The sequence below is a fragment of the Anabrus simplex genome, chromosome 7 (assembly GCF_040414725.1).
Source record: "Anabrus simplex isolate iqAnaSimp1 chromosome 7, ASM4041472v1, whole genome shotgun sequence".
Taxonomy (NCBI): Eukaryota; Metazoa; Arthropoda; class Insecta; order Orthoptera; family Tettigoniidae; genus Anabrus; species Anabrus simplex.
The window spans coordinates 151,400,560-151,472,648 of record NC_090271.1 but is presented as its reverse complement, the minus strand read 5'-3'; positions in this window follow the sequence as shown (position 1 = coordinate 151,472,648).

Sequence of the window (72,089 nt, the reverse complement as noted above, 5' to 3'; positions counted from 1 at the left end):
CTTACGCGGACAATCACCGGATATTTAAAAAAATAAAGCACGAAATTGGGGTGCGGGTTTTATTCGCGTCAAGGTTAGCAACACGCTTCTGCTCACCTACTGTAGGTTTCGATGTTGGGTGTACGTTATGCTTTGTGTAACCACAGATCCTTCCTAAAATTAGGATGCGGGGATTGTTCGCGTAAATACGTTATATTACAACCAAGGTATTGAAACGGATTGATCTTTTAACATCTATTCGGCTTGATACCTGGCACCGGCCACCCCACAGTAACAGGTTTATTACAATTACGTCTTGCGACAACTATTATATTGAGCGGTTCTCTTTCGGAACCTTCCTTCCTTCCTTCCTTCCTTCCTTCCGTCCTTCCTTCCTTCCTTCCTTCCTTCCTTCCTTCCTTCCTTCCACTAATTGCAGACAGGAGCCAGTTAGGTGTAAGTCAGATTTACAATTTTTCAAGGCTCTTTATACATCACCATTCTTCCGTTCAAGGGTCGTCTCACCACAATAAAAATAACTGCATGAAATGTGTGAAAGACTGACTTGTCGAGATTTCCAGAGTATACCTAGATGAAAATCAATGAATATCATTATTTAGAAATTACCAGCAAAATCATCTGTACTGCCATACAATTTTCATCCGCCAAGACACTAACTTCGCGAATCCGCGGATATCCGCATCCGTACTGGGCTCTAATTAAAACCGCATTTCTGAGGTATTTTTATGGGTTGTTATTTAAGTATTTATAAACGAGACTAATGATGAAAAATTAATCGAATGCTGAAAATGGGAGGCTTAGTAATGCAGTTGAGTAAACGTCACGAAATCGAATTTCTGTACGGAGGGTTGGAATACATTCTAGAATGCTGAAATTCAAAAGATTTGAAATCACTATCTTTATCAGAATATTAATAAACGTCATTTCAGAGTGGCATTCCGACATTCCACGTCTCTTGATACCCATACTAATTGAATGGTAGTTAAACTCCTTTTCATGGAAGTTGAAAATCTAGGGTTGAAAATGCCTAGTTAAAATTTGGATGAGCCCTTTCTCCATTACACTAGGCTTATATTAGTCAACTGTCAAAGTATGAGGATTTAGAATCCAGGATATTATTATTATTATTATTATTATTATTATTATTATTATTATTATTATTACTTTTTATTTTTTTTAATTTTGCTAGTTGCTTTACGTCGCACCGACACAGATAGGTCTTATGGCGACGATTGGACAGGGAAGGGCTAGAAGTGGGAAGGAAGCGGCCGTGGCCTTAATTAAGGTACAGCCCCAGCATTTGCCTGGTGTGAAAATGGGAAACCACGGTAAATCATTTTCAGGGCTGCCGACAGTGAGGTTCGATCCTACTATCTCCCGAATACTGGATACTGGCCGCACTTAAGCGACTGCAGCTATCGAGCTCGGTTATTATTTACCTTATACATAAAGTCCTGATGGAGGTCGTGGTGATTATTGTTTTAAGAGGAAGTACAATTAGGCAACACTCCTCTATTTCGAGTCCTAAGACTATTAAATACTTTATTTTAATTTCGGAAAGTTGTATGTTGGGATCCCACTGGAGTCCGGTTGGCCATTTTTGCTCTGTACTTAACGTATCTTCTCCCGTCTTATATACACGGAATACGACCTAATACGAATTATTTCGCCAATTGAGGAACCCTTACTCGAGTGCTTTATTCATGAAACGTAAAATGTAATCTTACACCAACTAGGTTATTAACTATATTTTTCAAGCATACTACTACTCTACTTATCTGGTATTATTCTAAATAGCCTTAAGTCCTAAAGGAAAATAAAATATTAATCACACTTCGAAATGTGCCAGTAATGACTCTCACGGAAAGACAGCATGAACGTCAGAAATAATTCCATTTTTGGCAAATCAGGAAGAATGTTCCCAGTCTGAGAGCTAGAATACAACTGCAAGATGTTGTAACATCTTCACTATCTGGGTGGCAAAGTATAATGCAACTCACCTGTTAAATCACTACGTTCAGTAGAAAGGGAAGCAAAGGAAGTTTATAGTTTTACTTGATATCGGGATTATAGCCACGGAACTTACAGATGTATGTGAAATCCGGACCATGGGGTCATTACTTATTTTTTCAATAATCCCCACATGCAACGGTAGGGCTTCAAAGCGCAGCCTCCTTGTTCACAAGCTTCTAAAGATACCACAGGTTCATTAATATTTTGTGCCCATTTCATCTAAGTATTTTTCTTAATAAATAAAGAAATTAAAGAAAATAATTAACTGAAAAGATAACAAGGTTTGTAAAAATAGCTTAAAAAAAATAATTCCTAGCTTCAGGTGGCTAAAGTGGAATAAAAACTTATGTTATCACCCCAAAGTGGGAGAATAACTGCGCCCCCCCTTCGTCCCCTAATCACCACCACTGCCTCATATCATCTCTGATCCCTTCCTCTGCTCTTATCAAATTAATATCATTCGTTTCCAGCGCAAAGATGTATCCATATTCACTCCTTTTACTTTTCACTAGTCCATATACTAGCTTCCTGCTTCCTTGATATTCTTCATCTATCGTGGTTGTAAAGTCATCCCAGGACATTTCCTTCTCTTCTTGGATTAGTCGTTTTACAGCCAACTTCTTGCTGAAAATAAGAAAAAAGGAAAAATCAATCAAATTCTCTCATTCAAGACTGTTTCACGAGAAGTCGGGTTGATGAACATGACTTTCTGTACTCCAAAAATGATGCAACAACCGCTTTGGAATAAAATTTTGTTGTAAATTTATGTACGTGAACTCCACCTCCCCGAACTGAGCCGAGCATTCATCAAGCAGGTCATGTTCCTCTGCGGTAATGGCTCTGTATTTGCTTCCACTGTCTTCACGAGCTACGCGTTAAGATCTGGGTGTGTGGTAAACGGAAATGTGTAGGGCCCATTGTTCTTAGCGCTAACTGGGCAAAGAATGGAGTGCCTCCTTGTGTTAGAGCAAACCAAGCTTTAGCTCCTCTGCGCTACGTTCATGAATATTCGAGAGTCATTATAACCACCTAGCCACGATGTTATCCTCAAGCACAACGTTCCTGCCCGGTTGGCGCTTAATTTATTCTCGGATACTTCAAAACGATGCCCGTGCATTAACAGTTTACAATGAAAAATGCCATCGATAAAAAATGAAATGGCGTATGGCTTTTAATGTCGGGAATGTCCGATGACATTTCCGGCTCTCCAGGTGCAGGTCTTTCGAGTTGATTCCCGTAGGCGACCTGCGCGTCGAGATGAGGATGAAATGATGTTGAAGACGATACATACACCCAGGTCCCGTGCAAGCGAAATTAATCAATGATGGTTAAAATTCCTGACGCTGCCGGGAATAGAACCCGGGACCCCTGTGACCAAATGCCAGCACGCTAACTATTTAGCCATAGAGCCGGACATATCATCGGTGATTTACCGATACAAATAATAATAATAATAATAATAATAATAATAATAATAATAATAATAATAATAATAATAATAATAATGCCCGACCCTCAAGTGCAGTGTTGTGACTAGCTGTCAACACCGGAGGCCCTGGTTCGATTCCCGACTCTGCCACGAAATTGGAAAAGTAGTACGAGGGCTAGAACGGTGTCCACTCATCTTCGGGAGGTCAACTGAGTAGAGGGGGGTTCAATTCCTACCTCAGTCATCCTCGAAGTGGTTTTCCGTGGTTTCCGCACTTCTCCTCCAAGCAAATACCGGGATTTTACCTAACTAAAGGCCACGGCCGCTTCGCTTCCTTCCCTCTTCCTTGCCTATTCATTCTAATCTTTACATCCCCTCAATGTCCCTGTTCAGCATAGCAAGTGATACCGCCTGGGTGAGGTACTGATCCTCCTTCCCAGTTGAATACCACCGACCCAAAGTCTCACCTCCAGGACACAGCCCTTGAGGCGGTAGAGTTGGAACTCCTAGCTGAGTCCGAGGGAAAAGCCAACCCTGGACGGTGAACGGATTAATAATAATAATAATAATAATAATAATAATAATAATGATAATCTAGATAAACCTACTATTATTTACAATTTAAGGTTGAAAACCAACAATTTCTCACAGCAAGGAAAGTTGTAATAATCTTATTATGATCGTGGGCGAAAAATATTACAGAAGTAGGGATTGATATAGTAATTACTAACCAGGGAACCACAGCTGAGTACTAGTACTAGTGAGATTGTAAATAAAGGATACAGACCTCTGCACAAGGTTATGAGGATGTTTAGGAGTTGTAGTAAGGATGTAAAGGAGAGGGCATATAAGTCTCTGGTAAGACCCCAACTAGAGTATGGTTTCAGTGTATGGGACCCTCACAAGGATTACTTGATTCAAGAACTGGAGAAAATCTAAAGAAAAGCAGCTCGATTTGTTCTGGGTGATTTCCGACAAAAGAGTAGCTTTACAAAAATGTTACAAAGTTTGAGGCGTGTATCAGTTCATGCTATCTGCTTCTGCTTGAAGGACAATCCAAACTATCGTAGTCGACTTTTCATACATTTTTCTCCTCGATAGTCGTATTACCAATAGTTTTCTTATGTCACGTAGGTGGTGTGACAGATTTTCAATATAATAATTTCGTGTGGCTGTAACAACTGGATGGAGCCTTCATAAAGCAGACCTGGCGATGGGGTTGGCCAGCATCTACTTGTGTATGGGGAACTATGTGATGTCGTGCTCGATGATATTGTTTTGAGTGGTGTATGAGATGCAGGAATAGTATACATCCAATCCCCGAGCTATTTACCTACCTAGCCAGGAATCGAGACCAGGGTCCAGAGGCACGATGACAGGGACTCTGATCACTCAGCCACGGAGCCGGGCAGATCTCCGATTTCAGGTATCGTTCATCTGGCGATCGCACCACTTCATCTAGGCTGCATTAATTCACTTGTTCGCCTCTGTGATACGTTGGCCATCGAAAAATAAATCTCCTATTATAATTATTCCGGGTACTTATCCCAGTTTATCGGGATCGGAAACTTATGAAGATCTGGCATAGTTTTACGGCCGAATTCCCTTCCTGTCATCGACTCTAGGTGGAGGGATGTATTCACTATTGTGTTCCTGCGAAGAGACGTACACAACCAGCCAGACTCCGAGCCAGAGGAAAAAAAAAAAAACATACACAGTTAAAATTATTGGCCCGGCCATTATTATTATTTCACAGGTATTCTTTTTTTTTAAATACCTTGGAGAAATAATTCTTCCTTCGGGATTAGAGAGTTTGGACAATACAGAAAGGGCCTGAACATGGGATCACTACAATATACGAATATCACATAATGCTAAGTTGAAACCTTAAAAAACAGTTATTTTATCGGAAGCTCTGAATGCATCAGAAACCTTAACTTTAGGTCATTCTAAAATTTCAGATATTGAAAAATAAGAACTGAAATTCCTTAGGAAAATTTTCGGCCCCACACAAGAAAATGGAATTTGAGTCAAAAGGCAAACTGCAAACCTCTATAGTCACACAGATAGTTTCATCAGTGCTGTACGGATAAGTCGTTTGAAACGTTTGGCATACATTTTTAGGATAGATAATAATAGACTCACAAGAAGGTTATTCAATGAAATAAACTCCAAAAACAGGGAAATAAATTGGGTGGTGGTAACAAGAGGAGACCTGAAGGAAGTGAACATCAGGGAGGGCATCATGAAAAATTGCGAAGTCTTCAGGACCTCAGTAAATAATAATAATAATAATAATAATAATAATAATAATAATAATAATAATAATAATAATAATAATAATAATAATAATAATAATAATAATATGTTTTATTTATCCTGGCAAAGTTAGGGATGTACTCCCTTTCTTACACTCAACCAGTCTTAACCTAGAACACTTAACAATAAGTACTAATTACAACAATAATATGATAATATTAACAATAATAACAGTAATAGTATTGACAAAAGTAACCCCACTTTAAAAAATCATATCATCTATAAATAATACAAATCGTAAATGAACATACCTTTGCGGTGAAAACTAATAGCAGGTCTGGTACAAAGTGGTAAGAAGAACGAAAGAGGCAACACAGTGAGTTAATGTAGAAATTGTGGAAGAATATGAAGGCGAAAATCATCCAGCCAATGAACAAGTTCCAACGCGCCCTATGAATAGGAATAACGAAAATAAAATAATAATAATAATAATAATAATAATAATAATAATAATAATAATAATAATAATAATAATAATAATAATAATAATAATAATAATGACTTAAAATATCAAAGCTGTGGAACCTCCGACAGTGGTACGACATCCACCATACGGCCAATCTAAAAAGGAAAACTTAGAAAGGGAATAATTACTCCGTGCTCGTCGCCAGCGGAGATGGTAACTGTGAGCTCGTTTCCCTCATAAGGACGTAGGTTCATTCCAGCCAGGAGGTGGGCTTATTTAAAAACTAGGCTTTTATTTCTAGAGAGGGCCGTATCCCTGGAATTCACACAGTCTACCCCGGAAGTAAGATCTAGTTCAATTCCCGTAATGCAATGTCATTGTTAAAAGTTCTCTAATGAATGCTTGTCGATTACCACATATAATACTTACGTCCAGCGACTGACACTCAGGAGCCGTCATCAACTATATTCGCTGTCATTCAACTTATATTGCCGAACGCATCGGGTCGTCAAGTCCCGCTCACCTTTGATTCTTTGAGAATTTTGGAGTGAAATGATTAATTAAGCTAGTGTATTATTTAATTTTAAAACAGTAATGAATAACTTTGTGTCCCTGCTACATCGTTTAATTATAAACAGGAATTTCTTTCCTTTCTTTTAGTGTATGCATTTTCAAAGATCCCGCGCGAAAAGATGCTTTCTTTCAATCTGTAGCTTGCGGTAGTCAGATGAAGTTGATGAAACGTGCACTAGAGTTTTTATTTGAGAATTTTGGAGTGAAATTATTAATTAAGCTAGTGTATTATTTATTTCTAATGTAGTCATGAATAAGTTGGTGTGCTTCGTATGTTCTACATCCTGCAATTAAAAAAATTTAATCGTCAATTTACGATGAAACATTCATGTGAAGCAGTGATATTTATATGTACGTAGGTGGTTTGAAAAGTTCTTGGAATATACTAGAATTAAGTATCTTACCTCGGTGGAACTGCTTTTATTTTTCAACATAGTCTCCCTGTAGGCTAATGCATTTGGTCCAGCGATGTTCCAATGCCTTGATCCCATCTCGAAAATGAGATTCCTTCAGGCCTGCAAAATAGCTCTCCAATTTGACTGTCAGTTCTTCCCTTGTAGAAAATCTCCGTCCACCGAGGAAAATTTTCAGCTTGGGGAATAGGCGAAATTCTGATGGTGCCAAATCAGGTGAATAAGGTGGATGTGGCAACAATTCGTACCCCAGTTCATGAAGTTTTGCCATGGCAATAACACTTCTGTGCGGCGGAGCGTTGTCCTGATGAAAGATGACCCTTTTCCTTGCCAAACCAGGCTTTGTTTCGCGTATCTTTTCCTGTAGTTGGTCTAGGAGGTTTGCATAGTATTGCCTCGTAACTGTTTGACCAGTAGGAAGATAATCTATCAGCAGAATGCCTTTTTCATCCCAGAAAACTGAGGTCATGACCTTTCCGGCCGAACGCACTGCCTTTGCATTTTTTGGTGGTGGTGAATCAGCATGTTTCCACCGCTCGTAACTTCTGCATCTACAATATTATATGGGCCTCCATTATAACGATATGATAATATGAATATTTGTTAGTAGATGTATGTCTTTCATAATAGTATTAGCCACTTATTTTCTCTTTAAGATGTTAGAAATAACGAATGTGTACAAAGAAGCATTAGAACCGATCATAAACTGGGCACGCAATAGCACTGTGATCGTTCAATTATATCACTGAGCCTGTAATTCTGTTCACAATACACTAAGCTCGAGGAAAGTGAAAATCCTTAGTTCTGAAAAGCTCAAGCTAAATATCCTGCCACGACGATGATGTACGAACTTAGCCGATGAGGCTCCTGAGTATTAGGCGCTAAAATAAAGTATAGTCCGCGCATCTTTTAGCAGTATTTCTTTGTACCGGGTGGAGGAGCAAGGAGGAAGCTCTTGCGGTTCCGTTAATACTGCCAACTGAATGGAAATGAAATCTGAATTGAATCGATAATATGATCGATCGATATGAATTTTCTAAACATTTATTATCTAAAGCCAACAACTCTGTCATACACATATTAGTCTATATAACATTATATAATATTTCTCAACGCGAATCTTGTTCCCAGCATGAATATTATAGTTTATATTATAGTTTGGCTTTGCTGTGTAATCAACAACACTACTAGTACGTAAAGTGTACGCCAGATGTCACACAGCGATGCATAAGCGATTCATTGTTTGTGTTTCAAAGGTTGCCAATACGTATCTCGAAGATACCCGAGGCCGATCTATTCAGCACTAGAGTGTCCATGTATCGCTTAAAAGGTGCGCGTACGGTACACATAATCGGGGAGTTTACGGTATGGATAGTGTAACTGATTTCTAAAAGCTGCAAGATTATAAGGTAAGCACTCAGAATAATCGGGATACGAATGACACATAGAACCGCAAGTATATCCACGAGCAGTGAAGAAACTAACAAAAAAGAAAAGAAACTACAGAATAGAAACTATAGCAATGAGCACGTTGAAAGTTCAAACCAGTGAAGAAAAGAATAAGGCACAGCAGGTGACGAATATTACACACAATAATTTTAAAAATATGATTGTTCCTTTATTTTGATATCATAAAAATAGTATGAATCAAAGGCCCTTGAAAAGCACCCGAGAATAGTCGTACCGAAGAAGAATGTGTACATGAAAAAGTTGACAGATCCCAATTAGAACAGAAATAATCCAAGTGAAAATTTCCTTTATCGTCTCTGCGCGAGCAATACCTCATATCCCACAGTGCTCTTACAATCCATCATTTTCCTTAAGATTTGTCACGCCACCCATGCACACATGCACATGCAGTTCATCAAAATAATGTTCGTTGCGTTCATTTTCCTATGTCACTTTGTAAAGAAAAATGAACCTTATCTTACCGCACTGTAGGAATGTTAATTTTCATGAAGTATTTACGCACTCCTACAGTACAATACATTCATGGTTCTTTTACCTTTACACATTAGCGCAGGAAAATGAACACAACGTAAGTTGTTCTAATGGACTGCATATCCATGTGTGGCTGGGGGGCGTGACCAGTCTTAAGGAAAATAATAGATAGGAAGAGCATTGTGGGATACGATACACTGTTCGCGCAGCGAAGATATACGAAATAGGTATTACATCGATTTTATTTGCATTATATATAATTCACTGCCCTGGATTAGGAGTGGGACACTACAGCAATACGAGTAGTTAACGTGAATTATGATATGTCCAACGAAGTGTTTTCCACCCAACAACATCTCTAATAATCACCTGCTTAATGTCCGGCTTCATAGTGGAATGGTCAGCGTCTTGGCTTTCGGTACTCGTGGCACCAGGTTCGATTCCCGATCGGGTCGAGGTATGTTTGATTCCCTTAGCTCGGGGACTGGGTGTTGTTACTGTCCCTAGTACTCCTGCAACTCATGCATCACACACAAAACTGTACGCCAAGACACCAACAAGCAGTTTTGCGTTTATGGCAGACGCTGCCCACTCTCACTGGTGCGTTTGCCTTAGAAGGGTTACACCAGGCTAGCAATACTCACACGAACTTTGCTTACATTTGCTCTGTATGCAGTGTGATTAATCTTCATTTAACACTATATATTCAAGATATTTGTTGAAAATATTAGGCTCGGTGGAAATTTAAGCATCAAATTCTTAACAATCTTACATCATAAACCCACAAACTTCATTACTTTGATATTTGTAAATCACATAAATTCTTCCAATACTTCTTAAAATATTCCAAATTATACAAACATCTTTACCGAAAGAAAAGGTAATTAAAAAAGAGAGTCTAATCCAATTTCCACCAATTATTCCGTATTTATAATTTGAAATAAAGGAACTTCAAGCATTCCAGCTACTTCTTCTTCTTCTTAATCTGTTTACCCTCCAGGTTCGGTTTTTCCCTCGGACTTAGCGAGGGATCCCACCTCTACCGCCTCAAGGGCAGTGTCCTGGAGCTTCAGACTTTGCGTCGGGGATACAACTGGGGAGAATGACCAGTACCTCGCCCAAGCGGCCTCACCTGCTATGTTGAACAGGGGCCTTGTGCAGGAATAGGAAGATTGGATGGGATAGACAAGGAAGGGGGAAGGAAGCGGCCGTGGCCTTAAGTTAGGTACCATCCCGGCATTTGCTTGGAGGAGAAGTGGGAAACCACGGAAAATCACTTCCAGGATGGCTGAGGTGGGAATTGAACCCACCTCTACTCAGTTGACCTCCCGAGGCTGAGTGGACCCCGTTCCAGCCCTAGTACCACTTTTCAAATTTCGTGGTAGAGCCGGGAATCGAATCCGGACCTCCGAGGGTGGCAGCTAATCACGCTAACCACTACACCACAGAGGCGGACTTTCCAGCTACTTAAAGTATATATCTGTTAGGATCTTCGTCGTATGGGAAATAATTGTGTTTGTGTAATAAATTTGGCTAAGATTGTGAAAAGTGTTATGGTACTTGAATCACGTACCCTGCCGTATTTTTCCATGAGTAAGTGTAGTGGAGATAAATTATTTTCAGAGGTAGGGGAAAGTAATAGATTACCAGTCCCAGAGGGAATGTGAAATAAAATCCTCTATTTGGAGATTATTATTATTATTATTATTATTATTATTATTATTATTATTATTATTATTATTATTATTATTATTATTATTATTGGCTAATGGAACTACACACGCATTACATAAGTACGTACAATAAACATAATCATAATGCCTAGATAGATACAAAGCAATGATTAAACACTGAGGCAATCAACAATTCAAAAGATTTCACAAAATATTATTCAGATTGTCCAGCCACTGTACGGCCTGTCATAAATTCTTCCATAGGTCCGGAGAATGCCCTTGTTTCACACTTAACAGTGTGATGGATTGTCTACTCCCCCTCAACACGATCTCAACTGGGAGAAGATCGCAAGTCCCACTTGTGAAGCGAAGAAACACATCGTCAATGACCGATTCAAACCCTATTGATATCAACCCAAATTTTCCATCGCAGATCAAAACCAGGAGGAGGATGATGTGCCTTAAATAAATACTGCCAGTAATCAGAAACATTGCTACATTAATCGCTGCGCCATTCATTCACAGCACTGAAGTTGCTTGGAAAGAACTCTCGAGCTGTTTGAATCGGTGGGGACCTAGACGTCAGACGTTCAAATCCACCAAATTTATCACTGTGGATAGGAAGAGACTAGTTCATTGTTACTTTTGATTGCTCTCTGACCAAATTTTTCATTCCCCTTAGTATAGGAAGTTCAGTGTGACTGAGTACAGGCAGCCAGAAAAATGTGTGGAGTTAACTATGCTAGTAATAATCCACATGGTCTAATTCAGGACATCATCAATCTTCCGAAAATGTGAGTTCTTTATCCATACTCTAAAACAGTATTCCGCTGCTGAATAAACCAGCCCAATAGCTAAACTGCGAAGCATGGAAGCAGAGGCTCCGCATGAAGAGCCAGGAAGTTCGTGAAGAATGTTGTTCCTTGGTCTCACTTTAGCAGCAATGTCAGTTAGATGTTTACACAAGGACAAAGTTCGATGGAGAGGAACTCCATGGATCTAGGGATGAGAGTTGTAAGGTAGAGGATCCTCAATGAGTGACAAATTTACGGTAGATTTTGACTGTCTCTTGTTTAGATGAAAGAAACAGGTCTATGTTTTGCTGGTGCATGGAGCTAGACACCATTTTCTAAAATACGCACACAAAATAGTCAGATTAGCGTTTCTGTTTCTATGTTGAAAAGCAAGTACTAGATCATCAGCATATGCAAATTGGCGAAAGGTGGTTACTTCTATGTCCGTGATGTACAAATTAAACAACAATGGTGACAGCGCTGATCTGTGAGAATGGTTTTGAATCCATCGAGTCAAAACCATTCAGTCAGCTTTGTGCCGGCGTCAGTGGCGCAGTTGGTCAGTCAGTCATAATATCCTTCTGTTGCCAACGTAGTCGGTTGAATTCTGACTCAGGATGGTAGCATTTTGATGGTGTTTAAATTTGAAACCTCCGTCTGGTTGGCTTCAAGCGCGTTAAAGAAGTTACGCGAGAAAAAGTTCTGAGATCCTTTCGTCTCACAAAATTCATTGCAACTGAAGAGGTATTAAACAACAACAACAACAACAACAACAACAACAACAACAGTTGTTATCATATCATCATCATCCGTTATTACACTACTTTATAGTGGGTAATATAGCTCGTATTTCAAAACTTTACATATAAGAAATATAATTTAAACATAATTTACATAAATTTAAAATGTGCGTCTTCATTATTCTCTTCACTGTAGAAGTATATTTATGGTCCGTACTGAGCATTCAGGAATTTTCTGACGATGCTGCAGGTCTTCAAAATTGCAGCCTTTTTTATCTGCAAGTTTTCTGGAAATTATTTTGGTGTAAGACCAGTGGGAGAAAGGAAAAAAAAAAAGCGGAAAAATTGTCACTGCCTCTTGTTTCCAGATCCTTGCTACTTCCATAAGCAGAGGAGTGTATTTGTCGATCTTCTCCCTGTAATTCTGTTTCATATTGCTGTCGTTCGGGATAGCTATGTTAATGAGATGTGTGTGTTGGTTCTTTATGTTTGTAAATACTATGTCTGGTCTATTGTGCGGAGTTGTTTTCTCTCTTTGTACCATGTGATCCCAGTAGAGCTTAACTTTTCCATTTTCCATTATTATTATTATTATTATTATTATTATTATTATTATTATTATTATTATTATTATTATTATTGGCACGACATGTGACGTGCAAGGTGTTGATGGTTGATTGGAGTGACTGTGTTCTGCCGCTAGAACAGTTATATGGGGTGATAATTTTAAATGTCAAGTACGTCCTTTTTGAACTGAAACACTGATCCTGGCTTTTGGTGGAGGGGTAAATCCTCTTGAGGACAGGGTATGCAACAAATAACAATCAATGGTCTACGCATCGTCCGTCGCCGAGCAGATGTGTGGTGGGATTGGAATGTGGCCTATGGCTTGTTATGATGGAATGTCTGCCTACACCGTTTCAATCACTCCCACCAATAATTTATCTTCATTACGATGGCAGAGATCTGACACAAGATGTTCGATTTATAAATGATGAACTTCGAACGAGTGGGTTAGGAAGTCAAGTGGAGAAAGTTCCAATAATATACTCGAGCTACTGATAGCTTGCTGACTGCACACAAGTGGCTAACATTTTTTCCAGACAATGAATGATATACAGAAGGAAGTAGAGTTTGTTGACCAGCGGAAATAGCATTCATTGAGCGAGGTGACAAAGGAGTACGAGTCGTTTAGAATTAAGCTTCCATTCAGAAGGTGATGGTTTTAAACCCCACCGTCAGAACCCTGAAGATGTGTTTCTTTAATTTCATGAAACCACACTGGGAGAATGATTGGGAATTTCTTAAACCTTACAATGCTAAATACGAATTGGATCACTGGTTTTCGTAACATTGTTCTGTTCTTCTAAGTCCAAATCGGTGGGTATAGTCCCGGTTCAATCTGTGGTGTCTGAAGGTCCTGAAGGTGCTGAAATTGTCCATTCTCGTGTCGGTAGATTTACCGGAACGCTAAAGAACTTCTGTGAGATAAAATTCCGGCACCTCAGTGTCTCTTACAACCATAGAAAGTAGTTAGAAGACACACTGAGAACTCTTTCCGTACAATGGTCCTCAAACAGTCTGCAAAACGAACGGACGAAATTTACATTTTATAGACAGGTGCCATAAAAATGTGGATTGCGGGACAAAGCAATTGAAGACACCTGATTCTGAGCATGATTTTTAACCTTGTATACCCGATAATCCAAGAAGTGTTTAGCAACTAGTGTTATTGTGACATTGAGAATAACTGAAATATTTGGTCATACGTTTCGGGCAACTTAGGATGTCCTGAAGTGCCTGGAGTGTGTATTGAAACCCCAGTGATAATGTACTCTTTCTCGCCTCCTCGCCAATACTTTCCTGCCATCATTCCTGCCTGTTTGTTCAGAAATGATCATTTGCCAAGTGGGTGAGTCAATTTTCTACAATAATTCCCAAGGTGTCCGACTCCTTGGCTGAAAGGTCTGCGCTGAGGCCTTCGTTTCAGAGGATCACGGGTTCGATTCCCGGCCGGGTCAGGGATTTTAATCGCGTCTGATTAATTCTTCTGGTTCAGGGACTGGGTGTTTGTATTTGTCCCAACACTTTCCTCTTCATATTCAGAACACATACTACATTACCAACCACCACAGAAACACGCAATAGTGATTACGTCCTTCCATATCGCGTTGGCGTCAGCATGGGCATCCGGGCCGTAAAACAGGGCCAAATCCACATGTGCGACGCAGTTCGCACCCGTGACCCCACATATGTGGGAAAAGCGGAAGCAGGGGAAGAAGAATTCCCAAGGCATTTTAGACTAATATTATCTAGAGGCTTGCGGATATACAACTAGGAGAAGCAGGAGGCCAGTGGTACAGTTTAAATTGCCCAGCAGTCGGGGTTGAGCAGTATTTGGTGGAGTAGCTGTCTGTGTGTAAAGTTTCCTAGTAGGCGCGGCCTACCTTACCTTCCTTTGCTGTGCTGTCAGGTTAGCCGTCTGTCTCGCAACTTGAACCAATTGTGCCGCCTGCAGTAAGTTACTCCTGATAAGCATAGTGTGTGTACCACCAACAAAGGAACGTACACTAGTCGTGCTGGAGTTGGAGAAACTTGGCTAACATTCGCAGCAGACAGGCAAGCAGACTTTGTGCAAATGTTAGGAATTCCAAGTAGCTTTTAGGTGAATAAGAGAGAACGACGCTACACATCATTGTCATTCTATTGACGGCCAGTCAGCTGTCTCTAAAATTTGAATTGTGTGGCTCTAATCCTGTATGGTTCAAATGATAATCAATATAATGTTCGTTGTATCTAATGTATGCCCATTGTTGCGTTTCTTCGACGTAATGCACTGCTCACTTTCTTTGAAATCTGTTTTCAGAACACAGGCGTAATAATGGCAGCGTTGCTTTCGAATTATCGCTTAACAAAAAAAAAATAGTGTGGCACGACAATAATGTGTTTCTTTCTTCTGTACTAGCATTAAATTAATGGCAGTATTTGAAGGTACAGGGTACAGATCTCTGCACATGGTTATGAGGGTATTTAGGGGTTGTAGTAAAGATTTTCCAAATTTCTCTTGGATTTCGTTTAATTCCTGCTCTGTATACATATTTAGTGGTGTGGGGAGGGGTTGGGGAGAGAGAGAAAGAGAGAGAGAGAGAGAGAGAGTAGCAATCTCCAACCCTACCTCGCTCCTTTCTGGAAGACTAATTCTCCTTCATGCACCTCCTTATTCGCAAATAGGCCTATATGATAATGAGAATAAGAATAAGAATCATTATTATTATCATCCAGATCCTTGACTAAATGGTCAGCATCGAGGCATGGAGGTTCAGAAGGTGCCGGGTTCGATTACAAGCTGGGTAGGGAATTCTAATCCCGTATGGTTAATTCCTTCAACTCGGGGACTGGGTATTTGTGATTATCCCAACACTCTCCTCTTTACATACACACAACATTTCATTGGACAACCAGCACAGAAACACGCAAAAGTGAATACATCCCTCCTCATAAGAGTAGAGTCAGGAAAGGCATCCGGCCGTAAAACGGGGCCTAGTCTATTTATGTGACGCAGTTCGCACCCACAACCCCACCAGGATGTGGGAAAAGCGATGGATTGTTATTTTTTTTTTTGATTCGTTGTGCCCAACTTTGAACTTATTTTGCACACAATGTTTCTTCTTTTCTTCCCAATATCCCTTCATTTTTTCACTGTGTTCCTTTCTGCGTGTTTCTGTCCAGCCTGTATTTTTTCTTGTTGGTTTCTCTGCTAATTTATGTTTGTTTACTAAGCTTTTAAATTGCATTCTATCTTGAATGGTTTCGTCCTCAATACCCATTTCTTGTAGATCTTCATGAATTTCTGCTAACCAATTGTTGCGGATTTTCAGGGTTAGGGCTAGATTTAGAATTTTCTTTGTCAGCCTGTTGTTATCCATTCTGTGTAGGTGTCCGTAGAATTTTAGTCGTCTCTTTCTGATGGTATCTGTGATTTTTTCTGTGAATTGAAAAATTTCGTGTGGTTTCTTTTTCATCCAAATTCCATTTTCGAACTTGGGTCCTAAGATTTTTCTGAGAATTTTCCTCTCTTGTTTCTCAATGCTTTTCATTTGTGACCTGCCGCCAATGATCAGTGTTTCAGATGCATAAAGTGCCTCTGGTTTGATGACTGTATTGTAGTGTCGTAATTTTGCATTTTTTGATATACATATTTTGTTGTATCTGTGCCATGTGATTTTGTAAGCCCTTTGCAGTTTAGCAGCTATTTCTTTGTTAGCTTCCTGATTTAGCCCTGCTGGCTGAATAATTTCACCTAGTACTTGAATTTGTCCACTTGGGAAATTATTCCATATTTGGTGATTAATGGTTGATTGTCGAATCTTGATTTAGTTCCTTCCATAAACTGCGTCTTTTCAAATGAAATTTGAAGTCCGGTTTTTGCCGCTATTTCATGAAATTTTTCTATGGAGTGGATTGCTTCTTGTCTGTTGTTCGAAAGGATCGCAAGGTCATCTGCGAAAGCTAAGCAATCAAGGTGAATTCTGTCTTTAAGAAGTCTGCCAATGTTTATACCTTTAGTTCCTTTTCTCCATTCACGAAGCACTTTTTCCAAAACTAAATTGAATAGTAGTGGGGATAGTTCATCTCCCTGTCGGACACCAGTTCTGATTTCGAACGGTTCAGAAATTTCTCCCAAGAACTTAACTTTTGATGTTGTGTTGGTGAGAGTCTGTTTAATCAATTCCCTCGTTTTCCTGTCGACTTGAAATTCCTCTAGTATGTTGAACAGGGTCTGCCGATCTATTATTACTATTATTATTATTGCTAGATCGTTGATAAATTCTCTTGTGAGCGTCACATTTCAAACCCCAAAAGGGGAAAGCTTTGATGTGAAAATGAAACAGCCGTCTTCTGAGAATGACACTCTTGGAGAATTTTCCTGACCTAACAATGAGGAACCATACATTTTTTAAAAAGGTGAAGACAGGACCTATCGTGAAGCTCTATGAGCTGTCAATACGGAGCTAACTTCAGTTATATCCTAAGAAAATTTCGTATTTTATACCCTTCACTTCAGTAATACCCTGTATATTTACCCAAAAGCTCTATCATGTCTCTCTGATGTCAAGAATAGTATTCACCTGCGTTATACCGACGAGGAAGAGAAGTTTTTCCATCTTTTCCTCCTCCCCCCCCTAGGGGATTCAGCTCGCTAATACAATCCTCCGCTCCTGCCATTGGCCGGGGATTAAGACGCTCAGTCCAGGCCTTGACAATTGAGGGCAGAAATGTACTCTAGAATTTTAAGCAACAGCGGTGCGGATTAAACTGGTTTAAGTAAAGGTGTCTTGAGCCAGCACACTGGGTTCAGCAGTACTTCCATTAGCTCGTAAGCTGCTTGCTGTGCAGGCGAAGATTTTAAAGAATTTTCCCCCTAGAATAGCCCGACGTTTAAAATTAAATTTTTGGCAGAAATTATTAGCCAATTCAAGTAATTTGATGATATTTTAAAATTATTATTATATAATATATTATTATTATTATTATTATTATTATTATTATTATTATTATTATTATTATTATTATACATTTTATGTTACACTAGCTTCTTTTATGGTTTTCAGAGAAGCTGAGGTGCCCAAATTTTGTCCCACAGGAGTTTTTTACGTACCGGTAAATCTGCCGACACGAGCTGGCGTATTTGAATACCCTCAAGTATCAATCAACAATAGCAAATTCCAGATGACTGCAAGAAAGCAACTTTAGTCCCCATTTTTAAAGGAGAAACATACTGCCGACGGACAACTACAGGCCCATTAGCCTTACGTCCCTTGTATCTAAACAAATACATCACCTTATTTCAGAACATCTAGTGGAAGAATTGGAGAAAAGTTCGTTGATTAATGATCGGCATCTTTGTTTTTGAAAACAGGCTCTTACAAGCCGATCTAAACATACTGCATAAGTGGACACTCGATGACAAAATGTAAATAAATTCACGAAAATCCAGTCTCACAAGAATGGAGAAGAAACATAGCCAAGAGATCTTTCAATACTGCGTTGGATCGGGCATTCCTGTAGAGAGTGACTCAAGCGAATACCTAGGAATCCATGTAAAAAGAGATCTAAAATTGGTCACTCATGTAGGAAGATAAGATAAATCTAATTTCATTTAATCTAATCTAAATGAGTAAGTGTTTTGTTCATACTTGAAACTTGGTGTTGAATTTTACGACATGCATGTCATACTGTTACAGCCGGGATACAAATATCCAGCATATTGACACAACATGTATGTCATACTGTTACAGCCGGGAAGCAAATATCCAGCGTAATTTATACTGACGTAAAGCTGAAAATTTGTCTCTGTTTCCGGATACAGAGCAATGAGAGGAACAACATTATTTATTTGCATTTGTGAAAGATAATTATATTTACAGAGGTTCTTACTCAGCTGTATTTATAAATTTCGCCTTCACGTCGGGAACAAACTAAGAAGCCAAAGGAATAATTCAGTCAAGAAATTTTTATTAAGTTGTTTCTAACAAAACAAGGAGTGAACAAAGTAATCCCTTCGGTGAAGTCTGTGATGGTGAAGAGAGGGTGAAAATAAGTGTCAGGGGAGAGGAAAAAAACATTTCTTTTTAAGGAGGAATTGGTAAATTAATCTGTACATTTAACTCTGTTATCTTGCAGTAAGATTGGCATTTGGACTACGTCATATTCCCAATGAATGTTGAATTATTAATATTCTGAAGCAGTGATACCATACTTCCTATTTTCCCTAGAGATGTCAAATTTGTAAATTGATGAAGAATAGTGGATGGACTTAGGAAAAATGAGGGTATGGTCTCCTGTAAAGAAGGACTGAAAGATGACGGTAACTATCACACAGCAGGCTGCAAAGGAGGACTACAGTTCAAAGTAGTACACGCTGTTGTCAAGTACTGAGCAAAACCAAGCCACACTATCTGTAGGGGGAATGGACTTCAAATAGGTGGATACATTTAACAACTTGGAAGCATGTTTCACCTCAAATAACGAAACGGACTCCGACTTGGAGGAGAAGATCCATGCAGAAAAGAGTGTTTCTGCAGCTTTAGTAAAACACACTAATACACAGTTATTTCATTTTAAGAAAGTATCAATATCGCCACCATCATTCGACCGATTGTAATCTATGGCTCCGAAACATAGGCGATTAGCAAAACTGCGATCGAGATAAGGTACTGTAGATATCTTATAAAGATGATGACGGTGGTGACAATTATTTTAATAGGAAAATGACTGGAGTATCTTAGAAAGGTGTGTAATGCGGTAAATCCTCATGTCTACCATATTATATAGTATAGAGAAGTGAGGAGGCAGACGAAAAACAGAGATCAATAACATATTGGGAAGCAGAGACATTCAGTAGTCTGGTCACGCGGAAACGATGCACGAAAAGGCAATGCTCACTGATGTGATGGAGGCAATGCCACAAAATGCAAGTCCCTCTGGTAGACCAAGATTTTGATAGTCGGACGAACTGATAAACAACCTATACTAATTAGGTGCCGCGGGGTAGTCGAATAGACAGAGATGGACGCAATTTTTTGTTGTCTTCAAGGCCAAAGATCGCGTTGAGTGATGACACATATTTTTCAGACGTTTATTACGAATGAAATGAAGCAGGTTCATAACCGACACGGTGAACGGATGTGATAACTGAATGACATCTTGGGTTTGTACCAACGTGGCTGCGGTCGAAATTCCGGGTTATGTATGTAGATACTTCTGAAGGGAAAATTAGCGTCCTTTGGATCAGTCTCCACGTAAAAGTGAAGGTGCTATGACTATGCTGACAATATCAAATACAGTACAAGATTACTTGCATTTTGAAAAAGTTAAACATTTATTGTGTATGCAGTACGATTTCATATTCATCTGCCTGCAGTTTTATGAGCACTTGCAGGATAAAACTTTACAATTTCTTGTTTTTGAAGGATTTCATGGAATTCAGGACTGAAAAAGGGTCGAACGTCTTAATGAGGTGCGAGAGAGCGAAATTGACACATTAAAATACTGTCACAATTTCACAAATCACTTTCTCTTTTTATTTTAAAAAGTAATAGTGACATTGATCACGAGATTTTCAATCATAAAATATAAGATTATTTCAATATTGACGGTGCAGTGTGTCCTCGTTTTTGTAAATCATAGGTGTCCTTTACCATGGCAGTCATATACAGCCCTGTGTAACACCACGCAGGAACCTTGTTATAACATAAAACCTCGCTTCTCATCATGATTATTGACATCATCATCATCATCATCATAATCATCATCATCACTATCATTATTACCGTCACCATCATCATCGTGAACCCACATCCAAATGCTACAGGATCAGTACAAAACGTGTTTCCCCTCAATGTTATTATCTCTCTCAACCACTCATCATCCATCAGCGAGAACTCTGACACCAGTTTCTCAATGGGACATCTCACCACAAAAAATACAAAGATCCCATGTTATCTTTATAACTCATTCAAATAATCCATAAAAACCATCCCTGACAGAAAGAACTGATAGGGTCTACACAAAATCCACACTGTAGATTCCCTTCCATAGTACTATTAAATTCAACAAAATAGCGTTCGATCTTCTCCAGTTATGATTTCTGCTAACTTGGCATCTCTCAAACAAAACTTAAGAATGTACTTGAAAATCCACAGCCTGTTTCCAGTTTCAACCGGTTTAGGGATGGTATGAACGAAGTCCCACTCTAGCGGCGAGGATACAAACTATGCCGGCTGCCGAAATCGGTCGCTCTTCTCCTCTGGGGCAATGATTAATGACTGACAGATGAAATGATATTGGAGAGTGTTGCTGGAATGAAAGATGACAGTAAAAACCGGAGTACCGAGAGAAAAATCTGCCGCGCCTCCGCTTTCGCCAGCACAAATCTCACATGGAGTTTCCGGGATTTGAACCACGGAACCCAGCAGTGAAAGGCCCGCGCGCTGCCGCCTGAGTCGAAGAGGCTTTTAGGAACCTACTTCATGGACGAATGAAACTAATCTTAGCAACTATGCACATTCTAAGGAAGTATTCTACATTTTTTACATTATAGTACTTGTTAGTGAAGAATTTCTGTATACCTAAAATAATGCGTTCGCTATAGCATCGAGTGGTCTATAGTCCACCAAATTTTGTGAAAACTTAAAGGTTTTATTTCTTTTCGAATCCTGAATCATTCATTCGTTTACACAGTAGTTTGGCGAATAAAGCTACTTACTTATCGTCCTTCCACACTTGAATATCAGAGCTCATTTTTACCATTGTAATCTATAGTAGTAAATGGAAGTGTTCGTATATCTGTTTGTCTGTGCGCGATGCCGAGCAAAATCTACAGCACGCAGAGATCTGCAATTTTGAACATAGGTAGATGGAAGGGGGTACGAATGCACCTAGAAGCCGGAATTTTCATTTTCGCTTTCGTTGGTGAGTAATGAACGAAAGACCATCGGAAAACGTGTATTGGGATATGACAATCCAACGTGCTGTCAGCAAGATTAAATGCATAGAGTCACTGTCGCTAGGCACCGTACATAAGATAGGTAGAGAACATAATATTCAAGGAGCCATTTTACGTCCATGGCGTAGGAAGCCAATTTTGATCTTAAATGGTGTGAGGGCATCTGACGCTGTTGATGGTGATTCGTCCGTCGGATGGGGACGTAATGTCTTGAGCTATTCAAGAGGGGTGGGCTATGTGCCGGCACCGGGTTTCATCCTCTTGATTCTTACTATCATATATCTTGTCGTTCACTTCATCTCATTAACTCATCTGATTAGGTTGACGTCATGAAAGTCATCCGGTTGTAAAAACTCGCTACGGAGATTCATCTCACTTCATACCCAAACCCCGTAGAGAACGGGACAAGGGTTGGACATGTATAAATTTAGAGGAAACATATAGGACATAAGATAGACGATAATAATTAACAAGGAATAATACATATATCAGTCAAGACAAGAATTATCCGGTTTTCTATAAATTGAAAAGTCTATCGACACTTCGTGTCATACAGATGATGCTGTTAACTACACGACAAAGATTTTGAACAATTTGGAGTCACCTGGAGTACCCTCGAACATTTTGGAGTGGACGATTGTGGCACCGATTATCCTTCTCAGGAATATGAATCCTTCCCTCTGCAATGAACACGGCTCTGAAACTGATGAGAATATTATGGAAGCCACCATCATGACTGGGCATGCGCGGGCGAAGTAGTATTCCTTGGATTGTAAGTCCATTGATTAGGTAGCCATTTTCGGTCCGCGACACGAGGAAGCCACTCTCACGACTGGACATGCCGCGAGCGAAGTAATATTCATTCATCCTTCGGATATATCGATTCAATTTAGGTGACTGCAGTTCCCCAGTTTGTTTGAGTTTCGGCATGTGCATCAACAAGGCACAAAGACAATCGCTTTAAGTTTTAGGACTCCATCTTCGAAATTGGTGCTTTTGACATTGTCAGCTGTACGTGGATTGTTCAAGAGTTCGAAAGGCAAAGACAAGACAGTATACATCTTACCTCTAAATGGAAGGACATTAGTATAGTTTATACCGAAGCTCTATAAGGAAACAATATATTTTGTATTATATAACACGGTCTTTTACATTGTTTTAATATTATTTGTACCATCCATCAACCCGGTATCTTAAGCATTGAAAGTAACAATAAAAATAAAATAATGTATTTCATGCAATTTACGTCAAAACGATGTGAGTTAATAAATAAGTTTTAATTTGCTTTTAAATACATAGTTTAGAAACATCTAACGGCAAAGCCGCGGGCACATGCTAATGTATTCTATTTATAGTCTATTTATATATTTTACAAGTTGCTTTACGTCGCAGTGACACAGATAGGCTTTATGGCGACGATGGGGTAGGGAAGGGCTAGGAGTGGGAAGAAAGTGGCCGTGGCCTCAATTATTGTACAGCCCCAGTATTTGCCTGGTGTGAAAATGGAAAATCACGTTAAACCATCCTCATGGGTGCCGAAAATGGGGTTCGAACCTACTATCTCCCGAATGCAAGCTCATAGCTGTGCACCCCTAACCGCACGCGTAACTTGCTCGGTCACTGTAATATTTGAAATAATAATAATAATAATAATAATAATAATAATAATAATAATAATAATAATAATAATAATAATAATAATATGGTGTGGATTCCACAGCTCAGCTTGGAATATCATCTTTTATGTTTGTATTTTATATTTCCCATGATTGATTACGTAACTTATTATCTTGTATTAAGTTAGAGAATATAGCAGTTCCTGGAATGGTCAAAATCAAACGCGTGGGTTTCCATAAAAAAAGACGTTACTTTATCTCAATGGACTAACGCAATAAAAATGAACTGGAACGTCATTGAAGTCCGCAGAATACCTGGGAAAAGCCAAGAAACCTGTTGCTGCCTCTGCAACGAGAATGAAATCCTTCCCCATGTTCTTAGTTTAATGTTATTTGCTTTTCGTCCCAATAATTCCTTTTACGGTTTTCGGAGTGTTTTTAGTTTCTGTCGTAGAAGGGATATATTGAGAAACAACCACAAGATCCGGCGATGTATTGCTATTACCTCAGAAAGTCGAGCAGTTTTGAAGTATTTGAAAAAGTGCCATGTCTTTCACTTTCGGACTCCCATAAGCGTGCTGGCATCACAGCAATCGACAGAAAGAAAAATGTCGGTTTCGTTATCAAAGTTTTGAAGGAGGAAACACACAATCAGAGGAGGTTGATGTTGAAATTAAGAGGCACAACGAACCGTAATTTAAACAACTGGAGGAGAAATACAACATCCCGTTCCGAAATTGCAAGGTGATTGGATTGCTGTCGGTACTCGAGGAGTGATATCTAAATTCCGCCTGGACTTCTTTCGAAGTAAAGGCATTAATGCTTTAGAACTATAATGCATTGTCACTGGTATTATCAGCCACTCTCTTCAAATTGTCAAACACCATTTGCATACCACGACAAACTACAGATGAAGTAAATGTTTCCATTCGGGGAGTGCTGCCTCCTTAGGTTAACCCACAATCTAATATATTATAGTATACTAGACTGTGGGTCAACCTTAAAACAATGAATCAATAAGTAATAAATATTTTAATTCAATAAATTATTTAAATATAACGTAAAAACTAATTATGAGGCTGTATCTTCACGGTAAACCATATGCAATGGCAAGTTATCAGTTTTGGATTTTCTATCTCTCGAAATTTGGAAACGTGAAAATTCCGTGGCATTGTAGTGTCATTCACGCCAAGGTAGCCATGATTCTAATCCCAACCATTACGTGTGAGACTTTCGGTGTGGTTCGGATTCCATGTAAAACCGGAGATCCTGTGGCTATGATCACCATATCGAGAGCTTGTCTTTTCCTCTTCCACTTTGTTTTGAAATAACCGCATATTGTATTCAGAGTGTGCATAAACCAAACCAAACCCCATGACTCAGAGGCGCCGAGGGGCTTAGGGCAATCAAACGACCGCTACTCAGCCCAAAGGCCTCGTCATGTGGTTCGCACGACGAATCCTCTCGGCCGTTTTCCTTGACTTTCTATAGCGGGGCCGCTATCCCACCATCAGAGAGATTGTCGATTGTAATCACGAAGGCCGGGTGGACCTTGAACCAACCCTCAGACCAAGGTAAAAGTTTCTGGCCGGGAATCCAACCCGTGGCCTCCGGGTAAGAGGAAGACACGCTACCACTACACCACGTGGAACGACGATACGTACAAAACGTTGCTCATTACGCTTAGTGACAAACTGTAATTAATAAACTTAAATAATGAGTTATACTTCAAATTCATAGAATGATGCTCTTCTACACCAGGTCTATAAATCATAATGTGGGTTTTCACCGTCTCATTTTCCTTTCATTTTTTATTCCATTGTTTTGACTAGCATTTCTCATTTATCTGTATGAGTATAACGAAAACATTTCGATGTATTCTACTCGATTTAATCATTCAACTTCTCAACTCCGGATGTCTCCATTTTTCATTTTACCTTTTCTGATGTTCTATCGCACACGCCTCAGAGGTTTCATTTCTGCCACCTGTAACTGTACCTTCACATTGGAGAAGCACTGCATGATGAATTTATTAGTCTTTCATTGTTTCTCCTTGTGGGTGTGAGCATAGAATGCATCCGCAGTGATAAAAGTACCTATCGTAAAAAGCGACTAAAGGAGGAAGTCGCTCAAAAGCTCTCAACTTTAGAGTTTTGGTTGGCGTGACTATGGAGCCCCTAGCTGAGTTTAACATTACTTCCATTTACTTATGCCATGCCCCTCACATTAATATTTCCTATCTGACGTCTGTTAGTGAAATTTTGTTCTCTTCCGATAGCGGCGGTGTTAGGTTCGTGAGGCCTAGGGAGTCATTTTCATTTCGTTCACAGTCCTCCTTCCATTTCTTTTTCCGATACCCTCGTTCATCAAAGGGTGGGATCTCTTCCTTTTTCACTTTTGATTACAGTTAAGAGGGGATGGGTATCTAGTTGTACATCCCCTTAAAAATAATTTTCGGGCGATCGGGTTTGAATCCAACCGTCGGCAGCCCTGAAGATGGTTTTCCGTAGTTTCCCATTTCCAAACTGGGCAAATGCTGGGGCTGTACCTTAATTAAGGCTACGGCCGCTTCCTTTCCAACCCTAGCCATTTCCCAACCTTACGTCGCCGTAAACCTTAATATGTTAGTGCGACGTTAAGCCACTAGTAATAAATAAATAAATAAATAAAAATCACCATCACATTCATCTTCATATGAGATTTTTAGTGATGGGAAAAGCAGGAAAGGAACGTAATTTTGCTGAATTAAGAGTTACCTGAGAAATATTTTACTTAATTACAATTACAGGTAAAAGCCTCCGTGGCTCAGACGGAAGCGTGCTGGCCTCTCACCGCTGGGTTCCGTGGTTCAAATCCCGGTCACTCCATGTGAGATTTGTGCTGGACAAAGCAGACGCGGGACAGGTTTTACTCCGGGTACTCCGGTTTTCCCTGTCATATTTCATTCCAGCAACACTCTCCAGTATTATTTCATCTGTCATTCATTAATCATTGCCCCAGAGGAGTGCGACAGGCTTCGGCAGCCGGCACGATTCTTATCCTCGCTACTAGATAGGGCTTCATTCATTCCAATCTTGACCCGGTCGAATGACTCGAAACTGGCTGTGGATTTTCATTTTCACAATTACAGGTCACTTTTCAACAAATAATCTGTAAAATTACTTCCCAGAACACCAGGCTTACAAAAATCACAAACATTTCTCTCACATTGGGCTATGATTATACCAAAGTTTCCGAAGAAAACTGCAATATTTTACTTCATTTTTTATTTTTTAGTATAGAGCTATACATGATACTTTGGAACTTACAAAATGAATTTTTTCCTGTTATTCTTTTTTGGTAAGTGACTTTTAGTACCTAGGCTACTTAACATGTTTGATCCACTAAAAAACAAACAATGGACAAATGGTAAGTCCTATCAAAAAATAAAGCCAAGTATATGACTTAAAAATCAGTTTATATAAAAAATTCATACGCTTTTTCCTTGCAACTCTAATGGATCTCTAGGAAATCACGCTTTTTGTGTCAAAGCACACGTTTCCAGACCAACCTTTGGCCAAGCGCTGTTCGGCTGAATTGTTGCCCCAGGTAGATTGACCACTAATGCAGTGTACAAAGAAGCTTTTGCAAATTAATTCACAGAGTTGTTAATTAAACTCATTTCGTTACAGTGACTTAAAAATGACGTTAACGCTGGGTAGAAAGGGAAGTCAGTGACAAGGTCCGCTACCTGCCGGGCAACGGTGGGTAAGTTTTGCTAGTGTATTTATATTTTTATTCTAAGTTAACTCATTAGGTATTCTACTGCTTGTAATGTTGACATAGGTCTAATGCATCCACGTAAAATAACAGAGTCTTGAAGATTTTATTTATCGCTGATTCGTTACTGCTCTTTCGTTATCTCCAGGTTTGAAACTGCCTGCACAGCACTGTCAGTATCGATCGATACTACTGGTATCGAAATTAGTTTCCGATATTATCGGAATAAAGATATTTTTCTGGCTGAGTATCGACCCTGAAATATCGTATCGACTGTAGTATTTCAACGCTCCTATGACGCATCCTCAGCTTTACTGTTTTACCATTCTTTGCATGACGCTTTGCGAGTGCTGGAGCTCTGATGCTACCACGCTCTCGATACGATATATATATATATATATATATCGATTACTGGAAAGTAACGATTACTACAATGTAGTTTATTAGTTACAAATAATTCAATTACTTTTACTGAAATACTTCCCAACGTTGTAGATATAGATATCGTGCAACCATTTAAACCAACTCTTTCCAAAATAGGCCAAGTATTGATTTTTGAACGTCATTTTGAACATTTCAGATACGTACAGATGTAGGCTTTTAAAGCCAGTACGTAATCTCTAGGGTAGTGTTTCAAGTTGTTAGTCCGTGTCCTGTTTTTAATTTTTGCTGGCGTTTCCTTAGCAACTACAGCTGGTATATACAGAATTGGTAATTTGTCAAGCGTCATATGAATAGCTATGCAAAGATATGGAATGTAAATTCCCTGACAGCACCTAGTTTCCCACGATAGTGAATACCATAAACAAGCTGTTTATTATGCTATAAAGAGTTCATGGAGGAAAATCAGGGTGTTTCGTGCAGTAAACTGTTAAAAATTTACTGTATTTTTCGTTTTGCGCAATAAGATGAAGTTTTTCATTTCCACTTTTGACCAAAAAAATGATATAGAGGGTGTCCTTGAAAACAATCCAATATTTACAGAGGAGGCAGCACGCAACAAACGAAGGGAAAATGTCCTAAAAACATTGGCCGCAAACCCAATAACTTCGGAGTTATGGTCCAGTACCACTACCCTCAATGATCACCATGTCCTTGATCTACTCTTCACATGTGCTCGATGTGACGGCCATCCATTGCAATGGAGCCTTCCGCCTTACGTCGCATGGAATCACGTATTCGGTGGAACATTGACTGTTGCTGGATTGTATCACAGGCACTGAACACGCGTTCTTGTAGTGTTTCCACATCATTTATGGGGACCGAATTCACCTTGGTCTTTACATGTCCCCAAAGCAAAACATATAAGAGGTTAAGATAAGGCAAACGGGCAGGCCAGTGGCCGGTGTCCCATCATGCATGTACTATATTTGCAGTTGTTCCTGTAGCGGCACCTTCTCCAGCAATACAGGGATGTATTTCCGTCGTTTGTTGCATACCATCCTTCACAAATTATTGGAACATCGTGATCATTGATGGTAGTGGTAGCGGACCATAACTCCCAAGATACTGGGTTCGCGACCAATGTTTATAGGATCACATTTTCTGCGTTTGTTGCGTGCAGCATCCTCTGTAAATACTGGAACCTATTGCAAGGATACCCTGTACATGTGAAAATTCAGGGAACCCAACAAGACAATTTCTTTCAGGTTAGATTGGAGTTCTCGCCAGTTATTATGGCTGGGTTGAATGTACTCACAGTGGTTCCGGTTCCACGTGAAATTGGCAGTCTCGTAACTATGATCGGGTTATTGACAGATTCGTTAAAATGCAAGCTTTCTTTGTATCTGAGCACAGCAACCACGACGGTATTGTTTCGGCAACCGAAATACAAGTGCTTTAAGATTTGAGTTGAGTAGTTAATTACAGCCAGCGTTCCTAGAAGCGGAGATGACAAAAGTGTATATTGCGAGTTATCTATTGAACATAAACACATTCTATCGTGGACTTTCTTGTAGGTTTCATTAAGAGCTACAAATGTTTACCATATATAATTTTCTTTGTTGTTTGTTTTACCGACACAGGTCATATGGCGACGGTGGGATAGCAAAGGTCTCGGACTGCGAAGAAATTGGCCTTGGCCTTAATTGAGGTACAGATCCCAGCATTTTCTTGATTTTAAAGCGGGAAATCACGGAAAAACCATCTTCAAGACTGCCGACAGTGGGTTTCCACCTCACCATCTCCCGAATGCAAGCTAACAGCTACGTGACTCAAACCACGTAGCCAACTCGCTCGGTAGATGCCTATAACTTCGATGTATCTATAATATATTTGGCAGCGTATTCACTTTTAAGGTTTCTGGAAATGCAAATTTATCAACCTACTATATTCTGCTTTAAATTGCTTGCGATCTAGAAAAGGTGCACTACAATAATTGCATATTACCCATAATAATTTGGAATAAATAAGCTTTATAATGGTGAAAGAATTACTTAAATCGATTGAGGGTTGAGGGGTTGCCGTAATTACTCTGTATCCTAAACCAAACTAAACCAAACCCCATGGCGCAATGGTCCCGAAGGGCCATGGCCTACCAAGCAGCCGGTGCTCAACCCGAAAGCCTGCAGATTACGAGGTATCGTGTGGGCACGGCATGGCGAATCTTCTCGGCCGTTATTCTTGGCTTTATAGACCAAAGCCGGTATATCATCGTCAAAAAGTTCCTCAATTACAATCACGTACGCTGAGTGGACCTCGAACTAGCCCTCAGATTGAGATACAAATCCCTGACGTGGCCGGGAATCGAACCCGAGGCCTCTAGCTAAGAGACAGGTATGCTACCCCTACACTGCCGGCAAACAAACATTCCCCTTTATAATATTAGTTTGAATACATGGCATCTGTTACTTTTTTTTTTTTTTTTTTTGCTACGGGCTTTACGTCGCACCGACACGGATAGGTCTTATGGCGACGAATCTGTTACTTCTTGCAGGGTAGCTGATTTTAATGAGACTCCTCCGACACCTTCTGTTTTCCGCCTTCACCTTGTCTAGTTTTTTATTCTCCTTGACACTTTTCAGGAGTAGTTACATCTCTCTTTCCTTAGGCTTTCTATTTATTATTTTGAGTTCTATTCTCAGCACTTCCCTTCCTACGTTTTCTTCCCTTCACAAAATATGACCGTGCCATTGTGGCTTGTCTTCTTGTATTTAATAAGTTCCAAGTCCCATAATATCCTTTTCTTCCAAACAAAACAAAGAAAACTGAAGCACTGGTACGTATATTGTATGCGAGAGGATAATAACCCTGAACGCTGAGTGGAGGTTCGGTGAAATATATTATGAAAAAATCCATTGAAAACCCTTAAAAAAAGATTTGAATGCAATAGGTATTCAGTTTTTAGATTGGATGTATGAATATTATTCCTTACCGCGGTGGGAGGAAAGGGGAGAAATAAACAATGATAGTATCAATATCTCTTAATACAATTTTCATTTTCAAATATTTTTTTCCGCTGTCTCAAGTTGCCGATATACCAATATCATACGGGTGAGATCGGTTGTATTTATGGAGACAAATCTCGACTGATATCAGTAATTATCTCACCATCGGAAAGCTTTTCCTCCCACATTATAATGTTACTTTTTGGGTTATCAGTCCATATACTGGTTTAATGCAGTCCCAGCCCACCCTATCCTGTGCTAACCTTTCCATTTCTACGTAACTGCCACATGCTACATCTACTGTAATTTGGTTGTCATTCATACTTTGGTCTACCCCTACCGTTCTTACCATCTACACTCCCCTCAAAAACTAACTGAATAAGTTCTCTTCTCACCAATTCCATTTAGTATCTTTCATTTGTGACTCGATCTAAGCATCTGACCTTCAGTATTCTTCTGAAAAATCACATTCCAAAAGCTTCTATTCTCTTTATTTCTGAGATAGTTATTTTCCACGTTACACGTCCATAAAATACCACGCTCCACACTGTTATTTATATAACATATAATTATACTGACTCATTAAGATGAAATGAAGTTTCTAAAAGAAGTAGAGCAAGTCGGAAAAAAAGTGCGTCATGAACCCTTAAACGTGATTACGCTGCCCTAACAAGTAGTAATTTAAAATTGTGCCCACCTAGTCTCACATTTCTATAAAAAGCTCGTACCCTTTTTCTTCCTAAATATAGTACTTGGTTTATTCGATAAAAAACAAAGTAACGGATACACACTTAGTCGTATCATAGACGGAACGTACATGCAGGATTTAAAATTAAATTTCCTACAAAAATGTTCAAACGTGTTTTCTTCATAACTGGAGTATTTCGCCAAATAAGTGAATTTTTATATGTCAAAGGAGCATTTCGAACATGCAGCCCGGAGGGCTCGCACGTCGAGCGTGGTACAGATGGGTGGATTAGGGTGAAAATCGTTATTGGTATCCATTAGTATACAATTCAAACATTCGTTATACTTTTCCACTCTGTGAGAGAAGGTTTGGTAATGAAGAATGTGGGTGGGGGTACTGAAATAAAATAGTGAACAAGCCAAAGGAAATGTGCGTCAAGGACCCTCAAAAGAGAATATACGGCCTAATCTGTTTGAAGTACGAGTAATATTTCCTGGCTATGGGAACTGGCGCTAATTTGATGATGTAGATGCTGAGGAGTCCGCCTCTGTGGTGTAGTGGTTAGTGAGGATAGCTGCCATCCCCGGAGGCTCAAGTTTGATTCCCGGCTCTACCACGAAATTTGAAAAGTGGTACGAGGATAGAACGAGGTTCACTCAGCCTCGAGAGATCGACTCAGTAGACGGCGGTTCGATTCCCAACTCAGCCATTCTCGAAATGGTTCTCCGTGGTTTCTCACTTCTCCTCCAGGCAAATACCGGGATGGTACCTAACTTTAGGGCACGGCCGCTTCCTTCCCTCTTCCTTGTTTATCCCTTCCAATCTTCCCATTCCCTCACAAGACCCCCGCTCAGCATAGCAGGTTGTATCCCCCGACCCAAAGTCTTATGCTCCAGGACACTGTCCTCGAGGCGATAGAGGTGGAATCCCTCGCTGAGTCCTAGGAAAAATCCAACCCTGGAGGGTAAAGGGATTAAGAAAGGAAGAAAGAAAGATGCTGAGGAAATAGATGGTAGAGAAGTAGATCAGAGGACTGTTTACTAGTGTCACCAAGTGTGTTCAAATAGAACTTCAGTTCGAGTGGAGCCACGTGTACTGCTGGTTAGGCGTAAGTTAAGTTATTCCGTGTGTTAGCTAGAGGGTACTGCATTACGTTTTAATATACGTTGTTGTACTACTATAATTAGATATTGCCAACGGGATAATAATAATAATAATAATAATAATAATAATAATAATAATATGATAGTAGTACCGACACTGCAGGCATTGAAAGTATGGGGTAAAGGTAGGGTACGGTTTAAAACATAGACAATGAAGACTTCCCAGGCCTTGCAAGCGTAGTTAATCGGTTGAGGGTAGCCATGAAGGATGGACTGCCGGAACCTGACTCGTGCTTGTTGAAGTGATACCCAACTGAGGACTTGTGATATCCCTATCCGAGGGGGTTTATTATGGGTAATGAAGGCCTTTCATTAAAATATTGTCCGCCTCCGTAACGTAATGGTTATTAGCTGCCGTCCTTGGGGGCCCAGGTTCGATGCCTGGTACTGCCAGAAATTTAAGAATGATGGGAGGGCTGGTATGTGATTGAAATGGCACATGCAGCTCACCTCCATTGGGCGCATGCTTGAAAAACCTACACCACCTCGGGATGAGGACACGAGTTCACTCTTTCATTAAAATATTAAAGATAACTGTTGTAGTTTAAATGGAAAGTTGCTTTTGAAGGTTAATGCTTGCATGGTATCATCACTTCTCGATCATAGAAGAGAAAGTGTATGAGAGCATTGTGCGCACAGCAGAAGTCCCTCGAGGAACAAAGAGCGTATACTCAGATTACTGATCATATGATAAGTTTTAGTATTTCGGGCTGTGATGCTATCTTCACAGGACTGTGAAAGCGATCAAAAGCGTTGCTAGTTCTAACGCAGCTTCCTCTCTGTTGTGCTCTAATGGACCACTATCTCACATAGCCACATGTATATGCCGAAACTTACTGTTCCAAAAACGTCGGCAACGTACTCAAGAAATTTAAAGCAGTAAAAGTCTATAATTCTCCATTATATTTGAGCATAAGAGCTGAAATAGCAAGGAAAATTTTACAAGTTCCACAACAGTAGTTTTTACGACAGTTTTTACTAAATTTATTTTGGGAGTGAGGCACTAAGAACATTGTAATGCAGTTATATATGGCAAATATCGTATAAGAAGGATGGACATTTGAGGAGGTTACCAACCTATTGTGGTGAAGAGGAACTGAACAATGTTCCACTAAATTCTATCCTTCAAATGGCAATTCTTACATTTAACAATACCAATCTTCAAAAAACACATAGGGCCTATTCTTTGTAGCCATGTGTGGAGTATAGTGTATATGGATCATGTCATAAAGGAGTCGAACGTTTACGACTATTTACGCTAGCAGTTTAATAATAATAATAATAATAATAATAATAATAATAATAATAATAATAAAAATAAAATTTAGGGAAGGAGTACTGACTCTGCGGACATTGAAAGTATGGGTTAAAGGTAGGGGACACTTGAGGAACTCACACAAATCATCATAGACATTTGGAAAACAGAAGAAACTACCTGAAGACTGTAAATGTGCACTCATCCACCCACTACACAAGAAAGGTGACAGGTCTGATGTGAATAACTATAAAGGGATTTCCATCCTTCAAGTCACTTAGAAGATCCTTTCGTCATGTCTGCTTCAGAGAACACAAGAGCCATTTGAACATAAGATCGGCGAATAGCAAGTGGGCTTCCGACCAGGGCGTTGGTGCGCTGAGCAGATCTTCAATTTAAATATGTCACTGAAATATTGGGCAACCGGGACCTGCCCGATCAAAGTATGTTCGATGACTTTAAAAAGGCATATGATTCAATCGACCGATAGTCCCTCGATATCCTAGAAGAACAGGGACTTGACCCAAAGACTTTAAACTTTACCAAACATACACTCACTGACACAAAATCAAAAGTAAAATTCATAGGCGAAATATCAGGTCCTTTCGACGTTTAGACTGGCGTTCGACAAGGTGATAGACTGTCACCACTTCTTTTCAATCTCGTCATGAATAAAGGTATTAGACAGTGGGAGAAAGAACTAAAAGTTTAGAACGACTGGAACCAACTCAACTCGAACGGAAAAAAGATGACATCAAGATCAGTTGCTTAGCTTTCGTAGACGACCTAGCAATACTAGCGGACAGCGAAATCACAGCAATCAAACAGACAGAAGTCCTCAAGGAATGTGCTGAAAATGTTGGGCTACAAATTTCATTTGAGAAAAATAAGTTTATTGGTACCAGATTCAACATTCAGAAACTAAACACAAAATACGGACTGGTCAAACGGGTTCCACACTTCAAATACCGTGGTAAATTAGTAGAACCAACAAGATTAGGAGAGGAAGTACAGAAAGTTCGCCTACAAAAACTCAAGAGAGCGTTTTGGAGAACATGCGACATTTACAACAAAAAATGCAGGCCACAAATACAAAGATCAGGCACTACAATACTCTGATCAAATCTTAAGTTTTATACGCGAGGGAAACGCTGGTACTGAATAGAAAATGGGATCTAGAGAACATTCTGAAGAAAGAACGAAGGATCATGAGGAAAATTCTTGGACCAGAGAAAACTGAAGACTGACACAGACGTAAATCACGTAAAGCAACGGAGAAACTGTCCAACTTGGCAGCAGATAATAGGAAACGAAGATTGGCATTTTATGGACACGTTCAAAGACTCCCAACAACAAGGCTTACACACAAGATCACGATATATCGCAGAAAACTCAAGAGTCTACCATGGATTCAAGAAGTCAAAAAGGACCTGAAGAAAGCTCAGATAGATACATCAAGAATATTAGAGAGAAATCTGTTCCGTGGAAAAAGTAGACAGATGGGTAGTACAGGCAGAAAATGAAGTTCCAAGGAGATCAGGAACGACGAGGACTGAAGAAAGGAAGAGAGCCCACGGAGAAAAGAATGAAAGACATATGAAAGACCAAAAAGGCGAATCACAAAAGCGCTGCGTGATCCAACAGGCGCCAAGGTGCCAGAAGTTTGTCCCGTAAGTAACGTGCCAGCAAATCTTCCAAATTTGACCACCTTCAAATATCACCAGGCTGAGGCGGGATCGAACCCGACAACTTGACCTCAGAAGGCCAGCGCTCTATCGCCAGACGTACTCAGCACGGCCAGTAGAAGACTCGAAATGGAACATTATATTTGTCTTATTAGCCTGCTCCTTCCTATTTTCGAATATTTACCTGAGACTTTGTTTTGATATCGGATTGAGCAAGTAATGGTCAGTGAGGAGTTCGGTAAATTTTTTGTCTGTTTGTCCGTTGCAGAATCGCATAAAAATGGCTGAATGTAATTTTATGATGCTTGGTACAGCAGAATTCCGATAACTACACATTTCGTATAACTCGACAACTTGACGAGCACTAATTTTTCCTTTTATTTTTAACGCTAAATCATGTTCGCTGGTCAAAATACACGAGTCACATTTCTCCCTTCTAACGTGACCGTGTTTCAACCAATGGACCAGGGCATTTTGGAAGGAATGAAGTAGAGATACAGACGTAAATATCTTCCTTCTATTATCTTAGCCGTAGAGGAAGGACGTGACATGTTCGATAAACTAAAGAAAATAGACATGTTGGACGTACTTGGGTGGATATACAGTATACGAATCTTGGAATGAAATCGAGTATAAAAGCTTCGTTCGTTCCTAAAGAAAGATGCTGAACCATTCAAGTTCCAAGAAAGCAGGGTAGGGACAGAAAATTGTGAAATAGTGGACTTAATGAAGAAAATTCCAGACTGCGAAGATGTTACTGGTGGTGATGTTGGAGAATGTATAGGGCAGGATGAAAATTGTGAACTTTTAGATAGTGAAATAATCTGGTGATAGAGAAGGAAGAAAAGAATGAAGACGAATCAGAAGATGAAGAGATGGAAGACAACGCAAAATTTAAATTATTACTCACAATGAAGGACTACAGGCCGCTGAAGGAATGCTCCGCTACATTGCGAAGCAAAGTGCATCCGCTATAAACATTTTAATTTTCCCGTCGCCTACGTGACGAAGCTGTACGGAGAAGAAAAAGTGCGAAACAAAGTCAAGCATCACAAAATTTCTTCCTACAAAGAACTAGTCATTTCTTCAGTTTTATGTGTAAGTTTCATTTTAACGTTTAACAATTATTTTAGAGCATATTGCGCTTTCCTGTATCCTGTAGTGTGCTAGAACTTGTATTACAGTAATATGTAGTGAAATATTATGACTTGTGAATAACCCACACTTTATTCCGTAAAACTTGACGTTTCGGAAACTCACACCCTCTCAGTCCAAATTAGATCGAGTTTGTGGGACTCTGCAATATTTGGATTAAGCCACTCATTTTTAGTCATTTCCCATCATCTATCGCATACACATATGACAGATAACGAAAATGTTTCTTAGCGCTAGGTGTGCTGGAAAGCAGAGGGTAGAGTGGAAGTTGGCGGTGACGCTTCCATCTCAGCCTCACTTCCTACCTAAAACAGTCTGATTTTCGAGTTCGTCACGTATGGTTGTATCCGGATGAGCAAGTCTGATAACAGTTTTGTTTATGTGATACTAAATATCATTGCTTACAGGACTGGCCCAGATTGTTCAGAAAATCAAGTCATTAAATCAATACCCAGATAAAAAAAATTCCAGCTGTGTGTAAATCGCTCAGCAAAAAGTCAATAAAACTGAATCATACATATGTGAAGTGACTTTTCCACCAATTACAGGAAATAAACTAGTCCTTTAACAAAACAGATCCAATTTCTTACAAGCGATGAAGGCCCTTGGAAGAGTGGAACAGAAATGTATGCACTATCCTTTAACCTCGGCTCTAAGTGGGATTGAGTGTTTATCTCTACGCGTTTACCCCGAAGAGTTAACCTGGAACTCATTTTTGGTGTAGGCTGAGTGAACTTAAGGGCCATATGAATATTAAGAATTGGAAATATCGTTCCTAAAATTTTCGACAGTCTTTCGGACAACAGAAACCACGTCCTACCGGATGAACAGAACACGCCTATACCATCTGCGTTAGGCATCCCCTAATGCTTTAAACTTACTAGTTTTATGAAATTTCTCAAGAAATCTAAATTGAAATGCGCATTTTGTATTTAACATTACTTTTATTCCGAAATATGCAGAAATATCATTGTACTTGGATTAATATAGGTAAAATATTTGGAGAGGATTACGTATAAAACATTCAAGTAATATAATAAACATGTAACAATGGTAGTGAAAGTAAAAGGTTGTCAAATATCTTTGAATACGTTTAAGTATATTATAACGGATGTTCCTTTGAGATATATACCCCAAAACCTCCAACCGTTTGAAAAGCATATTCAAAAGCCAGAAGACCTCGTAGTTTGGAACGGATTTTACTTTCAATTACATTTTTTTTACGTAAGCAACGAATTCACTAAAATCTGGAATAATTCCAGTTAAGGCTATTTTCAGCTGCTCCAATAGATGTCCATCAGTCAAACGGGATCTGTATTTTGTCTTGTCATAGTTAATTTGTGAAAATATATTGCTCGCACAAGTAAGTAGAAAGCAAAAAGAGCCAGCATTTTTAGCTTCAAATAATCTTAAACTTCATAGCTTAGCAACTAAACATGTTTGAATATATCTTCACCAATTCTACACAGGTGTTTGAAAACATATAATTCTCTATTTATATTAATTCGAGTTGTAAATCCAGTTTTACCTTTGCAGGAATAAACGGTATAGGTTTAAAAAAGGTCAAATTAATTTTGAAGGGATATATTTTTAAAATGAGCAAATAGATTTTTTTTACAATTCAGTCCTGAGATTTTTTAATAAGAGAACATTCTACTATAATTCACTGTTCTCATTTGTATGTAAGAGGGATTACAAATGTTGTGCTCTTTCTTGTGGTTTGCGCAAAGATCAGAAACCACTTGTGTTTCGTAAACCACTAAATGTCCATGCATTCTTCAAGAGAACTAAGCACCAAATATACAGGAGCATTTCTGTGACGTACAATGAATAATCGGGTTAAATGCTTTCTTCATATAGTTTTACTTGAAACCAGGGCCAATCTATTTGCATCATTTTTGAAACATACTGTATATTTGTGAGCGAAGTATAACAAACTTAAAAAACGCATAGTAAAACGCCGTACAGACTACAATATTAGTGGAATAATGTTCGCAATCCCATGGTAGAATCCATTTGGACATCGTATTATGCTGAATAGTAAATCTTTATTAGATAAAACCGACCTGTATGTAGTATGAATGTTTGGCGAAGAGCTAATGAGAATAATGTTTTATGTTGATGCCCCCGAGGGAGACGTAGTCCATCACCGCTGGGTAGTGCTGATGTTCCATGTGTAATATTGCAGTGTTATCAATTAAGCTTATAAAAGCAAGCGTATTTTTTAAAATGTATATCATGTTCAGGCTATGTTTTATGACGTATTACAATACCATTCTCATTACTAATCATTTACTTCTCCTTGGACGAATGATCAGTAGAGCGGCTTTTGGTTCATAGGATCCCGGAATCAATTCCCGGCACGATTGGAGATATTCGGCCATAAAACAAGGCCAAGTCCACATGCGTGACACATTTCTCAACTGAGACGCCAACAGAGTGTCGAAGAAGTGACTGAAGGAGAAGAATCATTATTAGTAATAAATTTACCTCAATTATGGATGATTACCTTTTATTTTTGTTGTCATCGTCGTCATTGTTCTTTATGTTGTCACAAGTTGCCTTTACGTCGTTCGGAAACAGACAGGTTTTATGGCGACGATGGGACACGAAAGGGCTAGGAGTGGGAAAGAAGCGGCCGTGGCCGAAATTAAGGTACAGCCCCAGCATATGCCTAGTGTGAAAATTGAATACCATGGGAAATCTCCTTTAGGGCTTCCGACAGTGGGGTTCGAACCCACTATCTCCGGAATGCAAGTTTATACCTGCGCGATCCTGAACGCACGGCTAACTCGCTCGGTATTTCTGTTGTTACTACTTCATATAAGGAAAGGGCTACTTAACTGGGGCGATAAAAGGTGTGCTCAGTTTATCCGGGAGGACGTGATTTCTATTCCCCGTCAGTTAGTCGAAACATTCAAAAACGAGACTTTCACTTCTGGAAAGGTCTATGACCCAGAGGTTCACTCGACGTTCAACAAAAATGAGTAACAGATTAATTTTTGGGAGCACAGGTGGCCGGGCATAGGGTTAACTATTCTAACACACTTGGAGCTGAGCTGCATCACTGGCAGAAAATCGGCCTCCGGATCCGAAGACCGCAGCTTCAATCCCGGCGGAGGTATTCGAAAGACGGAAAGAACTCCATTCAGTCCTCCATGTCGAACGATATCCCCATGTAATATATTTCTAACGATGGGCTAGGTGTTTAAAAAAGTAAAACAAAGTCATCTCCGTACAGACCGTGAAGGCCCTTCGAAGGGTAACGATCCGTAACCTCGACACTTATTGGGGTAGAGTGGTTAGCTCCACGCCTGGCCGCCTTTGCCCCCAGGAATTAACCTGGTACTCATTTTTGGTGTAGACTGAGTGAACCTCAGAGCTATGTGCACCTCCGGAAATGGAAATCTCTTTTTTAAATTTTCGACTTCCTAACGGGAAATCGAAACCCATGTACTTCCGGTGAACCGAGAACGCCTACACCAGCTCTGTCAGCCAGCCCCTTTGGTGTTTACACGACAAAATTAATTAAAACTCAGCTATTGATCACCATTACAGATCCGATTTTTGTTCTCTATCGGAACGCCGAAACTGATACATGAGCAGCCTAAATAGCTTCAAATCAATATATCTGCACGCGGTAGATGAGACCAAACCATTATTATTATTATTATTATTATTATTATTATTATTATTATTATTATTATTATTGTTGTTGTTGTTGTTGTTGTTGTTCCGGGGTATTTGTGGAACGCAGAGATGGTGAAAGAAACTTTAATTAAGGTTATATTTTTTAAGAATTTCAAAAATTAACAAAATGAGAAATAATTTAGTCAAGGGCAGAAATCCTCTAATTCAAGAGCATTTGCTTCTTACATTACAATGTCTAGCCTTCCAGGGGCACCCTTCGCTATCACAAAATATTGAAAAGAGCTAACAGGCTCTCAGCTTCTTCCAGCCTACTCAAGGCAACATTACATTAAAATCTTGCAATCTCTGGCTTTTTAAGGCAGGAATTACAAAGGGGAATAATCTCACACAGGGGTATCTAGTACCCAACCTACTGGGCCTTTGCGAAAGAAGAAGAAGTTAAATAAAAGGCCCGAACACAAACTGAAGGGAGGCGTACACTGCGCTCCAGATTAAAAAAAAAATAAAACCTACAGGGCTCTCGGCCGATGAAACAGGGGTTAGTCCCAAACTACTGAGGTGGCTCGGATGGAAATAACTCTACTGCATTACAGAAACGAAAGGTTGCGAAAACGTAGTCACCTTATACCAAGATGAAGGAGAGCTCGAGAGGGTAACTCACTCTTTATCCCCGATTTACAGTTAAAACTTTATCAAATATTTACATTAGCCAAAAGAAGATTTACATTTTAGAAAAGTTTGTTACATAATTAAGGATTCGGACCTTTCCCTCGGATTGATTAGCGGATACAGCAAGAAAGATAGAATTTATGTGGCCATTACCTTGTAGATGTTCTGCTGGCCGAAGAAAGAGGCACCCCGCCTCCTGCTTTAACAGACACACTCAGAAAGATTACGATCAATTGGCCAGGAAAACCGAAAAGCCGCAACTTACATACCCTCGGAGAAGGTTCGAGAGAATTCAAGACTAAACCGGTCACACCCTCTTAATTTTTATTGGTTAACACAATGTGAACAAGAAATGCGGGATTGGTTGAAAATTAATTACAAAAATTTATGATTGGCTAGATTCAAACCTGGCGGAAAGAAAAGGAAGTGTCGCCAACCCACAAACAAATGAACATAGATTAAGTTATAAAAATCTAGAAATACGAAACTTCTTTAAGTTCTTTCACGTTGCACCAGAGTGCATGACCATAGTTTTGGTTAGCGTCATCTGTGGAAAAAGGTCCGAACTTCCTGATGAATGGTGAACAAAACAAGGAGAAATTCTATCAGTTTAGGAAACTTCACAACAACACTATTCCTTATTTTAAATGGTGACACCTTCCGATTAAAGTTCCAAGTTCAGGTATTATCGGTTTCATCTTTTGATCAATAGGGGAGTTTATAAAGGCGCTTATTTTGAATTTGCGGCGCTGAGGTACAATTATAATTATTATTATTGCAGAGGGATCGAATGGTGGACGTCTTTACATTACACTCCTCTAAAGGCCTTTATGTCCATTAGGGAAATAAAGAAAGAAAAACCATTTCCGTTGAAACGTCTCGGTTTACAAAGGTAAGACTGGGAAGGAATCGTAAGCATGCTTATAGTTTAATACGACTGCTGATACCATGATAATGCTCATTGAGCTTCCAATTTTTCGTGAAATATAAACCAAAGGAACGGGAATTTCCATTTCGAAAACCCCACATGCATTAGTCTGGATTAACACCAGTGACAGTGCTATCAATCCCAGAAAGGAGATGTCTGAAACTATAAGTAAGGGCCTGTTCCACGAACGAACTTTGCAACTTTTCAACTTTGCACTTTTCACTTTTCAATTCTTGCAAAGTGCAAAGTATTTCTGTTCCACCATGGTCTAGGTTGTACTTTTCAATTTCTTCGCAAAATGGTTCATGTTTGTGGGTTACTGTAGTCACGTCCTCGTTCGTGAACCATGGGCAACGGCTGAGTGGCCTAGTAAGTGGTCCTGAGAGTCGGGATACCAGTTGCTATGGAATGGGAGTGGGCATCTCGGACATATTCTGAGTAGTGGCCCTCCTTGTGCTCAGACGGCTAGGGCTATACAATTCACCAGTGGTCCCTAACCCGTTAGAGGAGAGATCCTCACTTGGACCATGTGCAAGTAGGGCAGCATCCTGCTTCATGAATTTACCGAGCTCAAAACACTTTAAGCAAGCCTCGGACCTATGGGAGTAATGGAGTCCCACTCCCATTTGACAGACGAGGGACTCCTTGGAAACAACTTGGCGAACGAAATGGAATTCGATGGGGAGCTATCAATATTAATGGGGCTTATGGAAGAAAGAAGGTATAACTGGCTGAGCCAGCAAAGAGGATGCATCTGGATGTGCTAGGAGTAAGTGATATTCGGGTAAGGGGAGATAAGGAGGAAGAGATAGGAGATTATAAAGTGTACTTGACGGGTGTCAGAAAGGGAAGGGCAGAGTCTGTGGTAGGGCTCTTTATCAGGAATACAATTGCACGCAACATAGTTTCGGTTAGGCACATACAGTAAATGAGCGAATGATGTGGGTAGATTTGTCAGTGGGAGGAATTAGGACAAGAATTGTGTCCGTGTATTCACCATGTGAGGGTGCAGATGAGGATGAAGTTGACAAGTTTTATGAAGCATTGAGTGACATCGTGGTCAGGGTGAACAGCAAGGATAGAATAGTGCTAATGGGTGATTTCAATGCGAGAGTTGGGAATAGAACTGAAGGATACGAAAGGGTGATTGGTAAATGTGGGGAAGATATGGAAGCTAATGGGAATGGGAAGCGTTTGCTCGACTTCTGTGCTAGTATGGGTTTAGCTGTTACGAATACATTCTTCAAGCATAAGGCTATTCACCGCTACACATGGGAGGCTAGGGGTACCAGATCCATAATAGACTATATCTTAACAGACTTTGAATTCAGGAAATATTTTAGAAATGTACGAGTTTTTCGGGGATTTTTCGATGATACAGACCACTATCTGATCTGTAGTGAACTAAGTATCTCTAGGCCTAGGATACAGAAAGTGAAATCTGTCTGCAAACGAATAAGGGTAGAAAATCTCCAGGACGAGGAAATTAGACAGAAGTACATGGATATGATTAGTGAGAAGTTTCGAACAGTAGACAGTAAGCAGGTTCAGGATATAGAAAGTGAATGGGTGGCATACAGGGATGCTGTAGTAGAAACAGCAAGGGAATGCCTAGGAACAACTGTGTGTAAAGATGGGAAAAGGCGAACATCTTGGTGGAATGATGAAGTGAGAGCAGCCTGTAAACGTAAAAAGAAGGCTTATCAGAAATGGCTCCAAACAAGGGCCGAGGCAGACAGGGATTGGTACGTAGATGAAAGAAACAGAGCGAAACAAATAGTTGTTGAATCCAAAAAGAAGTCATGGGAAGGTTTTGGTAATAACCTGGAAAGGCTAGGTCAAGCAGCAGGGAAATCTTTCTGGACAGTAATAAAGAATCTTAGTAAGGGAGGGAAAAAGGAAATGAACAGTGTTTTGAGTAATTCAGGTGAACTCATTAATAGATCCCAGGGAATCACTAGAGAGGTGGAGGGAATATTTTAAACATCTTCTCAATGTAAAAGGAAATCATCATGGTGGTGTTGCAAACAGCCAAGCTCATGGGGAGGAGGAAAATGATGTTGGTGAAATTATGCTCGAGGAAGTGGAAAGGATAGTAAATAAACTCCATTGTCATAAGGCAGCAGGAATAGATGAAATTAGACCTGAAATGGTGAAGTATAATGGGACGGCAGGGATGAAATGGCTTCATAGGGTAGTAAAATTAGCGTGGAGTGTTGGTAAGGTACCTTCAGATTGGACAAAAGCAGTAATTGCACCTATCTATAAGCAAGGGAACAGGAGGGATTGCAATAACTATCGAGGTATCTCATTGATTAGCATACCAGGCAAAGTATTCACTGGCATCTTGGAAAGGAGGGTGCGATCAGTCGTTGAGAGGAAGTTGGATGAAAACCAGTGTGGTTTCAGACCACAGAGAGGCTGTCAGGATCAGATTTTCAGTATGCGCCAGGTAATTGAAAAATGCTACGAGAGGAATAGGCAGTTGTGTTTATGTTTCGTAGATCTAGAGAAAGCATATGACAGGGTACCGAGGGAAAAGATGTTCGGTATACTGGGGGACTATGGAATTGAAGGTAGATTATTAAAATCAATCAAAGGCATTTATGTTGACAATTGGGCTTCAGTTAGAATTGATGGTAGAATGAGTTCTTGGTTCAGGGTACTTACAGGAGTTAGACAAGGCTGTAATCTTTCACCTTTGCTGTTTGTAGTTTACATGGATCATATGCTGAAAGGTATAAAATGGCAGGGAGGGATTCAGTTAGGTGGAAATGTAGTAAGCAGTTTGGCCTATGCTGACGACTTGGTCTTAATGGCAGACTGTGCCGAAAGCCTGCAGTCTAACATCTTGGAACTTGAAAATAAGTGCAATGAGTATGGTATGAAAATTAGCCTCTCGAAGACTAAATTGATGTCAGTAGGTAAGAAATTCAACATAATTGAATGTCAGATTGGTGATACAAAGCTAGAACAGGTCGATAATTTCAAGTTTTTAGGTTGTGTGTTTTCCCAGGATGGTAATATAGTAAGAGAGGTTGAATCAAGGTGTAGTAAAGCTAATGCAGTGAGCTCGCAGTTGCGATCAGCAGTATTCTGTAAGAAGGAAGTCAGCTCTCAGACGAAACTATCTTTACATCGGTCTGTTTTCAGACCAACTTTGCTTTACGGGAGCGAAAGCTGGGTGGACTCAGGATATCTTATTCATAAGTTAGAAGTAACAGACATGAAAGTAGCAAGAACGATTGCTGGTACAAACAGGTGGGAACAATGGCAGGAGGGAACTCGGAATGAGGAGATAAAGGCTAATTTAGGAATGAACTCGATGGATGAAGCTGTACGCATAAACCGGCTTCGGTGGTGGGGTCATGTGAGGCGAACCGAGGAGGATAGGTTACCTAGGAGAATAATGGACTCTGTTATGGAGGGTAAGAGAAGTAGAGGGAGACCAAGACGACGGTGGTTAGACTCTGTTTCTAACGATTTAAAGATAAGAGGTATAGAACTAAATGAGGCCACAACACTAGTTGCAAATCGAGGATTGTGGCGACGTTTAGTAAATTCTCAGAGGCTTGCAGACTGAACGCTGAAAGGCATAACAGTCTATAATGATAATGTATGTATGTATGTATGTGAAAAGTCTTTGCGAATGAGTGATCCGATTGAGTTTATTCCATGAGCAAACTGTATAGGCCTAATACTCTATGATTTTAATGCTTTACTTTTCGCGGCGAATTTGACGGTATAATTGTCGTACCGTTGAAGTTGTTATCATGGGAAAGAAAGGTTAGTATTACAAGAAGCTGGCTGTGCTGGAAGTTGTCAAGGTGATACGTGACATCCATTTTGACAACTTTAAAGATAACCTCTCAAATGATGACACACATCAGTGTTAACGAGAGTACCGTCAACACATCCACACACAGAAGGAAATTCACCCTTCATTAGAAATCCCATCGCTATAATATGTGTATTATCAGGCCCACGTACTGTTAGGAAATATTACATTTACTATAACATCTACGACTTTGGTAACAGTTCTGCAAATAATTGATTTTGATGTCCCATGCATTTGTGCTACACCTTGCAGCTGGGCACCATTTACTAACCAATGCAAGCATATAAGAATTTGTTCTTTTTCGGAAAGGAATTGACTTCTTTTTGTTACATGTTTCAATAAATGCCCGATCATTTCAAGAATATAGTGAGCCTGTGTTGGGGTAATACGAAATCACTCGCGAAAGTCCGTCGAAGTGAGGTTATGAAAATTAATCTCGTCTTTGTACGTTCTCTTATTGTATTCTTAATGACTGTCCTCACTTGATGCTAATAAAAGCTCACGTCGTAACGTGTTTATATCACTAAACAAAATTCTACGCCCAGAAACTAGTGTACATACTTGTTAATTAACATATGAAAAGGGAATCATCTCTTTGCAAGATTTATGAAAACTTTTCACTTCATTTCTTTGCACTTTGCATTTCTGTACCAATGGAGGAACATAACAGGCTTGAAAAGTGAAAAGATTCCTAACTTTTCACTTTTCACTTTTCACTTTGCAAGCTAAATCTGAAAAGTGATGGTGGAACAAAATCTGAACAGAAAAGTGCAAAGTGCAAAGTGAAAAGTTGCAAAGTTCGTTCGTGGAATAGGCCTCAGGGTGCGGTCACGATACTCGCCTTGGTTTCATTTGATAAAGCATTTGGAAGCACGCTCAGAATGGCTGCGAACAATTTGTAACATCGGTAGTTAGGATGATGTGAGTGCTCGGGAAGAACATTGGAATTTATCTTTGTCGTAGGTTAAATGAATCCTAGAGCCATGTGTTTCTCCGTAAGTGGAAATATCGTTTAGAATACGTAACAGGTAATCCTTGCGAATGTTTGGAGCACGCCTTTTGTCACCTTGTCTAGGAAATCTCTCCTGGATATGTTTTCGAAGGTAGCAACTTAAAAATACATTTTTTCTTCTTGTCTCATAGCGTTCCAAAGTGATAAACATTTATCGGCATTAGGCTTAAGTACGTCCTCTCGATGTCTATACAGCGCACATAACCAAGCAAAACGATTAAATCGACGAGGATGTATCAGTAACAACTTTATTATCTTCATGATCCGTTTGAAGGGTGTGGGATGACATATCCGGAATGCTTGATGATACAAAGAGCTCTGTTCTCACCCAGTGAATATGTGCATCTGTGCGCAGAATATTAGTATCCATACAGGATTGTGGATAAGCAGGCGTTGGTCTGTCAGTTGCAGATTATCACGATCGATGACAACACTGTGGATAAGAGACGGAGAAAGGAATGTATTATTATAGCACATTACAGGGGTCACTCTTCTCATTGACACTACTGTCCTAGTTACATACTTGTGATAAAGGCGTATTAAATGTTGACTGTGTAAGATAACACTGCAATTAGCCTTCATACTTTGTAGGGCACTGGGCAGCGGAGGCGTAATTTCTTCAGCCAGAAGAACGTGGACTTTCTCAGGAATATGAGAAATTTAAGAACGGAACATCCATTTCAAACATGGCACACGGTAACGGTTTTTACTCATCCCACAGTAGAAATGAGTACCATAATGTTTTCTTAGCGGTAAGAGCAGACAGATATAGGCCCTAATACACTATTCAATTTATTAAAGAAAAAGTTTTTTACAAGTTGCTTTACGTCGCACCGACACAGATAGGTCTTATGGCGACGATAGGATGGGAAAGGCCTGGGAGTGGGAAGGAAGTGGCCTTAGCTTCAATTAGGGTACATTTTCCTGTTTTGAAAATGGGAAACCAAGGAAAATCATTTTAGGGCTGCCGACAGTGGGCTTCGAACCCACTATCTCCTGGGTGTAAGCTAACCACACGGTCAACGCGCCCTCTAAAAAATAAAGTCATCCATACATAGGCCATGAAAGCCCTTGGAGGAGTGGAAGGTAAATGCTTACACTAACCTCGGCACTGAAGTGTTATAGGTTAGCTCCCCACCCCCCTGCAGACATTAACCTGGTGATCATTTTTTGTGTAGGCTGAATGACCCTCAGTTCCTTGCGTCTCTCTAGAAGCGGAAATCCCGCTTGTACTTTTTTCGACTATCTAACAGGAATCAAACCCACATCCTTCCGAGTGAAAAGAGCCCACCCTTTCCTTTTCGACTAGGGAGCCCCTACCCGCCATAGTTACAAGGTAACAAATACTGGAAACCTTTACCATCCACTCTCATAGGGACGTCAACGGCATCGTCAGAGACGATTTTGTTAGAAAAAGTAACAAACATATTTCGAGTTTCATGTGAAGGGAATCGTGAGGAAAATACTGCGTCTTTTGTCTCACAACCTATGCAGTTTACTCTCTGTAGTGCTCCTAGGACAAGTAGCGCCGAAGGAAGGAAGGAAGGAAGGAAGGAAGGAAGGAAGGAAAGGAATTTTCTGTGCATTTAATCCGTGATCCAATTGAGTTCCCTGCTCACGACGTTTCATCGGAAATGTGCGCAGCGTTTTCGAGGATTCGCTGTCTCCGGAAGACATGGCTCCACATTTGACTGCGACTTATAGGTGTCCGAACATTTCGTACCACGGACAATCCGTACCACTTGATTTTTGAGGACATTTCGTACCACCTAGGCCGTTAACTATCGGCGAACGGTTTTCCTGTAATTCTCAACTAATTAAACCAGACAATCCGTACCACTTGATGTTAAATTGGAATTTCATTTCCACGCCAGCGGGCGTAACGGGTCTGACAGACACACTTTAGAAATCAGAAACAAAAATAATTTAGATCAATCACTACTGATCTGCATTTAGGGCAGTCGCCCAGGTGGCAGATTCCCTATCTGTTGTTTTCCTAGCCTTTTCCTAAATCATCGCAAAGAAATTGGAAATTTATTGAACATTTGGTGAAGAAAACTTCTACTGTATATTATTTTAATAATTTGCCCTTTAAACTATACTTATCACTCATGTTTACGTAAATATTATCATAAGAAAGTCGATTTTTTTGAAGTGTAAATCCTGAAAAGAAACAATACAATAGAAATACACATCGTTCGGGCGCAATATGCCTGACGAGCACAAGGATGGATAATATTACTATTATTGTGAATACTAACTAAGTAAAATAAAAGATTCTGATGAACTGGACGATACGTGCTTGAAGGCCACGTGGAAACAGGAAACTACTTAAAGGTGGAAGTTGCTAGATCCCCGCGAATGACGAATACGATATAAGAATTAACACGTGTGCCAAAAAGATCAGTTTCGCCCGACGGAAAGTTAACATCAGTAGTGGTCATACCGTGCGGAGGCTTCTGCGCCACTAGTGGACAATGGATATACAAATGGATACATTAATTAGGATATCGTTTTTACTTCGCAATATTCCCCACTCTTTCAGGTGGTACGGAATGTCCTCTCCTAAATATTTAAAAGTCATTAACTGACACTTCGCAGGTAATCAGCCGATCAAGTGGTACGAAACGTCCGGTGGTACGGAATAGTGTTGGCTACTGAATGCATGATTCGAAGCAGTGTATCGATTCATTCAAGTGTCCGAGTGAATCGATTCACAGGAACGGCGAGCTCACGGCACACGATTCAGCTTACTCACAGCGGACAGTGCTGAGTGGCGCACTCACTGGACGTTGGCGGGGAGCCGAGCTTCCGCTACAGCGAGACAGTGAATCATGGCACATCGAAAGAATCATGAACGAGCGGCTCAGTGAGACACAAGATACACACGTCTCCTTATCGGCGAACACTGGCGGGTGGCGGAGAGCCGAGCTTCTGCTGCAGCGAGACAGTGAATCATGGCACATCGAAAGAATCATGAACGAGCGCGGCTCAGTGAGACACAAGATACACACGTCTCCTTATCGGCGAACACTGGCGGGTGGCGGAGAGCCGAGCTGCCGCTGCAGCGAGACATGCAGTGCATTCGGGGGATGGTGGGTTCGAATTCCACCGTCGGCAGCCGTTAAGATGGTTTTCCGTATTTTCCCTATTTTTACACCAGGAAATCTTGGGAATGTACTTTAATTAAGGCCATGGCTGCTACCTTCCTAATCCAGGACCTTTCCCATCCTGCGTCGCCGGAAACCTTCTATGTATTAGAGTGAGTAGCATTTTTTTCTAAGAAAGGAGTTCGTAGTATGAAGACCAGATGGCAGCAGCGAACACGAATGGTGTTGCTGCTGTCTTACCATTACATACTACACAGATGCAGTAGGAGCGGTGACTCTAATGTGCCGTGAATCGGATCACTGTATCGATTCAGTAACGTGGACGGAATCAAATGAATCGATTCAGTAAAACGAATCGAATGTCCTATCACTAGTACGGAATGTCCGTGGTACGAAATGTCCTAGAACCCGACTTATAAGTCCGGAACATTTCTCCTATATTGACCGGCCATTTTATCTTTGTTACCTTAAGTCAGACGTACTCTTTGTCCCTATTCAGAAGAAGAAAAACCTGTTCTTGACATCAGTTCACGTACTATACACCCATTCATCCAATACCGGAAAACTCTGAGTAGGGTTATGCAGACGTCATATACAGTACATTCATTTATTCCATTTTCGCTGCCTTTTGAACGTTAATATAACACAAGCAGATGTTCAGTGACCTCAGAAAAGGAAACGGGCAGGACTGGGATTGTAATAAACTTGCCATGAATTGAGGCACAGTCCCAGCTTTTGCCTGTTTGAAGATGTAGAATTGTGGAAAACTGTATTAATTTCTGCCGACAGTGCATTTGAACCCATCAACTTAGGAGTGTAAACTTACAGCCTCTTGACATATAACGTGTAGTCGACTAGCTTGCTTATCAAATTACCCACTTATGGTATATTTATCATAACGCTTCTGAACGCAACGTCGCATGAAAAATGATTTTACTTCATGAGTTAAAATGAACCTTTGTTAGCTTTACATAAATAAGAAATGAAGTGGATTAATTTTTATCGGAGTGCACTGGACGATGCATATTCAACTCAACCGATAGATGTTAAAGTATATTTTAAAATCTCAAATTTACATCACGTTTAAACTGTTCGTTCATTGTCTCGAAAATGTCTATCTGAAATATTGATTTTATTACTTCATTGGTAACATTTATTTTAACGGGAGCTAAAGGAGGATTACGGTAATTCTATTCTTAAAATGTTTGAACAAATTTAGTACACTAGCTTTAAAAATAAGTGAGAGATAATAACAAAAGTACGATTTATGGAATTCGAGCGAGAAGTTTTGGAAAACAGATATGCGTTTGTGTTCTAATTCACAGCAGTGTTGCCAACCCATACATCTTTTCTCCGCTAAATTTTAGCAGCAAATCCGCTACATTCCGCTAAATTTCGAACTGAAGCAAAACGGCATATATCAGCTGTTTTAACAGAGGAGATTAACTCAACACTCACCAGTTTCATAACAGGAAGCCATTATATTCTCCTCCTCGCACTGTATGCTCTGAAGCAGATGTGCTTGGGTTGAGGTCCTGTGGTTTCATATGTAGCCACACGGTACTATTCTTTTTCAAAATATATACTAGCAGTTCCCAGCAGCTAAACACATACAGAATTTTTCAAATCTATTTCGAAAGTTGTTTTCACTTTTATTGTTTTTGATAAGTGCGGAAAGGAATAATGTCTAACAATTTCGCATTTATATTTCACTGTCAATAGATGCACCGTCCGTGTTTGGCATCACTGGGAAGCTCAACAAACTAGTCTTTTAAAGTTTAATTATTTGACCACTCTTTACGAAATATCTGACTGTATTTTTAACCTTTTCTTTCGACATACCGATATACTAAAAAGGACCTGATGTCAAAAGAAACACGATATCAAACACGACATTACCCGGCTCATCAAGAGTACAGTAACGGTTGCAACAAATTCTGATTGAGGCTGTAGGCCAGAGCTGGACTAGAAAACGAGTGGTAGTATGCAGTACAAGTTCAATACAATGGTATTAAGTAGACTATTATACCGTAGTAAGTTCTACATTTTCCTGCTGGTGATGAAAGTTGATATTGATACCGCTGAAAATCGCTAAAAGAAGTTTGAAAATACGTCAAAAAATCCGCTATCCGCTAAATGGAAAAGATATCCGCTGTTCCATTAAAGAATCCGCCAAATTTAGCGGAAAATCCACTGAGTTGGCAACACTGATTCACAGACACTTGGTTAGGAGTCAATTGGCCATGATGCTTGTGGTCTTCATTTATTTGTGCGTTAGCCTCCGTGACTCAGGCGGCGGCTCACCTGCCTCTCACTGCTGGGTTCCGTGGTTCAAATCCCGGTCACTGAATGTGAGATTTGTGCTCGACAAAGCGGAGACGGGACAGGTTTTTCTCCACGTACTCTGGTTTTCCCTGTCATCTTCCGTTCTAGCAACACACTTCAATATCATTTCATTTCATCTGTCAGTAATTAATCATTGCCCCAGAGGAGTGCGACAGGCTTCGGCAGCCGGCACAGTTCCTATCCTCGCCGCTAGATCAGGGCTTCTTTTATTCCAATCCTGACGCGGTTGAAACTGGAAACATGTGGATTTACTCTTTATCATTTATTTGTGTGCACCGTCTTCGGCCAATAGTTAGTTATCCTTGCTTCAGATGCGAAGATCATTACGCGTTGGGTTATATTTGATAACTATCGCAGTCAATATGAGGCAGAGAGAGGGTTAGACTCGATGTCGGTGTATAGGCTAATCCTGCTACTTGTAAAATAACAAAAAAATCTAGTCTTAACGTCTCCGTCCGTCGGGCGGATCATCATAAAGAGCGTTCGTCATATGCCCTCACTCCATATGAGCACTGCGGAGGTGTTTGGAAATGAACCCAGGCCTTTGCAGACAATCTGGTGATTACAAAACCTCTCCTACTATTATTACAAACTGTTCTCTGTACTGAAATAAAATTGGCAACGTAAGTTTCTGATAATCACTTATTCACTACAACACAAAACTTCCACTACAATGCGTAAGTCTGCTTAGGATTCTGGGAGATAATGTCCGACTCCATGGCTAAATGGTTAGCGTGCTGGCCTTTGGTCGCAGGGGTCCCGAGTTCGATTCCCTGTAGGGTCGGGAATTTTAACCATCATTGGTTAATTTCTCTGGGACGAGGGCTGGGTGTATGTATTGTTTTCATCATCATTTCATCCTCATCATGGCACGCAGGTCGCCTACGGGAGTCAAATTGAAAGACCTTCATCTGGCGAGCCGAACATGTCCTCGGACACTCCCGGCACTAAAAGTCATACGCTATTTCATTTCATTTGGGAGATAATGGTAAAGTATAAAATGACGTTTGAAGAAAAAATTGGGATGCGAAAGGTTCGATGAGGAGGAAATTCGTATAATTTTGTTTGAAACTGAGGCAACCACGAATATAGGTGAGGAACGATCCTCAGAAAAAGCCGGTAATACCAGGTGATTTTCTGACTGGAGACACATCGGGAAGGCTACTAAAAATGAATGTTAAGATGGAGGTTAACGTCGAAACAAGAGTGTATATTCACCAAATATGGATACGGAGAAAGGCAGCACTTGACTTTCTGGAGTCAGTGGAGAAACTAGTATATTCTAGAACTAAATCTAATCCATAAAGTCAGACTAGGGAAGTATAGTTGCGCCTCTTTCAAGGAGTCCTGGCAGTGCTAAGAAAAGGTGAATCGCCAAAACTATTCTTACAATTTTCGTCGCACCGACTCAGATAGGTCTTATGGCAACGATGGGATAGGAAAGGGATAGGAGTGGTGAGGAATCGACCGAGGCCTTACCCCACCATATGACTGGTGTGAAAATGGGAAACCACGGTAAGCCATCTTCAAGCCTGCCCGAGAATTGGGATTTGAACCCACCATCTCCCGAATACATGCTGGCAACTACGTGTCCAAAAACCACGCAGTCACTTGCTCAATGCTAAAACTGCCAAAGCAAGTCGGGAAACTATCCTCGGAATGTTCAAATCTTGTGAATTGAAGGACAAGGAGGAAAGTGTGTGTCTCAACGAAAAATACACTGGCGTATAATTTGGAATTGAGTAACAGGAACGCTGCTTTAGATGGGAAGTGTGAGGAATTATTTAGTTAAAGGTGTTGGCTTGTGGTGATAGCTCTAGTGTTGCATATTTGTTTTTCTTTACCTGTTACATACGACGACATTCATCCACCTTGGACCAAATATTCTGTATAGCTGTCAGAAGAGGGTGAGAATTAACAGAGATTTTCGATATCTTTAACGTTTTACGGATTACATCGTAGTTGAATCACCATATATACCCAGGGGTTATAGGTTCGAACTTATGGTCACGTTCTTTCCAAATAACAGCTGGGACTGCATCTTTGTTCATATATATTGTAGAAAGGATTTTGCATTTTATTGTCTTGTTCAGAAATCTACTACCTGAATGCAAGCAAGCAAGCAAGCTAAGTCATCTCTGTGCAGGCCTTGAAGGTCCTTAGAGGGGTGGAAGTTAAAGGCTTCCACTACCCGTAACCTCGACAGTTGATGTGGTAGAGTGGTTAGCTCTACACCCGACTGCCTTTGCACCCAGTAATTAACCCGCCACTCATTTGTGGTGTAGGCTGAGTGAACCTCAGGACCATGTTATGAAGGAGGTGAACGTCAAAACAAGAGTTGATATTCGCCAAATATGGATAGGGAAAGAGGCAGCACTTGGCTTTCTGGTGTCAGTGGAGAAACGAGTACATTCTGGAACTAAATCTAATCCATAAAGTCAGACTGGGGAAATGTAGTTGCCCCTGTTTCAAGGAGACCTGGCCGTGCTAAGAGAAGGTGAATCGCCAAAACTATTTTTACAATTTTCGCCGCACCTCTGGAAGTGGAAATTTTGTTTCTTAAATGACGGGGAATCGAACCCACGTCCTTCCGGGTGAAGCGAGTACGCCATTACCGCCTCGGCCAGGCAGCCCCTTATTCCCTGGAAAGAATTCCATAAATATTTTATGAACCACAAGAAAATTCGCAAGATCGTCGCCTGTTTCCACTCAAAAATTTATGTTCTAAGTTGATTAATGTGCTAAACGCGTGTAACCGAGATAGTTGGCCGTGCGGTTAGGGTCGCGCAGCTGTGAGCTTCCATTCGGGAAGCCCTAAAGATAGTTTTCAGTGGCTTCTCAATTTCACACCGGGCAAACGCCGGGGCTGTTCCTTAATAAGGCCACGGCCGCTTCCTTCCCACTCCTTGCCTTTTCCAGTCCTGTCGGCACGACGTAAAGCAAATCGTAAAGAAAAGAATGAAACCACGCGTAACTCTAGTAGTCCTTTCCACAACATAGAGTAAGTTGAGTATTGTTAGGTGTTTTGAACTAGTAATTAGAGGTCAAATGCACTTATATATAACTATCTTCGGTTTTAAATAGACGTGGCAACAGTGTCGGTCCTTCTGTTGTTTGATGGAGCTAACGATTATCCTTACAGTAGTTACGTTAGTATGCATGTGTCATTTCTTTATCCTATACAAAGGCAAAGTTGCCTACGTAAGAGAGACAGATTGTGTTGGTTCACCATTCTGTGTATTTATTATGTTCAATAAAATTAAGTGACTCACCTATTGTGTCAGAATGTGTATGATGAGGAGGAACATGGAGAACGGGCCGTGATCAATGATTGATTAATTTCGGGTGGCTATTATAGCCCGCAACATTCTTTGTGAGGCAGATCCTCTGAGGAATGTGGGTGGCGTTAGCTACGTTGAGTAACCAGCGTACTTGTGTGCCAGAGGGTAGTGTAATGTGCGCTGTAACACTAGCGGGAACGATAAGAACAGAACAGGGGTTTTCAAATGGAGGGCCGCGAACCCATACTTATTTTAAGAATTGCTAAGAAAGTTTACAATAAGTAGGCCCTATTTTATAGCTCGTTCAAAAATGTATTAATTTTTATGCCCTTTATAGACCCAAGTCAGAACTGGTAGTATAATTGGATGGTTCGGCGGCCTCCTCCGCCGCCCGCCTCCTCCTCCTCCGCCGCCCGCCTCCTCCTCCTCCGCCGCCGCCGCCCGCGGGAAATTTGAATTTTGGCGGGAGATTTGAATTTGTAAACAAAGCCACGTGCTTTTTGACAGCTGTCATCGACAACAACGCATCGCTAAACTCACTGCTGCCATCTTCACGGGCCTAAACCTCACTAGTGCCAACTTAACCTAACTAGCATGAGGTAAACAAAGCCACGTGATTTTTGACAGCCACGTGCTTTTTGACAGACAACAACGCATCGCTAACCTCAGTACTGCCATCTTGACGGGCCTAAACCTCAGTAGAGCCAACTTAACCTCACTAGCGCGAGGTAAACAAAGCCACGTGCTTTTTGACAGCCACGTGCTTTTTGACAGATTTGTAAACAAAGCCACGTGCTTTTTGACAGACAACAACGCATCGCTAACCTCAGTACTGCCATCTTGACGGGCCTAAACCTTAGTGCTACCAACTTAACCTCACTAGCTCGAGAAAAACAAATCCACGTGCTTTTTTGACAGCTGTCATCCGCCATCTTTGAGCACCGTGCTGCCCTCTTTAGCTACTTACCTTTGACAGCTGTCATCCGCCATCTTGCATCCGAAACCTCAGTGCTGCCTGGTGACGGCAAATTCCACGTGCTCTTGTTTGGAAACAAAGCCATGTGCTTTTTTGACAGCTGTCATCCAGCCATCTTTAATCACCGTGCTGCCCTCTATGTGGTGGCGGTAAATTTCTGTTAGCTGTCATCCGCCATCTTTAATCAAGAGAGCACCGTGCTGCCCTCTATGTGGTGACGGTAAATCCCGCGTGCTCTTGTTTGGAAACAAACTCACGTGCTTTTTTAACAGCTACCACCCGCCATCTTTAATCAACAGAGCATAGTGCTGCCCTCTATGTGGTGGCAGCAAATTCCACGTGCTTTACAAAGCCATGTGCTTTTTTTGACAGCTGTCATCCAGCCATCTTAGAGCACCGTGCTGCGGGGCAATTTCGTCAGTTATCATCCACCATCTTTAAACACCGTGCTGCCCTCTTTATGGCTACTACCTTAAGCATGTAGTAGCGGGTAATTTGAAAAGTTCTGTTAGCTATCATCCGCCATCTTTGAGCACCGTGCTGCCATCTTTAGCTGAAATGTGGTGGCGGATAATTTGAAAAAATGCTTTTTGACAGCGGATATCTTTGAGCACCGTGCTACCCTCTATGTAGTGGCGGCAAATTCTACATGCTTTACAAACCCACGCGCTTTTTTTGACAGCCATCTTTAAGCAACAGAGTACAGTGCTGCCCTCTTTGTTGTGGCAGCAAATTCCACGTGCTCTACAAAGCCACATGCTCTTTTGACAGCTGTCACCCACCATCTTTAACCAACAGAGCACTATGCTGCGGGCAATTTCGTTAGCTGTCATCCGACATCTTTAATGAACAGAGCACCGTGCTGCCCTCATGCGGGGCAATTTCGTTAGCTGTCATCCGCCATCTTTTAATGAACAGAGCACCGTGCTGCTCTCTGTAGTAGCGGGTAATTTGAAAAGTTCTGTTAGCTGTCATCCGCCATCTTTGAGCACCCTGCTGCCCGGTGGCGGCAAATTCCACGTGCTACGCGCAGCTGTCATCCGCCATCTTACATCGCAAACCTCAGTGCTACACTCTATGTGGTGGCGGATAATTTTAAAAAGAAAAATTCTACAGCAGCCATCTCTCGACGCTAATTGCACAAGATGGTGGCTATACATGACTCCTTAAAGGTGCTTATGCAAGATGATCGCTATACATAGACGTCCTTGGGATGCTTGCGCAAGATGGCGGTTATACAAGGCTCCTTATGAGGGATGCTTGCGCGAGATGGTGGTTGCTCTTATGAGGCGGCTTAAGGATCCATGACTAGAGACGCCCTAAGGATGCTTGCGCAAGATGGCGGATGCAAGATGGCGGCTATACATAGCTCCTTATGAGACAGCCAGTACTCGATACAACATGTGATCAGAACATTGATTGATGTGTTCAGAACACAAAATAAGTAGAATCGAACACTGTACTCGATACAACATGTGATTAAAACATTGTGTGGTGTGTTCAGAACACTACATAAGTAGAATCGAACGCTGTATTAGGGGATACCTTTGTTTAGATTGAAACATAACAAGACTAGAATTGAACACTGCACATTGATTGATGTGTTCAGAACACAAAATAAGTAGAATCGAACACTGTACTCGATGTCGTTAACTTCAACATGTGATTAAAACATTGGCTGGTGTGTTCAGAACACTACATAAGTAGAATCGAACGCTGTACAACATGTTAGGGGATACCTTTGTTTAGATTGAAACATAACAAGACTAGAATTGAACACTGCACTCGATGTCGGAAGATCAGATTGAAACATAACAAGACTAGAATTGAACACTGCACATTGATTGATGTGTTCAGAACACAAAATAAGTAGAATCGAACACTGTACTCGATGTCGTTAACTTCAACATGTGATTAAAACATTGTCTGGTGTGTTCAGAACACTACATAAGTAGAATCGAACGCTGTACAACATGTTAGGGGATACCTTTGTTCTAAGAAGATCAGATTGAAACATAACAAGACTAGAATTGAACACTGCACTCGATGTCGTTACATGCGATCAGAACAATGATTGATGTGTTCAGATCACTAAACAAGTAGAACCGAACACTGTACAACATGTTAGGGGATACCTTCGTTCTAAGAAGATCAGCTTGAAACATAACAAGACTAGAATTGAACACTGCACTCGATACAACATGTAATCAGAACATTGATTGATGTGTTCAGATCACTAAACAAGTAGAACCGAACACTGTACAACATGTTAGGGGATACCTTTGTTCTAAGAAGATCAGCTTGAAACATAACAAGACTAGAATTGAACACTGCACTCGATACAACATGTAATCAGAACATTGATTGATGTGTTCAGATCACGAAACAAGTAGAACCGAACACTGTACAACATGTTAGGGGATACCTTTGTTTAGATTGAAACTAACAAGACTAGAATCGAACACTGCACTCGATATCGTTACATGTGATCCGATACAACATGTTAGTGGATACCTTTATCCTAAGAACCGAACACTGTACAACATGTTAGGGGATACCTTTGTTTAGATTGAAACTAACAAGACTAGAATCGAACACTGCACTCGATGTCGTTACATGTGATCCGATACAACATGTTAGGGGATACCTTTGTTTAGATTGAAACATAGCAAGCCTAGAATCGAACATTGTTTGATGTGTTCAGTACAACTTCAATCATTAACACACACTGTGCACATATCGCATACCTAACACTTCAAATGATTTGCTTAGTACGAAAATAAAAAAAATCTATACCGCGTAGCTAACTCGTTCATCACACTGCTAAGACGCTTAGTAATTGTGAATACACTCATACGAAAATCAAGAAAGCACACTGCGTAGCCAACTCGCTCGGCTCACTCGCTTAGTAATTGCAACACACACGGATAAGAATGTTCCGAGATACTTACATGTTTTTTAAGGGGGGGTGAAAGATCATAAATTATATGTACACATGTTGTCTCCTCCAAGTTGTAAGATGAAATAGACGCAGTACTGCGAGTTTCCGCTCTAGCTGGCGAACGGAAGTAGCATGATATCTCAGCAAAAAATAAAAATACGCGTGAGCTTGCAAGTCAGACACAATGATGGATACCGCGATTCAAATCCTGGTAACTTATGCCGTCGGGAAGGGTATCCGGCGAGCATCTAGCTGTAAATCCCCGATTCTCGACAGATTCTTAATCCCAGTTCCTTGACGTCAGGAAGGGCAACCGGTCGAAAACAATAGTGTATGATGTAAGAGGTTAGATACTACCAGTTTTGTGTCAGGAAGGACAACTAGTCTTAAAACAAAACAGATTCTTAATCCGAGTTCTTTGACGTAAGGAAGGGCAACCGGTTGAAAACTATAGTGTATGATGTAAGAGGCTAGATACTGCCAGTTTTGCGTCAGGAAGGGCAACTCAACAAATTCTTGCGATTTAAAATCTTAGTCAGGAAGGGCATCCGGCTGTAGTGATACAGCGATTTACAATCTAAGAAGAGCATCTAGCTGTAAAACCCCCGATTCTCGACAGATTCTTAATCCGAGTTCTTTGACGTCAGGAAGGGCAACCGGTCGAAACTATAGTGTATGATGTAAGAGGGTAGATACTGCCAGTTTTGCGTCAGGAAGGGCAACTCAACAAATTCTTGCGATTTAAAATCCTAGTCAGGAAGGGCATCCGGCTGTAGTGATACTGCGATTTAAAATCTAGCTGTAAAACCCCCGATTCTCGACAGATTCTTAATCCGAGTTCTTTGACGTCAGGAAGGGCAACCGGTCGAAAACAATTATCGAATACGCATCGCGAAGGCAAGAGTGTGCAGCGATATGCTTGTTTAGACTTGCAGATTACGAAAGAAACATAACAAGACTTGAGTCTTAAAACAAATTCTTGCGATTTAAAATCTTAGTCAGGAAGGGCATCCGGTAGTAAAACAATAGTTCGTGATACTGCGATTTAAAATCTAGCAGTAAAACCCCCGATTCTCGACAGATTCTTAATCCGAGTTCTTTGACGTCAGGAAGGGCAACCGGTTGAAAACAATTATCGAACACGCATCGTGAAGGCAAGAGTGTGCAGCGATATGCTTGTTTAGACTTGCAGATTACGAAAGAAACATAACAAGACTTGAGTCTTAAAACAAATTCTTGCGATTTAAAATCTTAGTCAGGAAGGGCATCCAGCAGTAAAACAATAGTTCGTGATACTGCGATTTAAAATCTAGCTGTAAATCCCCCGATACTCGACAGAATCTTAATCCGAGTTCTTTGACGTTAGGAAGGGCAACTAGTTGAAAACAATTATCGAACACGCATCGCGAAGGCAAGAGTGTGCAGCGATATGCTTGTTTAGACTTGCAGATTACGAAAGAAACATAACAAGACTTGAGTCTTAAAACAAATTCTTGCGATTTAAAATCTTAGTCAGGAAGGGCATCCAGCAGTAAAACAATAGTTCGTGATTTAAAATCTAAGAAGTGCATCTAGCTGAAAATCCCCCGATTCTCGACAGATTCTTAATCCAAGTTCTTTGACGTCAGGAAGGGCAACCGGTCGAAAACAATTATCGAACACGCATCGCTAAGGCAAGAGTGTGCAGCGATATGCTTGTTTAGACTTGCAGATTACGAAAGAAACATAACAAGACTTGAGTCTTAAAACAAATTCTTGCGATTTAAAATCTTAGTCAGGAAGGGCATCCGGTAGTAAAACAATAGTTCGTGATACTGCGATTTAAAATCTAGCTGTAAAACCCCCGATTCTCGACAGATTCTAAATCCGAGTTGTCAGGAAGGGCAACCGGTCGAAAACAATAGCGTATGATGTAAGAGCTTAGGTACTACCAGTTTTGCGTCAGGAAGGACAACTAGTCTTAAAACAAAACAGATTCTTAATCCGAGTTGTCAGGAAGGGCAACCGGTTGAAAACTATAGTGTAAGAGGTTAGATACTGCTAGTTTTGCATCAGGAAGGATAACTCAACAAATTCTTGCGATTTAAACACATTTTTATTCCCAAGAGAATCGAACCCGAGACTACCGGGTGAGAGGCATGCATACTGTAGGCTATGGGTTTGTTCTACTGTCCATGAAGTCGTATCAGCGCAGAGCGAGCAGCGGAATGCATGTGTTAGCTGAAATTGTACACGTATCTTCCGGCTCAACCTTGAAGGAGGACACTGCGTGCTGATAAGCGATTTGTAACTCACGAACGTCTTCTTAGCTGAGTACCTCCTGACGCAAAACTGGCAGTATCTAGCCTCTTACATCATACACTATAGTTTTCGACCGGTTGCCCTTCCTGACGTCAAAGAACTCGGATTAAGAATCTGTTTTGTTTTAAGACTAGTTGTCCTTCCTGACACAAAACTGGTAGTATCTAACCTCTTACATCATACACTATTGTTTTCGACCGGTTGCCCTTCCTGACGTCAAGGAACTGGGATTAAGAATCTGTCGAGAATCGGGGATTTACAGCTAGATGCTCGCCGGATACCCTTCCCGACGGCATAAGTTACCAGGATTTGAATCGCGGTATCCATCATTGTGTCTGACTTGCAAGCTCACGCGTATTTTTATTTTTTGCTGAGATATCATGCTACTTCCGTTCGCCAGCTAGAGCGGAAACTCGCAGTACTGCGTCTATTTCATCTTACAACTTGGAGGAGACAACATGTGTACATATAATTTATGATCTTTCACCCCCCCTTAAAAAACATGTAAGTATCTCGGAACATTCTTATCCGTGTGTGTTGCAATTACTAAGCGAGTGAGCCGAGCGAGTTGGCTACGCAGTGTGCTTTCTTGATTTTCGTATGAGTGTATTCACAATTACTAAGCGTCTTAGCAGTGTGATGAACGAGTTAGCTACGCGGTATAGATTTTTTTATTTTCGTACTAAGCAAATCATTTGAAGTGTTAGGTATGCGATATGTGCACAGTGTGTGTTAATGATTGAAGTTGTACTGAACACATCAAACAATGTTCGATTCTAGGCTTGCTATGTTTCAATCTAAACAAAGGTATCCCCTAACATGTTGTATCGGATCACATGTAACGACATCGAGTGCAGTGTTCGATTCTAGTCTTGTTAGTTTCAATCTAAACAAAGGTATCCCCTAACATGTTGTACAGTGTTCGGTTCTTAGGATAAAGGTATCCACTAACATGTTGTATCGGATCACATGTAACGATATCGAGTGCAGTGTTCGATTCTAGTCTTGTTAGTTTCAATCTAAACAAAGGTATCCCCTAACATGTTGTACAGTGTTCGGTTCTACTTGTTTCGTGATCTGAACACATCAATCAATGTTCTGATTACATGTTGTATCGAGTGCAGTGTTCAATTCTAGTCTTGTTATGTTTCAAGCTGATCTTCTTAGAACAAAGGTATCCCCTAACATGTTGTACAGTGTTCGGTTCTACTTGTTTAGTGATCTGAACACATCAATCAATGTTCTGATTACATGTTGTATCGAGTGCAGTGTTCAATTCTAGTCTTGTTATGTTTCAAGCTGATCTTCTTAGAACGAAGGTATCCCCTAACATGTTGTACAGTGTTCGGTTCTACTTGTTTAGTGATCTGAACACATCAATCATTGTTCTGATCGCATGTAACTACATCGAGTGCAGTGTTCAATTCTAGTCTTGTTATGTTTCAATCTGATCTTCTTAGAACAAAGGTATCCCCTAACATGTTGTACAGCGTTCGATTCTACTTATGTAGTGTTCTGAACACACCAGACAATGTTTTAATCACATGTTGAAGTTAACGACATCGAGTACAGTGTTCGATTCTACTTATTTTGTGTTCTGAACACATCAATCAATGTGCAGTGTTCAATTCTAGTCTTGTTATGTTTCAATCTGATCTTCCGACATCGAGTGCAGTGTTCAATTCTAGTCTTGTTATGTTTCAATCTAAACAAAGGTATCCCCTAACATGTTGTACAGCGTTCGATTCTACTTATGTAGTGTTCTGAACACACCAGCCAATGTTTTAATCACATGTTGAAGTTAACGACATCGAGTACAGTGTTCGATTCTACTTATTTTGTGTTCTGAACACATCAATCAATGTGCAGTGTTCAATTCTAGTCTTGTTATGTTTCAATCTAAACAAAGGTATCCCCTAATACAGCGTTCGATTCTACTTATGTAGTGTTCTGAACACACCACACAATGTTTTGATCACATGTTGTATCGAGTACAGTGTTCGATTCTACTTATTTTGTGTTCTGAACACATCAATCAATGTTCTGATCACATGTTGTATCGAGTACTGGCTGTCTCATAAGGAGCTATGTATAGCCGCCATCTTGCATCCGCCATCTTGCGCAAGCATCCTTAGGGCGTCTCTAGTCATGGATCCTTAAGCCGCCTCATAAGAGCAACCACCATCTCGCGCAAGCATCCCTCATAAGGAGCCTTGTATAACCGCCATCTTGCGCAAGCATCCCAAGGACGTCTATGTATAGCGATCATCTTGCATAAGCACCTTTAAGGAGTCATGTATAGCCACCATCTTGTGCAATTAGCGTCGAGAGATGGCTGCTGTAGAATTTTTCTTTTTAAAATTATCCGCCACCACATAGAGTGTAGCACTGAGGTTTGCGATGTAAGATGGCGGATGACAGCTGCGCGTAGCACGTGGAATTTGCCGCCACCGGGCAGCAGGGTGCTCAAAGATGGCGGATGACAGCTAACAGAACTTTTCAAATTACCCGCTACTACAGAGAGCAGCACGGTGCTCTGTTCATTAAAAGATGGCGGATGACAGCTAACGAAATTGCCCCGCATGAGGGCAGCACGGTGCTCTGTTCATTAAAGATGTCGGATGACAGCTAACGAAATTGCCCGCAGCATAGTGCTCTGTTGGTTAAAGATGGTGGGTGACAGCTGTCAAAAGAGCATGTGGCTTTGTAGAGCACGTGGAATTTGCTGCCACAACAAAGAGGGCAGCACTGTACTCTGTTGCTTAAAGATGGCTGTCAAAAAAAGCGCGTGGGTTTGTAAAGCATGTAGAATTTGCCGCCACTACATAGAGGGTAGCACGGTGCTCAAAGATATCCGCTGTCAAAAAGCATTTTTTCAAATTATCCGCCACCACATTTCAGCTAAAGATGGCAGCACGGTGCTCAAAGATGGCGGATGATAGCTAACAGAACTTTTCAAATTACCCGCTACTACATGCTTAAGGTAGTAGCCATAAAGAGGGCAGCACGGTGTTTAAAGATGGTGGATGATAACTGACGAAATTGCCCCGCAGCACGGTGCTCTAAGATGGCTGGATGACAGCTGTCAAAAAAAGCACATGGCTTTGTAAAGCACGTGGAATTTGCTGCCACCACATAGAGGGCAGCACTATGCTCTGTTGATTAAAGATGGCGGGTGGTAGCTGTTAAAAAAGCACGTGAGTTTGTTTCCAAACAAGAGCACGCGGGATTTACCGTCACCACATAGAGGGCAGCACGGTGCTCTCTTGATTAAAGATGGCGGATGACAGCTAACAGAAATTTACCGCCACCACATAGAGGGCAGCACGTTGATTAAAGATGGCTGGATGACAGCTGTCAAAAAAGCACATGGCTTTGTTTCCAAACAAGAGCACGTGGAATTTGCCGCCACCACATATAGGGTAGCACTGTTCTCTCTGGATTAAAGATGGCGGATGACAGCTGTCAGAAATGCATATAGGTTTGTAAAGCATGTGGAATTTACCGCCACCACATTTCAAAGGTAAGTAGCTAAAGAGGGCAGCACGGTGATTAAAGATGGCGGTTGACAGCTGTCAAAAAAAAAGAAAAGCATGTTGATTTGTTTCCAAACAAGAGCACGTGGAATTTGCCGCCACCACATAGATTGCAGCACTGTTCTCTCTGGATTAAAGATGGCGGATGACAGCTGTGACGTACCACATTTCAAAGGTAAGTAGCTAAAGAGGGCAGCACGGTGCTCAAAGATGGTGGATGACAGCTGCACGTGGCTTTGTTTCCAAACAAGAGCACGTGGAATTTGCCGCCACCACATAGAGGGTAGCACTGTTCTCTCTGGATTAAAGATGGCGGATGACAGCTGTCAGAAATGCATATAGGTTTGTAAAGCATGTGGAATTTACCGCCACCACATTTCAAAGGTAAGTAGCTAAAGAGGGCAGCACGGTGATTAAAGATGGCGGTTGACAGCTGTCAAAAAAAAAGAAAAGCATGTTGATTTGTTTCCAAACAAGAGCACGTGGAATTTGCCGCCACCACATAGATTGCAGCACTGTTCTCTCTGGATTAAAGATGGCGGATGACAGCTGTGACGTACCACATTTCAAAGGTAAGTAGCTAAAGAGGGCAGCACGGTGCTCAAAGATGGTGGATGACAGCTGCACGTGGCTTTGTTTCCAAACAAGAGCACGTGGAATTTGCCGTCACCAGGCAGCACTGAGGTTTCGGATGCAAGATGGCGGATGACAGCTGTCAAGGGTAAGTAGCTAAAGAGGGCAGCACGGTGCTCAAAGATGGCGGATGACAGCTGTCAAAAAAGCACGTTGATTTGTTTATCTCGAGCTAGTGAGGTTAAGTTGGTAGCACTAAGGTTTAGGCCCGTCAAGATGGCAGTACTGAGGTTAGCGATGCGTTGTTGTCTGTCAAAAAGCACGTGGCTTTGTTTACAAATTGTCAAAAAGCACGTGGCTGTCAAAAAGCACGTGGCTTTGTTTACCTCGCGCTAGTGAGGTTAAGTTGGCTCTACTGAGGTTTAGGCCCGTCAAGATGGCAGTACTGAGGTTAGCGATGCGTTGTTGTCTGTCAAAAAGCACGTGGCTGTCAAAAAACACGTGGCTTTGTTTACCTCATGCTAGTTAGGTTAAGTTGGCACTAGTGAGGTTTAGGCCTGTCAAGATGGCAGCAGTGAGGTTAGCGATGCGTTGTTGTCGATGACAGCTGTCAAAAAGCACGTGGCTTTGTTTACAAATTCAAATCTCCCGCCAAAATTCAAATTTCCCGCCAAAATTCAAATTTCCCGCGGGCGGCGGCGGCGGCGGAGGCAGCGGAGGAGGAGGAGGCGGACGGCGGAGGAGGCCGCCGAACCATCCAATTATACTACTAGAACTAATTCATTCTTTAATATTATTTCCTGTTTTTCTGCTGGGCGTGATAGATTATTTTTTTATTTAAAAATTTCAAACCCAACCTTCGGCGGAAAATGAGCCCTGACATATGCCAGTGCTAGGTCTTAACCATTATAAAAATGACTATGGGATCCAAACCAATTCTTGAACTCCATGCCATCCTCACTGTGGACATTTTATGCAACGCAGCATGCAATGAATACCAAGAAATACCTTAATTTCTATTGGTGTAAGAAGCAGTTTCAATTTTTCATTCTCCTCTTGCTGGTAGTACAGGCTGGTACAAAGTGCTGCATACTTGAAGAAATTTTCGGGGAAATACTCCTGGAAGTACAATGCTAGGATTCTAGGCTCTTACAACTGTATATAATTTTTCCCTTCACACTACTCTTCTACATTTTCCCTTTTTAAATTTTTAACTTCATTGCAAATTTAACTTTGTCTTACTGTATTTTTAAATGTTTCGTCATTTGTCAAATATTAATTCGACTGAACTGACATGTTGGGTGCTCTTCTTTCAAATTCAATTGTCCTGGATATAATAATATTTAATTCCACTCTTTTATTCTATTGTAAAGTAGCATTTTAAGCAATTAAAATGATAAAACCTTCATTTCAATTGAACTAAGCATATTATACTGGTACCTCTGATCTCTTTACGGAATTTTACGAAAATTGGCCTGTTATTAAAGTGCGGCCCGTGATCGCGTCTAGGGCCATCGAGCGGATGTCAGACGTGATCAGTGAAGATTCGGTTCAAACAGACCTCGAAGTGGAAGATTGTGACAGAAGAATAATCACAATTTGGCCATTTTCGTGAACATGTTATCATCATATACATGACAATAATGATAATAATCAAAGAGAAATTGCTACTGGCGCAAGAAGCGGTTTCAATTTTTCATTCTTATCTCGCTGGTAGTACTGGCTGGTACACAGTGCTGCATACTTGAATATATTTTCAGGGAAATACTCCTGGAAGTACATTGCTGGGATTCTAGGTTCTTACAACTGTATAGCATTCTTCCCTTCACACTACTCTTACTAAATTGTCCATTTTAAAGTTTCTTAACTACATTATTAACTTATAATGGCCAAATTGTTAGCGTGCTGGCCTTTGGTCACAAGGGCCCCGTGTTCGATTCCAGGCAGGGTCTAGAATGTTAACCATAATTGGTTAATTTAGCTGGCCTAATAATTTCGTACAAAGTTTTGATGTCTAAAGACGTTGAATGTCATGTCGTTCATGTTTAAATGATCCTTAGGTTTCCAAAAGTTATCTGTCATCCACATATGAATGACGAACGGTAAGCAGTGAGACTGAAATGAAATGGCGTATGGCTGTTTGTGCCAGGAGTGTCCGAGGGCAATTTTGGATCGCCAATTGCAGGTCTTTTGATTTGATGCCCGTAGGCGACCCGCGTTTCGTGATGAGGATGAAATGATGATGAAGACCCCCGTGCCAGCTGAATTAACCAATTATGGTTAACGTTCTAACCCTGCCTAGAAAAGAATCCGGGACCCCTGTGACCAAAGGCCAGCACGCTAACCATTCAGCCATGGAGACGGACACTAAAGGACTCTGTTATTCGTATACGAATGGCCGCAGTAGAGATTCTTCTATCATTTTCAGAGTATGTCTCTTGTTTACAGATATACTTGGTTTGGCCTAGCTTGTAAAAGTATGGGAATTATATTGAGTGCTACAAATAAAGAGGGAGTTTAAAAAAACAAGCCAAAAACTACACGAAAAGAAGAAAAATATATTTCTTTATGTATAGAAACAATCTTAACAAAACTGAGACTTATTTAGTAAAGTGTTACACAAGCCGAATTCAATATCCTATGCTTCCTAACTTTCACAGGACCTCGTTATTTTTGTTTCTTGACAAACATATTGAATGCAGGAAGAAAGAGAACAATATTTATGAACTAAATGAGCAGCATAATGTTCAAAAATTATTTATGCACAAAATTTGAAAAACACTAAACACAGTTGAGGTTTAACCGGGCAAATATTGCATAAGATGTATTCCATTTTTTATGTTTCCTGGCTTTCTGATGTCCTATTTCTCCTTGAAGTTCGGCTACGCATTGAGATCATTTCCTGAGTATTTTATTGCAGTTTCCACTTATCCTTGAAGTCAAATGATGGGTATCGTAAAATAATTTTGAATATCCAAATAATGGGCGAATCATCACCTCGTTTCTTATATTGAGAGGTAGTGCAGATAATTGTTCTCTTTAAAGGCCACGTCATTCGTATAAGAATGCCATTGAAAAAGAAAGGAAAATGCCACTGGAAATAATAGCTTATTTGTACTAATTGAAAAATGGCCTATGAGTCCAGCTTACACAGCAGTCAACGTGTTAAATAGAATGCAATCCAAAGGACACAATATATTTTGTAGATACGACACTGATTTTTCAACATTAAAATCAATAAATACTTTCTGGAAACTGAACATGTAATGGTCTAATTTGTAATGTCATTACCAGCAAAGACAATACAAATATATTGTGCTTTGTTGTGACTAACGTCTTAATTAAATTTATTAATTCGATCGGAATTCAAAAGACATATGGGGGCCGATAACTTAGATGCTATCATTCTTATGAACACATAATACCAGAATTTATGAATATATACGAGTCTAATTTGTAATGTAGAGGCAAAAAACTAGTAATATTTGCAAATAATCGTGGCTTATTCTCGATGTGTCGAACACGATTCAGTTTTTAAGTCGGGAAGTCTAGAAACTTCTTCAGCGTAGTGTGCACAGTATACGAAGCAGCCAAATGCTTCTGGTATTCTTAATATGACAATATTGACAAAGCTTTAAGCAAACCCTTTGTACATTTTTAAGTATCTTTTCTAAATATGGGAGAAATCTTTCGGCAACAAAGACACTGTTCTTCTTCTGGACCTTTCGCTACACACACACACACACCCATATATATATGAACACACTCTCTCTCTTTCACACACACGCACACACACCAGTACACACGCTGGGAGAGAACTTGTTCTTTTTGTACTTTTTTCTTCCTTTTTCACTTTGTCGTGCGGGAGAGTTCCTTCCTCTCCTTTATTCAACCTTTGTTAAGTTTTCTCTCCTCTCATACGTTAAATACATTAACACAGATGCGTTCTCTGTATGCATATTCATGAAGAATATTGCCCACCCCGACCACCGCGCCCCCCACGGAATGTGACGCTACTACATTTAAATACGGTCCCGTCCCACTGGAGGGACTGCCTGCCAGTTAGATTACATTAAATTTCCAGTTTTAGTTTCCACACACAGAACTTTGTGTGTGTATGTGATATAGCGCCAGTTATTATATCCCCTGTGCTACCTTATTTGATTGTATTATCTACGTCTGTGACAGTAAAAGTTAACCATAACTCAAGATAAAACTTACAATCAAATGAAAAATTAGCTATTAAAATACCCCTTGAATTAAGTTTTATGATTGAGTAATGCGTGAAAATATTGTTGATGTTGACACTATATAAACAAAACAGTAACGTCGTGTGTCTGTATATTGATTATTTTGGCAAAATTTTCGTTCAGTTATCCGTTTCAGGTGTAGTAATGACCATCCGCATATTTTTTTATCTTTGGTATCTGTTTGTCAATTTGTTTGAGTTCCTATAACTTGAAAACTACTAGATTTTTTCTACCAAACTTCATATTTGGAGTCCACCTGTCCTTGGGTAGGTTTTAGGGCCAATATTGTTTCCAAATTCATGAAATAACTGGGGGTTTATACGGAACCGACACCGTGATTTTGCATTCCCACAAACTATATACAAACAAACTTAATGGAAATATGTCTGTCTTAATGGAAATCAACTTAGAAAACTTTTTTCTCATGTCCATCATTTCGATACGAATATTAAGAAGGGAGATATCATTAACGGACCGTTGTTTCAGTCTAAGTTCGAGCGGACTAAGCTTAAAAGCAGATGCGTGTTAAGAATATTTCTTATAACTGCAAAACTACTGGAAATATTTTAACCAAACTTCATATTAACACCCCCTGTCCAAATTAGGTTTTCAGTTCCATAGCATTTGAAATTCCGGGAGTGGACTGGCGTTTTATAGGAAAACCGAAACTGTGATTTTAATCTCACTAAAAATATACAAGACCAACATGGATGGGAATCGACCAACCTTGATGGAAATCCATTTCAAAAACTTTTTTCTCATGTGCACCTTTTCGACAGGATCATTAACAAGGGAGATACCATTAGGAGGCGGTTTTACAGGCTACGTCCAGTGGACATAGCCCATACGGTGTACGTGGAGCAGATCCCTTATCTAAATAATGGCCATCTGCATATTTTTCAGCTTTGGTGTCTGTTTGTCTGTTTGAGTTCTTATAACTTGAAAATTACTGGATATATTTCTACCAAACTTCATATTTAGAATCCACCTTTCCTTGGGTAGGTTCTAGGGCCAATATTGTTTCTAAATACCTAAATTTACTGCAGGTTTATACGGAACCGAAACGGTGATTTTTCACTCCCAGAAAATATACACAACCAAACTTAATGGAGATCTGTCTGCGGTAATGGAAATCAATTTTGAAAACTTTTTCTTATGTGCATCATTTCGGTACGAGGATTAGTAAGGAAAATATCATTAACGGATTGTTTTTCCTTCTATTCCAGTGCACCACTCAAATATAATTAATAGATCATTTGTGGTGACCGGCGCCAATTTACGGAAATCCCTGCCAGCTCAGGTCAGAGAAACAAGCTCGTTATCAAGATTTAAGGTCGCCTGCCGAGACTACCTGCTGAGGACAGCTGACTGAATGGATGAAGTATGAATGTGTGCGTGCCAAAGGATTGGTCATTTTTGAGAGTTTTTAATATTAATTAGTTTTAATATTAATTATTTTGCGATTCATTGAAATTCATTTTTAATTCTATTAATGTATGCAGTTTTAAATACTTTAAGTATCTTAGCATTTTATTTATAATTTTAATTAGTATTTGGTTAAGTGTAAGACAGGGGCTCAAGCCCTAAATACATCACTGTAAAAAGGCACTAATAACTAAATAAAATTTTTAAGTCTAAGTTCGAGTGGGCTTAGCCTTAAAGCGGGTGCGTGTAAAGCATACTTCTTATAAATGCAAAACTACAGGAAATATTTTAACCAAATTTCAAATTTCGCATCCCTCCTGTCCAAAGTTAGGTTTTCAGGTCCATAGCATTTCAAATTCTCGGAGTGAACTGGGGATTTATAAGAAATCGAAACAGTGATTTTACTCTCCCAAAAAATATACCAGACCAACATGGATGGGAATCGACCAACCTTGATGGATATCCATTTCTAAAACTTTTTTCTCATGTGCACTTTTTCGATAAAATGATTAATAAGGGAGATATCATTAACGGACTGTGTTACAGGCTACGTCCAGTGGACATAGCCCAGAAGGTGTTGCACGTGGAGTCGATTCCTAATCTATATAAATAAAATCGTAACGACCGTGTGCCTGTACATTGACTATTTTGGCAAAATTTTCATTCAGTTATCCGTTTCAGGTGTAATAATGACCATCTACATATATTTTAGCTTTGCTCTCTATCGGTTTGTTTG